Genomic DNA, 72,089 nt, shown 5'->3' on the forward strand with positions numbered 1-72,089 from the left:
AATTAATTATTTATCATACTTGTGAAGGTAAAAATCCATTTGTTTTCTGATGTATGTCTAATTACCAAGACAAAATGACATATAATGTAATAATATATGATTACATAATGATATACACCTTGCTCAACGAGTTACAAGGCGTAAATGAAATTGATGGTATTTTTTTAGTAATAACGTTTCTGTTACCGTTCTTAGAAAATTTATAGAAAAATCATCAAAGGTCTAAATCAAAAACCGCAAATTCTGAGAGTTTATAAAGTGTGTCTAGTTTGTTCATAAATTTTCTCATGATTTTTAGTGATCTCCAACTTGTGTGAAAATATTCATATTCACAGACTGGTCCGGTTTTGTTTCTGAAATGATAGACAGTTTTGTAAAAATCACCATAAATCGTAGAAAAATCATATGGTGATGTGCAAGTAGTCATTTTAAAGGTATGAACCTGAACTATATGCGTCTGAAACAGTTTTGAAAACTAAAATGTTTAAGTTGACTAAAACAGTCCGTGAATGGAGTTAAACGTTTCTGTTGAAGACTGTTAAATGAGTTTAGTTGTGTTTTTGGTGTTTTAACTTGTATTCCCCCCCTTAAAACTTAAGAAAAACATGAAAATATAGGGGTATGAACTCACCTTATGTGTTATTAGAGGATGGATGTTGGAGAAGAGAAGTGTTCAACCCAAGAACACTTAGAAGATGCCTTGACGAATCGAGAACCTAACATGAAGGTGACGATGTTTGTGTAAGATTCTTATGATTTTGAGTAGAAGGATGTGTAATAATCATAAGAAGAATGAATTACACTTACCAAGAGTGGAAGAAAGCTTGATAATCAGCCTTGGAAGTCTTGGAATTGAGAGAGAATGGTGAGAGAATTTGGAGTGTGATCCTTGGAGGAAAATGAGAGAATGAAAGAAGTATGAAGAGAGGGGATGGGTTTTTATACTTAGACAAGGAGTATGGCTGGTCATGTAGTGGGTATGAGTTGGTCATGTAGTGGGTAAGAGCTGGTCATGTAGTAGGAAAGAGTTGGCCATGTAGTGGGTGTGAGTGGTGGCATGTGACATAAAGTAAAGTAAAGTCATCTTTCCACCTCAAGCACCTCCCCCACTAATTATTGGTATGAATGGCCCTAAAAACGTGGGGATTACTGAAATATAGAGTTCTAACTGTAAAAATAAAGTTTTTGGTGAAAATCCCGCGTTAAAATGATGAAAAACGGGCCTAAAACGAAGTCGTAGTCGAAATGCAAATTTCGGGACGAAATGCAAATTTCGGGACGAAATTCCCTCTAACGGGGGGATGATGTGACAACCGTCAAATTTCGGTCAAGTCAAAGTCAAACAAAGTCAACAAGTCAAACCGGTCAACTCCATTAACCCTTGTATGTTAGGGTTTACATTATACAATTCGCTATTTCAACGACAAGGATCGGGGTGTGACATTGTATTTTCAGGAAATCAGTAAAACAGGTAAACCGCAGCTTTTGAGAATGGGACGCTAAGGCGTCAAACAGTTCATTTTGTCATCATAGTGTAAATGATTTTGAAATATGTAAACTCATACTTTGGTATAACTTTTTCATTTATGTTATGATGGTTGTATTTGCTTTGGTCACTATTATACTCGTTGTTATGATACTATACATGAAGTCCGCCACCCCCGGGCGTTTCCGCCATCCTTGGTTTGGGGGTGTGACAGTAACATATGTAGTCGTGGTTTGGAGCGAATCGGATTATGGAGCTTGACGAAGGGAGATAGAAAAGCTTCTATCTTTCTCACTCTCTTTTCACGAACTCCTCTACGGGTGCACACCACCTCAGTAGCTGGAGTGATGTTGGTGGAGGAATATTATGATGATGTTGCATTCCTTTGAAGCGTTAAACATACATGATTGACTAATGGCGGTGATGGTGGACAATGGAAGAAGGGTGGGATTAGAATAGGGCGGGTATGGTGAGATTATTTTTAATTTGATAATAATAATGTAAAAGATTAATATAAATTGTAGTTAAAAAAGATAAAAGATAATAATGAAAGTATAAAAGCCATTTTACATGGACAGGGACAAACCATATAACTTTTTCAAAACCACATGTACCATCTTCACCAAGAAAAAAAAGTTAAAGACTAAAATAATGGTTTTTGTAAACAATATGGACCATTTACATTTATGTAATTTTGGCTTGTAAAAAAAGACATGAACGGATGTGTTGGGCCCTTTTGCTTTAATACAAACAGTGTAGTGTAGTTTGTGTGACCTGTGTAGATTGTTTCTTTCTTCACTTGCACTTTCTTCTCAAGTTTGAACTTTGAAGAGTAAAAAGATTAAAAGATAGTCAAACTTTTTTGCGTGTCTCTTGTCGTAAATAAAAGAAAATAAATTGTAACGAGTTGGAAGGAATTTGGCTTCTAATCTATGCTACTTAGGAAGGATAATGAAGATTTGTGGCTACATGTAGGTGAAATGATGAATCAAAATACATATTTGCAATTGTTTAATATGGTCGATACCACCATATTAATGGTTGGCGACAAGAACAACACCACCAATGGTTTTCTGCTCCTAAATTTGCTCACATGGTCGCATTAATCATATTTCTAGTTGGTTTAAAGTCATATGCTAACTTTATCGATCACTAAAAGATTTATAGCATAGCGGTATCTGAAGTTGATCGAAAGATGTCTCTCAATCAAAGTTGGTGCCTCTCAGTCAAAGGTTAATGTTTAAGTCTTGTTGGAGACAAAATGTATAGATTTAAGAGTAGGATGGTGGATGGATATATAACCGTTTAAAAAAAATGATAATAAACTTTATCGATCAAATCTCTTTCAATTTGATTATATAGTATATTTTCTTAAATTTATTATGTCCTCAATTTGATTCTATATGCCATATGGTGCTTTTAAAACCAAAAACCTAAATTTACCTTCAAATTAGTTTTGATAGATTGCCGGGAAATATCGAATAACCAAAAACACTGAAAAAATAAATAAATAAGATTGTGGTTGAGCCCATGTACCTTTAAGAAGTAGTTTAAATACTAATAATAATAATAATATTAGTATTAAAGTTTATACTTAAAATAATTTTAAAAAAATAATAATAATAACAACTAAGGTACACAAAACAACTACGCATCATTGTCGCGTCAACTATTTGACCTGGTCAGCTAGTTCTTGAATGACCCTAAAAGTTGTTGAATGACCCTAAAAAAGTTCAGCGCCATGAGTAGGATAAATGAACAAATATGTTGTTGATGTATGACCTTAACTCTTTTATAATGTGTTAAATACATAGTACATAAATATTATGTCACTTACCAGCTAGATCTTAAACAAATTAAAGAGTGACAATAGAGTTGCACAAACAAGATCGAAGTTTACAGGATATCCAAACATATATGCGATCAACATTTCTTATAATCAATTATCACTTATCTGAATCGGATATATCTGATCCAACAGATACAAGTCGGATTTCAAAAATCTTAGCAAGATTTTTTTTTTCTCTACAAAAATCTGAAAATTGAATATATCCATTAGAAAAAAAAAACAAGTTTTTTCTTTAAAAAAGATGACAATGTTGTCGTTAAACTAACCCGTTGGACCTTAAAATGACCATTTTGCTCATGGGGCGGAGGGAAAGGCAAAGTAGACAGTTATACAGGGCCAATTTTGTGGGGCCAATATATATATATATATATATATATATATATATATATATATATATATATATATATATATATATATATATATATATATATATATATATATATATAACTGTTCCGCTGAATACTCGTCAGGACACCTTAAAAAAAACTGGAAAAAAAATATCATTCATAAAATCAAGCATTAAAATTGGAAAAAAAAATTGGATCATAAAAACGATTCATGCTTCAATTTTAATGATTAAAAAAAAATTTCCAATTTTTTTTTCTCTCCGATATATTACTATGCCCGATTTTATTATTTGTATTTTTTTCAATTTTTTTAAGGTGTCCTCACGAGTTCTTACCGAAAAAAGAGTCCTCACCCGATCCTATCTCTCTATAGGGTTTGCTTCCGGTGAGGACTCACTTTTCGGTAAGGACTCGTTAAAAAAATCGAAAAAAAATTAAAAAAAAAATACAAATCATAAAATCAAGCATATTACTACATTGGAGAGAAAACAATTGGAAAAAAATTTTCGATCATTAAAACTGAATCATGGATCATAAAAAATGGATCATGGATCATAAAAATGATCAATGCTTCACTTTTAATCATCCAAAAAAAAAATTCCAATATTTTTTTCTCTATGATATAATACTATGCTCGATTTTTTGATTTGCATTTTTTTTCAATTTTTTTAAGGTGTTCTCACCGAAAAAAGAGTCTTCACCCGATCTTATCTCTCTTGATATAGTACTATGCTCGGTTTTATGATTTGTATTTTTTTTCAATTTTTTTAAGGTGTCATCACGAGTCCCCATCCGATCCTCTCTCTCTCTCTCTCTCTCTCTCTCTCTCTCTCTATATATATATATATATATATATATATATATATATATATATATATATATATATATATAGAGCGATAAGGGTCTTTTTTTCTGGTTCGTCGAGATCATTTGAGGATATTTAAATTCTGAGAACTGGCCCTGAATTTTTGCCCCTATAAAATTAGTATGAATAGGTTTTCTTCATTTGGTTTGAACACACCGCAAAAAAAAAAACATTTTTTTTTATTCTAGATGTTTTTTGTGATCTCGACTTCTTTCTTTAATGTTAAAATTGAAAATAACATTCTCATAAATTTTCGTTTTTGCCTCCGTTACCGGTCTTACCTCAAGAAATTATTCAAATGCCGGTGTGGTGGAAATTAAACCAAATTTCTGAAACCTAAGGCTACGTTTAGTCCGTTTTCAATTTTCAAAAAAGTGAAATTAGTTTTCATTTTCAGTTTTAGAAAATGTGTCTAGTTAAAAACTTATTCATTTTTTATTTTCGATTTTAGAAAAATTAAATCGACTAAAAGAAAAAAAGCTTGTAACTAAATGCACCATAACTATTTGGTGTAATTACGATTATTGCATTATGATCGACGAAAACAAAAAAGCCCTAAAGTGGTTAAGCAAGACAGTTTCGATCCAACACATAGTAATATCGAATCAAATGGTGCTTTATTAATTCAGGACAACGATGTCGTATGAAAGAGAAGCGTTTGCAACGTTTTACATCTATGAAACACTTTCATTCGAGCACTTTAACAACCCACCACTTATGGAAATTATCCAAACCAAGCAACAACTGTTTTATAATATGATAAGTTGTACTATTTCAGACGAGATGCAATAAAACTTTGGACTGAAGTAAGAAAGAAATGATTTTAGGATTTGAAAATTATAATTATGCCGCTTATTTGATATGTGAATTTTGGACCTGTCTAACTCCTAACTAAGTAGGACATGTCTATCAGGTGAAATTCAAAATGTTTTATGTTTGAGCGTATTTTACAATATAAATTGTGTTTAAATGCATTTCATGATTTGCTAATGGAAAAAACCAAGCTGTTCCAATCTCCGAAGAAGATTGGGATGTACTCAAAGTTAGAGGATGATTTTTTTTTTTTTTTTTGGTAAATACAATGATTAAGTATATAGGTTTGATTTCACTAAAAAAAAGATAGGAAAAAAAAAGTAGACGTTTATTTGAATAATCTTGGCCCATTATGTTTTTTTTTTCACAAATACGGGAGGAAGTCAAAGGGAAAACGAAAAAAATTAAAATTGCTTTCATTGAGAGTCGAACTCAAGACCTCCCGCTTACTAAACGGGTGCTCTAACCAACTGAGCTATGAAAGCTTTTTGTACAAGAGTTTCGGATATATAAATAGTACTAAATTTCCGTCTTTCCTCCTGGTTGAAAAAAAGACTATTAGGGGGTGTTTGTTTGGGAATAATGGAATGAAATTTGAGGGAAAAGGATTCCAATTCCCTCAAATTCCTGTGTTTGGTTCAGCTTCAAGGGAAGGAAAATGAATGCTAAATGAATTATTTTCCGTTCAAATGAAGGAAAGTCCATTCCTTCACAATCTCAAAGGAATTAATTCCTTCATAACATGGAAAGCACAAGATTACACTTTTGCCCTGGCTAAACATTACAATACATCAGTTAACCTAGTTCGTTCATCCCATTTTCATTGAGCCGACATCCACCATCTTCGCGTCTTCTCCTCATCGTAACAAGGATCGGCCGACGACTTTCATTCCAGGTGATCTCTCCCTCTCTCTCTCCTTCTCTCTCTCTCTCTCTCTCTCTCTCTCTCTCTCTCTCTCTCTCTCTCTCTCTCTCTCTCTCTCTCTCTTCACATTCGAACCAAACAACACCTGTGAAGCATGTCTTGGTCGATTCATGGTTTCAAGCTATTTGATTTCTGAATTCAAGTGAATCATATCGATTAAATTAAAGTTCTTTTTTGAATTTCATGGTCAATTCATGGTCTACAACAACCGTTAGCTAATAGATTTCTTCATATTCTCTCCATCTTTTCTAATTTTTTTATTTTCTAATTTCTCCTTCTTTTCACGATTTCAGAAAAACCGAATGTTCTTTCCCTGCTTGTTTTGATTTCGTTTGTCTGTTATAGAACTGGGAAGCTAATCAGGTTATTTGGTTTATTTTTTTTATGAAGCTGTGTAATTCCTTGTCCAACAACTGTTACTGAACAGAGAAAACATGTATTGGTTTCTTGCTAAATTGATAGAACAGAAAACATGTTGTGGTTTTGTTGTTTTGCTATCAATATATGCCATTTTGTTTTTTTGCTATCAATGGAATGTGTATACTGTTTTTCTGTTTTACAGGAAAATGCCTCGACTTAGTTTAACAACACGCAATCGGCTGCGGATGGTAGAGTTCTTCGTGATGCTCTTCTTAGACCACATGGATTTAAAGTTCCAAGGTCGGGTATGTTCTTTTTTTAACTATACATCTTATTTATAAATTTTTATTAATAAGTTATTAACTACAATTCTTATCTATAGGTTATTATTTGGTTGATGCCGAATACACAAATGGAGAGGGTTTTCTAGCCCCTTATAGAGGACAGAGGTACCACTTAAATGAATGGCGTCATGGATACCAACCAACTACACCAAAGGAATTCTTTAACATGAAACATTCATCGGCAAGAAATGTTATTGAACGATGTTTTGGCCTTTTGAAGGGAAGATGGAAAATATTAAAGGATAATTCATATTATCCAATTGAAACAAAAAATAAAATCATAATGGCATGTTGTCTTCTACATAACTTCATAAGGCAAGAAATGAGAGTAGATCCATTGGACGAGTGTGATCAGGACGAGGGACTTGAAGATCTTGGACATGAAGATGTGGATATTATAAACTCTATCGGGACATCAAATGAATGGACCATATTTAGAGATAACTTAGCCCATAATATGTTTACATCTAGAGGGGCAACCAATTAAAATGATGTATTATTTGCTTATCGTTATGTTGGACAAATTGTTGTATTTCTTGGTTGTTGTATTGGACCATTTGTTATTTTGCTTATCTATTTATAAAAAAAAATGTTGTTTTGCTTATCTATTGTTGTTCGTTATGTTTATAGGTATGACAAGCCAAATTAGAAACTATAGGCCATGGACAAGTAATGAAGAAACGAAGCTAGTTGAGGCGTTGGTGAATATGACAAATGCTGGAGGGTTTAAAGCCGATAATGGTTTCAAATCCGGTTATTTGCAACACCTTGAGCAAGCATTGAAACAATCACTTCCAAACTCAGGTCTTTTAGGTAAGCCACATATTGAATCTAAGATAAAAACCATGAAGAAAGATTGGCAATGTGTCTATGATATGGTAAACGGTTCAAACACAAGCGGTTATGGTTATGACCCCGAAAAGCATTGTGTTACTGCTGAGGATCCGGTCTGGGAGGCGTACCTACAGGTACATTTTAATAATTAAGCGACTACATGGAAATATTTTGCTTTTTGTTTTTTATATGAATTATAATGTTGGTAAATAGGTACATAAAGAAGCGACTAGATGGAAACACAAAACATTTCCTTATTATGAAGATCTTTGCATTGTTTTTGGAAAAGACCGAGCTCAAGGAAATAGAGCTAGAGTTTTCATGGAGATGGAACAAGAGGTGAATTTAGAAGAAGAAACGCAAGATTCAGATGATGATTTTCTAGATTCAGAGGAAGTTAGTCGTACTACAGCCGTGCAACATGATGAAACTTCACTGAGTGTTCGTTCCAAGAAGAGGAAAAATCGAAGCGACGAGGGGTTTAACAAGGCGGTTGGCTTAATTACAGAAAGTCTTAAAGAAATATCAAAGGACTTGAGTGAAGGTATTAAATTTGACATGAAGATTAACGAGTTAAGTGAGAAGATCCCTCCAGCGATTTTAAAGATGAATTCAATAAGTCAACTTGAAAAGTTCAAAGCTTTGACCAAGATAAGAAGTGATCCCATTAATGTTCAAAATTTTTGGGAAATTGAAGAAGGTGATAGAGAAGCTTGGGTAAAATACATTTTGGAAGGGTAGTATTACCAATTGGGATGTACATTGGATGTTGATCGGTATTTTGCATATGAAAGTTTTTGGTGCCTTCGATTTGGATGTAACGAAATAATTTACGTTAACTTTTTTTGGTAACAATATTAGGATATCTAGCGAAGAAGGTGATAGCTTTTAAGTTATGTTTTTTGTGGTAACATTATTGGGATGTGTATTTAAAGAATTTTAAGTTATGAAGTCATTTGCATGATTTTCACATTATATTGACACAAACACTCAATCAATTAAATTAAATTTATTATTTTTATAATTTATGTAATGTATCTTTACATATAAATTAAAAAAGGAAGTAAAATTAAGCAATATAGACAAAAAGGGCAATTCTGTCATTTTACATGGATTCCAATTCCAATTCCTGCGAACCAAACAAAATCTGGAATTAATTCCAATTCCATTTCCTGCCAACCAAACAGGACATGGAATTGGATTCAAATTCCTGACAGATTCTTTTTCCAATTTCAAATGCAATTCCTTCAGCAACATTTTGCGAACCAAACAGGCCCTTATTCTTTTGTTTGGAACATCCATCTATGCAACATGATAACGGATCTTATATAACTCCATTTTTGAGATACAAATACGTTAAGCTTTTTGTCATCAAACTGTGTTGGTTTCAAGGAACAAAATTGTACATATCTTGACAAACTTTTCTAAGGTTATTTCAGATGATGAGCATGTGGACAACATTTATGTTGTAGGTGAAACAAAAATTACAAATTTTTTTCTATTGACAGACTCTTAATATGGACAATACATGTTAAACATAGTACAACTTTGCTATTTATCAATGGACTGTTGCTATTTGAAAGTAGAGCATTGGTATTTGAGTTGACTTGTACCAATTTATTGAATCAGTTGTTAGCTACATAATACTTGATATATATTTTTACACCATAAGAATTTCATTGCACCAAAGAGTCATTGGTCATGGCCATAAAGAGGTGAAGTGTTAATAAAAAAAAATGACCAATATAAAAACAATTTCACAGTCTATAGTACAATTTAGAAATTGTTTTTTTTTTTTTTAATCTTTTTAAGGTTTGCTACTTTGTTTGTCATAGGAGCAATTTAAAAGAAATAAAAAAATAAAATTTCATTGCTACTAAGTTACAAAATTGTTGGTCATTTGTACTACTATAGTTCAAAGCAATTGCCAATTTTTTATAATTATTCATTCGTTTAACTTTTGTCATTTACATTTTCAACTTATAAATAATAACTGGTTCGTTAAGATTGTTGTTTATTCTGATTCACATAGTTCATTCAATCTAAAAAATAACCAATCATTACTCATACAACATTTTCTCCAAACATATAAACCATTACTATAAACTTGTAATAACATCGTCTTCTTTTATATTTGAAGAATAAATCGATACAAAAAAAAAATGAAAATCTAGTAGGTTAATCCCAAAACTTAGGCAAATTACAGTATAAAAATCATCTATACACCCACCCTTCCCCCCGCCCTTGTGAAAAGTACATAGAAGTAGAACATGAACAACACATACCGTCTTTTATGGGAATTCCCAAAAACTACCCTTTCATCTAAGTCTCACATAGTCACATGAGGATGGTTGGGGGAGGGTCATAACAGTAATTCTGTAAGCCAAATACTTGAGAGACATATTATATGAGAATAAAGAATTCAGAAAAGAATCTCTTTAAGGATTAAGAGAACCAACATAACAAAACACATGATCACTAGTACTGTCGCACACATTATCATCCCCCCTCTTTTCTGACTTCTTTCCGCCTACAAATTCATCATCAGAAAGATAAATATATATATATATATATATATATATATATATATATATATATATATATATATATATATAAAAAAAACATGGAATATTAAAAATAAAAGAAAATATAGAACCTTTTGTAGCTGTTTAAGGCCTTCATCCACAGACGCTGCAACATTTTGAATATTGTGGTCTATCCTATCAACAATAGTTCCCTATTTTCACAATATAAAAACAAGTTACATACCACCAAAATCATCAACTATTTAAGCTCCACTTTTTTTACAAAGAATAGGACATGACATAACAAATTGTAGTGTGTTTGGCATGCATGCATTATACTGATGTCAATAGGACAAAATTTACAACTTTTTGTCCTACCCTAGAAAAGGGAGAACAAGATGGGGACAAAGACTCGCTCTTGATCTCTTGTTTTTGCAAAAAAAAAAAAAAAAACGCCCTCCTCATCCTCATCATTTAATGTAGCCTACAAAGCTTGTCTAGTCAAATTCAGTCCTGTGCAATACACGGGACTGGAGTAGGCCAGACTAGACAGGCTTTCTATGGCTATTTTTAATGATGAGGATGAGGAGGGCGTTTTCGTCTTTTTGCAAAGGTGAGAGATCAAGAGTGAGTCATCTTGTTCTACCTTTTTGGGAGTAGGACAAAAAAGTTGTAAATTTTGTCCCCAGTCTAATGCATGACAAACACAGTGTGTCTTGTAGACTATAATGTAAGAAACGGGGGGGCTTAGAGGGCAAATTTGTAAAAAGTATGCTGACCTGGTCGATGACAAGGACAGAAAGATCCTTCATGATTTGAGCAAGCTCGTTTACTGATTCCACAACCTGTTGAATCTCTTTCTCCCTTTCCACTGTGAAAGCCTCACTTTTCTTCAACTTTGCCATTTGATGTTCATTGAAACCCTAAAACACATCATTTTAACCTCTTTAAAATAAATAAGGACAAATTTTGTAAAAAAATAGGACTTAATTGGGAAACCCTCATTTCCCTGACTTTTTTTATTAAGTTGTTGTGTCTGCATTAAGTCAGATGAGGACACCCATGCACATAAAAGAATTGGAATAATAAATTTATAACCATATAAACAGGAAAATACAAGATAAATAAATAGTGAGTAAATAAAAGAAAAAAAAATATGTACCATGTCATCAAACTCATCATCATCATCTCTTCTAGAATGCTTTCCATTTAAATTCATTTCTAGATCAACCCCATCTGGACCCTACAACAACACAAACTAACACCTATCAAGTATCAACAAATAGGTTCTCAAGCATAAAAAAGATAGTGTTACTTTGACCAAATTTACTAAATTATCCATTTTACATGATTACACATTATATACTTTTTCTGACCATTTAAAAAAAAAAAAAAAAACACATGTTTGAGCAAGCTCGGGGACCAAAAATGTAATTTACTCAGTTTTAGTCTCTATAGGCACCAAAATTGCAAAGGGAAACTATTAAAATTACACCTTTTGAACAAACTCCGGGCCAGAATTGTTACAACAATTGAAAATAGGCACTAAAATTCAAAAAGGAAACTATTTGGTACCAAAACTACAATGTTTGAGCAAACTCAGGGACCAAAAATGTAATTTACTCTATCTTTTTTTTTTTTTATGATTATTGTAATACTTTAGTGGCTAAATTGATAAACAATAGCTCAGTGGCTAATTTGATAAAATCGTAAAAGTACGTTGTGTTTTTCTGTACTTTTCCTTGATATCAAAATCAGGTAACCAGAAAAAACGTTTTTTTTTTATCGATCGGAAAAAGTATAAATATAATCAGTATAAAAAACAGTTAATTGGCTGAAAATTAAAGATACAAGCTATTACTGAAAAGTTATAGAGGAGAGCAATAATATAAACCATATGAATTTAATTGGTTGCTTCAAATACTTTTTTTATAAAGTAAAACTAAATTTATATAAATTAAGAGTGTGGAGAGACCTCTTTTTGCTGTTGAAGGCGCTTTAAATAAGTAGATTGCTTTTTCCGGAGTTCCATTGAAAGACTCTGAAGATCAGTTGCAAGAGAACGCTGCCAAAAAAAATTAAAGAAACAAAATCATTAAGATGTAAATGTGTATTTTAGGAAAATAAAGTTTTAATTCATTTAAAATTGTGTGTTCTTTTTAAAAATCATTTGTGTTGTTATAATATTACATTCATAAAAATTGGTTATATTGTAATTTTCATTCCATGGAATGAAAATTAACAAAATGGAAGGAATCACATTCCTTCTAGAATGTTACATTCCATAGTATTTTTTTTTAAAAAAAATTTCAATGGAATCAGCATTCCTTGATTCCATTATGCCAAATGTACAATGGTTTAAATAAATAAGCTCAGGCACATTTCTTCAGAAACAAAAGAATCTATGATGAATATTGAATACACATAACTTGTTTTATATTTTCTTTTTCAAACAAAATCAGTATAAAAAGCTGGATTCTGACACGATTTTTATAATGATTTTTTATTCACATTTAGTGGACAAACAAGTTCAAAAAAAATATTATGTTTGTGAACAAAACTTCAGAGAGAACATTGAAGAAAGAGAGATAATCTGAAGCCATAACTGCAAATAAACACACACAAAAATACTATAGATTTTCGGGCTAAATGCAAGATATCTTAATGTACTTTCATATATTAGTGATTTATAGCATCCTACTTTCATTTCTTTCTACTATATCATTGTACTTTTAATATTTCTTTTCTTATTATTATTATAGCAACAACAATTTCTTTGTATTTGGATGACATTGCTATGAATTGTGATTGGGAAAATTCATTAAAGTACAATTCTGTAATAGAAAGAAATGGAAGTAGAACACTACAATAAAATACAAGACGAATTACAGAAAACTCATTATATTTTGGGCAATTTGTGGTTTAACCACTTATACTTTACTTTTTTGCCAATCAAACCATTAAAGTTTCAATCACTTTTCCAATTTAACCATTTTAACCTGATATTAACATGTCAAAATATTAACTTGCAAAATTACCACTTTCATATAAATGTCTACAACTTTTATTAACTGATTGGAAAAAAAATAAAAATAGAGTATTATTAGTGATTAAACCACGAAACTAGCAAAAATATTATGTTGTTTTTTTCCTTTATAATTTGACCATAAACAAATAAATGAAAGTGCATTCCTATTTCCTACATCTAACCATAAATTTCAAGCAATCACATGACAAATCTAAAGATGAGATTATAATGAATTAATGATACCTGCACATTTTTCCTAATATTTGAATCCTCAGAAGTCCCACCAGCAGATAATCTCTTTAATCTTTTTTCTGACTTTTTTAAAAGATCAGTAATCTCATGTGTAAGAGCCTCAATCTTGTGTTGATCTTCTTTTCCATCACCAAATGAAGGCATCAAAGCCTTAGCATGTGCCTTTGCTAATTCTCCCATTTTAGCCCTTGCTCGTTGCACATTTGCTGTTATTTCATCAGATACATCAACCCAAGCAGGAGGAAGCCCCACAGTTAATGCACCTGCCCTGCAAAATCATACATTTTATATTTTTACTTTTAAAACCACACAACACATATTCATTAACTTCTATATTTTGAAACCCTTCAACAAATTCAAATGTAAAAACTTTAATAACCCTTAAAACACCATGACTCATAGAAGCCTAACTTCTCTTATCCTTGCACTCGGATTATGTTTACATCTAAGGGGTTGTTTCTTTTTGATATATTGGGCATAATGAATTAAGCAATATTTGATATTTGTTTTATTTGGAATTTAGGAGTAAAATGGTCATTTAGTTTCATTCAGACAGTTTACTCAATCTAGAAAAGAACCAGACCTTATGTATATGACACTTTATCTAGATACCCATTCAATCAATTTTCGCATACAGAACTTAATGGGAAAAAAAGAAACAACTCCTGAGAGGGTTTTGCATAACCAAAAATGTTGTTTAATCCATGAAGTTGTCCAAGAAATATTTTCCCTGACTATTAAAGCCTCAAATGCATCTTAGGATTCACACATACTTTCACAGCACTTCCTTAATATCTTGTGAGTAATGACATAAAGATTTTTAACATAGCAGACAAACGGTTACATTCAAGAAAGAAAATTCACATGATTTAGTTATATGTATGACGAAAGAATTTTCTAGATGCTAAAATAAGGAAGCTTAAACTTTCTTCTTCATCCCATGTCGGATCCTGCATCTAAATCTAACTCAGCATGCACAAATCTAAATGGGCATGCAATACAGCATTGATATCTAGAATGATCTCTGTCAGTTGGTGCAAACAGCTTTAATACTCATGGAAACATTAATGCTTTTCTCGAAGAAATCTTCCATTCTTTCAACTTGATTGAAACACTGGTTTTGCTCATTTATACCCGAAAGATGGGTATTTTCTCAGGAGAATTACCAAGGTTATGATATACTAAACCTCCTATCAACCAGATCAGAAGCGTATTTTCAAACACAGCGACCTAGAATTACTACTGTTAAGTAGACAAATTTTTCTGTAGGTAATTATATACAGAAATGCAATGAGATCGTACAGAAGAACCTATTTGATGTTAAAACTTAATGAATCGATCAACAAACAGATAGTTTGAATTTGAAATGGAGTTTCATATTTCATAAATACAGGGAAAAAAAACAGATGAAAGATAGAGGAAACATACGAAGAAGTCCCGGGATCCTCGGTACTAAGAGGGGCATAAGAACTATTTTGTTTAAGCAAACCGGCGTTGGTTAGCTCAATCACCGCACCACCACGGGAGCTAGAAGAAGCTAATGACGACGGAGCCCTAACGCTCTTCAATGCATCTCTATACTTCTTAAACAGAAACGTTCTGTTCCTTGTCGCCATTGAAGAAAAAACTCTCCCAACACAAAATTGAAAAACAATAAGTGGATACCGAATGTATTCAGAAAACCAATACAATTTACAGATCGGAATCTATAACAATCTAAGGCTGAATTATCTTGATTGGAGATCTGGGATGAGCAGTTTGTGAGGATCTCTCTAATCTAATTCAATTGCTATTGTGCAGAGATTGAATCGAAACAATTATCGATAGTTAGCTGATCATTGGAGAAATCTGGAGATCGAGGGGAGTTAATAGTCATGAATTGCTGAAGAAATCGACCCAATTTCCCCTTTGTGATGCTTCTTCTTCTTCTTTTCCCCCTCAATTACTCTCAACCCCCATCGATTATGAGTTAGATGTCAGCTGCAGCCCCTTTTAGTTTTACACCTATAAATATGACTCATAAGTCGAAACTTCATAATGACCACCAAACTTTGCAACAACTTCAAATTGAGCACTAAACAATTCATGTGGCAAGTTGAAATATCACAAAATTCATAAATGCTTGAAATTAAGAGAAGTTTGTGTTAGAAATTGGGGCTAAAAATTGTTTGTATTTACTGAAAGTCGTGATTGCACTACCAAATTAAAGTATTTTGATGATACAATCGAAAGTTCAATTGGATAAAAAATGATTTCGAACAGAGAGAATGGAAGGATGTAATGTTCTTGATGTACTATAATTCTAACCAAAAACAAATTAGTAACCTATATGTCTCAAAAACTACCTAAACGATCACAAGGTAGTTTCCAAACTGTCACAAAACTACTATAAAGTGTCACTAAAACCGGGTTCAAGATTAGGGTAAAAAATCGGGTCAATTTCGACCCCAACCAAGGGCTTTGCCTTTTGGACCCCTCTACCAGGGACGCTATAACACTCGGTTTTGGATTCGCTTCATTATTCGGGGTTGCGGCCCAATCATCAGTTGTCAGGAGGCTTAGGGCATTTGGGAAGAGAGGATGTGGCCCTTTCCGATGTGGGTGTCATGGTTTAAGTGATCCAAATGTTCGATGGTGTCTTTGGAGGCCAAACGTAAATAAGATAGTGCTATGGGCCAAAACATAGTCTTACAATTAATTTCCTGCCGAGGGCTCAATCCCGGTCTTCCATGCAGGTGCCAAAGGCTACATCTTGGTCTTTCATACAGATGCCAGGGGCCACATCCTGGTCTTTCATACAATTGCCAGGGGCCAAATCCTGGTCTTTCATACACATATAAAAAATATAACTAGCATCCTATATCACAAAATAATGGGTCGGCCTTGGTGCCTTCGACCCATTGATACAGTGAGAAAACTCACCTCCAGCTGCTGAATGTCACAGATAAAAGCTCAGACTGCCGATCCGGAAGATCCCCGAGCTAACAACATCAAAATAATTCCAAATAAATAACTGGTCCACAACCCATAGCTGGAATCCTATCCCGATTGTCCAATACTCAGGGTAAAAGTCCATTTTACCCTTTCCTAGCTTGGCCCAAAATCTGAAGCCCAAACCAATAGGCAACAAAAACCCATTATGGCCCAATATCCTAACTGGGCTCAAAACCCATCATGGTCCTAATCCAAAAAGGTCCAATTTCCTAAAAGGCACCAAAAATACCCATCGGTCAACTCTGGTCAAACTTCTGGTCAATGGTCAAAGGTCAAAAGTCAACAGGTCAAGGAAGTCCACACTGACTGAGTACGCCCTGCGTACTCAGTTAGTACGCTCAGCGTACTTCAGATTTTGACCAAATCACGGAGGTTTTGACCAGTATGTGTTGTGTACCAAGAGGTACCCCCCCTCGAGGTCAATCCCTGCTGACATAACGGACTTTGTTAGTATATGTTATATGTTAGGGTTTTAGGGTTTCAGGTACCCACTTGGTTGCAGTGGAAACATAACGGGCTTGCCCCCCGGGGACAATCCCTGCTGACATGATCAACCCTGCCATACTTGTAGCAGCCCATACCCCTAGAATGATGTAACATCCCAAAATCCAAGACCAAAAATTTCATTTTTAATTTAATAATTCATAAAACAGATTATTGAAAACATCATCAAGGTTATCTCATGTTATAAAAACCCATAAGTCATATGTCTCAAAAACATCATCAAGACCAACTTTACAACAGAAGGATCTCAGTGGATTAATTTAACCACTTTATCATTATTTATGCTAAAATATTTATAGCATGTTAACCATTTACTTTGAGCATCTCTCGTTAGTGCAATTAACTTAGCTTATGTCAGTTATGGTACAATACAAGCATGAAAAGCAGAGGATTAGAACAAGGGTACATAACAACTACAGTTATCAAAGGTGCATCTATAAACCCCTTTTGACCACCATTATTTGTTTATCTATTATTCTTCACGTATTGTTAAAAACTAGCAAACTTACTCTTATTGTTTGCCACTTTACCCATGCGCAAATGAACGAGGTACAAGCACAAAAAACATAAGAAATGAAACTCAACCAACTGTCAATTATTGGTCTTGTATCACTAATGCAACAAGACAGTTATGTTTTACGAAGAAGAAGTGCAGAACCCAAGCGTAAGACTAATGATTGTCTTCCACGTTGACAAATCTGACGTGTACTAATTGAAACATCCCAAAAATACAACCGAAAAATTTCGTTTTCAAAACATTGTTAAAAGCATAAACCATCCAAAGTCATAAGTAGAATCATAACACATCAGAGTATCTGTCTCATATCAAATCTCATGTCAAATATCATATCAAAATATCAGAGTAAAACTCCCAGGCTGAAGAAGGTGGTGTGTGCCATGCGATCATCCCGAGCTCTTCCCTTTGCTGCCGGAAGAACCTGAAACCAAAACTGAAACTGTAAGCACGAAGCTTAGTGAGCTCCCCCAAACTTCCACATACCATACAAAGCACATATAACCAATAACATAACTCTGGGACTACTCCCAACTACATCGGGACGAATCCCGACATCGGCTTACCCGGCATCGGACTCCTGTTCGGCATCGGGCTCACCCCGACATCCGACCGCATCAGGCATCGGGCTCACCCCGGCATCGGGCTTGCCCCGGCATCGGGCTTACCGCGGCACATACACAGCATAACATATATCATAAACATATAATCTACATCGGGATTGCCCCGACATCGGACCGAAGCCCAGAACACCTAATCATAACATATAAACTAGCATACATCGGGCTTACCTCGGAACATATAATTCATGGCATAATAATTAACATACATCGGGCTTGCCCCGACATCGGGCTTACCCCGGAACACATAACACATAACACATAAACATGCATGAATTACAAAGACATCAGGCATACATAACTACTTCTCGGGACCGCCTCGGCATCGAACCGAAGTCCGGAACATATATCTGCATCGGGCTAACCCCGGCATCGGGCTCACCCCGGCATGCTCTACTACTTAAACGGGTCGGCATTGTGGTCGTAGACCCGTTCCTACTGGAAGGAAACTCACCTCGTGTGACTGACTGCTGCAACTCTGGGTGGGAAATCTCTATTAGCTGTTCCGGCGACTCTCCGGCTATAAATTTCCATAAGGGTACTTAGTCAAAAACTGATAACTACTCTTAGGGTAAAATGACCATTTTACCCCTGGCTAAAGTCAACATCCTGGTCAACGTCAACACCTAGTTGACCTGACTCGCCGAGTCGGTTCGCCAACTCGTCGAGTCCCTATTCTTTCATCCGTTCCCAACCCTGACTCTACTCGTCGAGTCTAGCAAGTACTCGACGAGTTCCCTTCCAAACATAACATCGGGACAATCTTCATCTGATTCGCCGAGTTCCTCCTGAAATCGTCGAGTTTATCTTCATCATATGATCGAGTCTACTCTGTGACTCGCCGAGTTGTATGAACAACTCGTCGAGTCCATCTTCATAAGTTGGGAGATGACCTTGGACTCGCTGAGTATGTTCCTGCACTCGTCGAGTCCCATGGTTTCCAGATCCATGGCTTTGTCCATTTCATTGAGTCCCTTCCCTGGACTCATCCAAATCCCTTCTGAACTAAAATGGGTTCCTCTGAGTCATAACAGTTTTAGGAACCAACTCACGACTCGCCGAGTCCATGCATGTCCAAGTCTATTAATTCGATTTCTGATGTGCAAAACTCATCCAGAAGGTAGATCTAGGCTCCTAAGATCGGTATAACACGTAAAGCCAGGAACTTTATGTTCATGCATGGGACTTTTATGCTCAAAGGACCAAAAAATGGAGGTTTATTTCATTCTTGGGGTTCTCATGGCCATAAAGATGGCATTTTTATGACATGAGGACCCTCCAAGGTTCCAGATCTGTGTGTAAATCGACTTGGGACGTCCAAGTCCCAAGGATCAAGCTCCTTGGACCCAAAACCTCATAAAAATGACCACAAGGAGATCTAAGAAACTACAAGTCAAGTATGAGGCTTGATTACCAGAAAGTGAAAAGAAGCTGATGTTGTTCTTGGATCTACAATCTTCTCTTGAAGTCCTCTTTCTTCCTCTTCTTCTCACAAGCTTCAAGTACACCAAATAACTCTCAAAATCACAAAGAAAGCTCAAGTTCACTTATGGAGGGTTAGGGTTTCGGGATTACTGCTCTGGAGGTGATGAAGGCTGGACAAGAGGCCTATAATGTTGCTTAAATACGGTGCAAACCCTAAATATTAGGGTTTACCCCAGACTGGCCTAGGGCTACAACTCGTCGAGTAGATTTTATAAAATGACATTTAATGAATTAAATACGTACCAGAAACGGGGCGTTAAAATTCTCCCCCACTTGTATTATACTTCGTCCTCGAAGTCTGCTGCATCTGGAAACAACTCCGGGTAGTGCTCTCGCATCTCCTCCTCGGGCTCCCATGTCCACTCCGAACCCTTGTGGTGCTGCCACTGCACCTTCACTAACTCTACTCTCTTGTTCCTCAGCTCTTTCACCTTGCGATCTAGAATCGCCACTGGTCTCTCGATATAGTTCAGGCTATCGTCAATCTGAATGTCCTCCAGGGGTACTACTGCTGAATCATCCACTAAGCACTTCCGTAACTGAGAAACATGGAACGTGCTGTGGATCTGGCTAAGCTCTGCTGGAAGATCTAATCGATAGGCAACCCGAACCACCCGGGCCAAAACCCTAAACGGACCAATGAACCTGGGGCCCAGCTTGCCCCGCTTCCGAAATCTGATAACACCCTTCCAGGGTGACACCTTCAGGAGGACCATATCGCCCACCTGAAACTCCAAGTCCGAACGCCGCTTGTCGGCGTAACTCTTCTGCTGACTCTGAGCAGTTTGGAGCCTGCTCCGGACTTGCTGAATCCGCTCCGTAGTCTTGAGTACCACCTCTGTACTCCCCATGACTCGCTGACCGACCTCACCCCAGCAGATTGGGGTCCTGCACTTCCTCCCGTAGAGCATATCAAAGGGAGGTCGGTCTATACTGGAGTGATAGCTGTTGTTATACGAAAATTCCGCCAACGGAAGATACGTATCCCAACTGCCACCGAAATCTAGTACACATGCCCGAAGCATGTCCTCGAGAGTCTGAATCTTCCACTCGCTCTGTCCGTCTGTCTGAGGGTGGAAGGCGGTGCTGAAATGGAGACGAGTACCCATCTCGTCGAGAAACCACTTCCAAAACCTGGAAGTAAACCGGACATCTCGGTTTGATACCACCGAGACAGGCACTCCATGACGTGCCACTACCTCTTGCACATAAATCTCAGCCAACTTCTCGGCCGAGATGCTCTCCTGGATCGGTATAGAATGGGCGCTCTTGGTCAACCGATCCACGATGACCCACATCGAATCAACCCCACGTGCAGTCCTGGGAAGCTTAGTAATGAAGTCCATGGTGATATCCTCCCATTTCCACACGGTAATGTCTAGCGGCTGCATCTTGTCGTGGGGCCTCTGGTGTTCTGCCTTGACCTTCCTGCAGGTCAGGCATCTCTCCACATACCAAGCTACGTCCCGCTTCATGCAGGGCCACCAGTAATCGGGTCGAAGATCTCTGTACATCTTCGTCGCCCCTGGATGGATAACCGAGACTTGTGGGCCTCATCCATCAACACCTGTCGTACTCCGCCCCAGTATGGTACCCAGACCCTCCCATGCAGGGTCAATAATCCCCGGCTGTCGTAATCAAACGAAGCTACTCGACCCACTCTTCTTTCGCACTTCTGGCGCTCCTTATTCAGGCCCTCAACCTGCGCCTCCCTAATCTTCTCCAGCAGTGGAGTAATCACTGTCATCCTCAGACAGATATCTCGGATCGGAGCCGCTACCACCTTACGGCTCAGGGCGTCGGCCACTACGTTGGCCTTGCCCGGGTGATAAAGGATCTCACAGTCGTAATCCTTCACCACATCTAACCACCGACGCTGCCTCATGTTCAGATTTGGCTGATCCATGAGGTACCTCAGGCTCTTGTGGTCCGTGTAGATAGTACACCGGACCCCGTAGAGGTAATGTCGCCAAATCTTGAGGGCGAACACTACCGCCCCCAGCTCCAAATCATGCGTTGGGTAGTTAGTCTCGTGAGGCTTCACCTGTCTCGAGGCATAAGCTATCACATGCCCCCGCTGCATCAACACTGCTCCCATACCTGTGATCGAAGCGTCACAGTAGACTACAAAGTCATCTACTCCCTCCGGCAGGGTAAGAATCAGCGCCTCGCACAGTCGCTGCCTGAGCGTCTCGAAGGCTGTCTGCTGCTTAGGACCCCAGCGAAACACCACCGACTTTTTGGTCAGTCAGGTCAACGGAACTGCTATCTTGGAGAAATCCTGGATGAATCTCCTGTAATACCCTGCCAAACCCAGGAAGCTCCGAATCTCGGATGGAGACTTCGGGACTTCCCACTGCATCACAGCCTCTATCTTGGCCGGATCGACTAATATACCCTTCTGGTTGACGAGGTGTCCCAGAAACTGCACCTCGCGCAACCAGAACTCGCACTTGGAGAACTTTGCGAAAAGTCTCTCCCTCCTCAAGGTCTCTAACACCTCTCTCAGGTGCTCCTCATGCTGCTCCTGAGTCTTGGAATAAACTAAGATGTCATCAATGAATACTATCACAGACCGATCCATCATTGGCCTGCACACGCGGTTCATGAGGTACATGAACGCGGCTGGAGCATTGGTGAGCCCAAACGGCATCACCACAAACTCATAATGACCATAGCGGGTCCTAAAAGCGGTCTTCTGCACATCATCATCTCTGACCCGCATCTGGTGATATCCGGACCGTAAATCAATCTTGGAAAACCAAGATGCTCCCTAAAGCTGGTCAAACAAATCATCTATCCTCGGGAGTGGGTAACGGTTCTTCACCGTCACCTTGTTCAGCTCCCGGTAGTCTATGCACATACGGTGCGACCCGTCCTTCTTCCTCACAAACAGGATTGGGGCTCCCCATGGTGAACTGCTCGGCCTAATAAAACCCTTGTCTAGCAGCTCTTGAAGCTGCGTAGACAACTCCTGCATCTCGGGAGGAGCCAACCGATATGGTGCCTTGGCTATCGGAGCCGCACCAGGAACCAGGTCAATCCGAAACTCAACCTGTCTCTCAGGAGGTATCCCGGGCAAATCCTCCGGGAATACATCCGGGTACTCTCGTACCACCGGTACATCATCAACTGTCGCCTTACCCTTATCCCGGGTATCCATAACATAGGCGACGTACCTCGCGCAACCCTGCTGGAAATAGCGCCTCGCTCTCGCTGCTGAACAAAGAATCGGTCCGCGCTGTGGCCTCTCGCCCCGAATCACTAACTCTCCCCCACTAGGAGTGCGAACCCTCACCAACTGTAGCTCACAATCAATCACTTCTCCATTGGAACTCAGCCAATCCATACCCACTATAACCTTGTTCCCTCGCAGGGGAATATGAACCAAATCCACTGAGAACCGCTCATCGAATAACCGCAGTGTACATCCTCTATGAACTCTCGCGACCCTGACGATCCTATAATCTGCTATCTCAACGTCGAGTGGGCAATCCAGCTCCCCCGGAGCTCTGCTAAATCGCTTGTTGAGAGCGAGCGACACAAATGATCGGGTAGCCCCCGAATCAAACAATACCATAGCTGAAATGCCGTTCACTAAGAACGACCCTATACACAAACATATAATCATGAGAAATAAACAAAATCAATTACAGAGATAAGAGGAAAATACATACTCGTTACCACGTTAGGAGCTGCTCGTGCCTCCTTTTCAGTAAGCTGAAAAGCCCTGCTTCGCGCCGTAGGCGCCTCAGCCCGACCCTGACGGCCATCTGTAATCCTCAAGGTGGCAGGAGAAGGTGCTGCCACCTTCCCTGCTGCTGCTGAACTCGGGCACTGGGACCGCTTGTGTCCCCTCTGATTGCACTGAAAGCAAATCAGGTCGGATGCTGGTGTGGTGGTGGTAGTAGCTGTACAATCTCGGCTCATGTGACCCGTTCGGCCGCACTTGTAGCAGCCCGAACTCCCTGCCTTGCACGCCCCCTCGTGCATCCTGCCGCATTTGCCACAATGACCGTGGCTCTGCTGGCTCCGAGATCTGTGATCCGATACCTTGGGCTTCTTGCCCGAACCTCCTGACTGAACTCCCTCTGGCTTCCTCTTCCTCTCCATCTCTAAATCCAACTCTCTCTCTCGAGACCTCGCTATCATATCCTCCAGCGTCTTGCAGCTGGATCGGCTCACAAACTGGCGGATATCACTCCGCAACATCTCATGGTATCGGGCCTTTTTCATTTCCTCGTCCACCACATACTGCGGAACGAGGAGGGCCCTCTCCCTAAACTTGGCGGTAATCTCCGCCACAGTCTCTGTCGTCTGCTGGAGGTCCTGAAACTCCCTAGCAAGCTGCTGCACCTCAATAACAGATGCGAACTCGGCTCTGAACCTGGTCGTGAAATCACTCCAGGTCATAGTATCCAACACAGTGTCATCTCCAATGGCTCTCCCGACCTCCTCCCACCAATCTCGTGCCCTGTCCTTTAGAAGACAGGATGCTAATCTGACCTTGTCCCCCTCGGGACATTTGCTGGTACGGAACGCGTTGGCGACATCTGCCAACCATCTGGTACTCGTAATGGGGTCCCGAGCCCCATGGTAGTCGGGAGCTCCACAAGATCTGAACTCCCTGAAAGTCAATGTGTGCGATCCCATCATGGCTGTTATCTCAGTACGGAACACGCTCAGCTTCTCATCCAGAAGCTCTAAGATACCCTCCTTGACTGATCCAAAAATCACGGGAGTCTGTTCTAGTATGCTGCGTGTGACCTCCGAGGAGATGAACTCCCTGGTCTTCTCATCTAATTGCCGGCTCCAGAGCCTGAGCCCGATCCCTCTCCTGCGCCTGAACTACCATCCGCTGGTCTAGGGCGTAAAACCACCATTCTAAAAACACATCATATCAAACGTCAGAATACTAATATAACTAGAGGGATCAGATACACTACAAGTTGCCTGGTCTTCTCTCAGCCTTCCTTGATTCGAGTACGGATCCTCTGCTTTCAGTAGTACTGTAACATCCCGAAAACATGGCCTGCAAATTTCGTTTAATTTAATAATAAAAACCATAGTCGATAAACATCATATAAAAATCATAAGCAATGTATCTCAAAATAATATAACAACTGTCAAGTATATCAGAGTATAAACATCCCAGGCTGAACAAATGGTGTGTGCACTGCAATCTTCCCGAGCTCCTCTTTTGAAAACTGAGTACCTGAAACCAAAACTGAAAAATGTAAGCACAAAGCTTAGTGAGCTCCCCCAAACTACCACATACCATACAATAACATATAAAGCACATATTGGGCCTTGCCTACTGCATCGGACCAAAGTCCGGAACAGACTTGGGCCTTGCCCACTGCATCGGACCGAATTCCGGAACTAACTAGGGCCTTCCCACTGCATCGGACCGAACTAACTAGGGCCTTGCCCACAGTCTCGGTCGTCTTGTGGAGATCTAACACTGTTGCGCCAACTGCTGCGCCTCAATCGCCTGGGCACACTCTGCCCAAAATCTGGTCTAAAAGTCATCCCATGACATAGCATTAACCGCACTATCACTCAACTCACTACCAACCTCTTCCTATCAATCTCGTGCTCTATCCCTCAGGAGACAGGAAGTAAGTCAGATCTTGTCTCCTTTCGAGACAACGTCTGGTAGGAAAAGTGATGGTGACATCTGTCAACCATCTGCTGCTAACAATAGGGTCCCTAACCCCCATGACAATATGAAGCCTCACAAACTCTGAATTCCCGAAACATCAACGTACGGGTCTCTATCATGACTGCTATCTCAGTGCGGAAAGCACTCGGCCTCTCATCACAAATCTCTATAATTCCCTCCTTGATCACACTGAGGATCACAGGAGTTTGGTCAACGATACTGCGCGAAATTCAAAGATGGAATGAACTCCCTCATCTGATCATCAATATGCCCGGCTCCAGAGTCCGAGCCTGATCCCTCGTCGACACCAGAACTACCATCTGGTCTACCGCGTAGCGTCACTATACTCGGCAACATACCATCACTAACATCACAATACTCATCCAAACTCGAGGGATCTCACACACTACAAGTTCCCTGGGTTCATCTCAGCCTTCCTTGATTCAAGTACGGATCCTCTGCTTTCAGTAGTACGGGCCCATACTACCTTCCACATCTATCCGTACTTTCCTCAAGTACTGCCTCGACTCCACCAAGTCCCTTCTACTACTTCTGCTGATCTCATGCTAATCTCATCCTAGGCTTGCCCTAGGGTAATTAACAACCCACTCTCCGCCATTAGCTGCATAAGAAGTCCCTGCTTTCTTCCCCTAACTAGCTCACGAATATTATTACATATTACTCAGACTAGATAATTCTTCGAATGAGAGATCCTACCCTACAACGGTTGGACTCAAACAAGAGCTGCGAAATAGAGCTAGACCTAACCTTCTGAAATTATTTAGTCCTTGCAATATGTAACTTAACATATTCATTTACTAGTTAGTGAAAGACAACTAGAACTCCTAAAAGCACAAAGCAAGCAGCATTCGGGCGTTGAGTACACATAATCAAGCATATACTACCCTGGTTGTCATACTGACTAATCTATACTAGCATGCAGTTCCCAAAAAGCTGGTACACATATAATAGGCACATAAGGCATCCTTCCTAGATCCTTAGCCCTAAACTAGCATGCAGTTCTCATAAAGCTGATACACATATAATAACATGAACTTGTATGGGTAATTTGGGAGTACTTACTTGAGCTCGGCTGATTGCATGCACCACACCCTTTTCTCTTTTCAAAGTTCCTTTCTTTATACTTTTCTAAAATTGTTTTCTTTTCTCAAAACCCTTTTATAAACATGGGTTTTCTTTTGAAAACTTTATACCACTTCCTTAGTTTAAGTTCAGACACACCCGAAAGTGTGCCCGAATCCCTCAAACCAAGGCTCTGATACCAACTTGTAACATCCCGAAAACATGGTCTGAAAATTTCGTTTAATTTAATAATAAAAACCATAGTCGATAAACATCATATAAAAATCATAAGCAATGTATCTCAAAATAATATAACAACTGTCAAGTATATCAGAGTATAAACATCCCAGGCTGAACAAATGGTGTGTGCACTGCAATCTTCCCGAGCTCCTCTTTTGAAAACTGAGTACCTGAAACCAAAACTGAAAACTGTAAGCACAAAGCTTAGTGAGCTCCCCAAACTACCACATACCATACAATAACATATAAAGCACATATTGGGCCTTGCCCACTGCATCGGACCAAAGTCCGGAACTGACTTGGGCCTTGCCCACTGCATCGGACCTGAAGTCCGGAACTAACTAGGGCCTTGCCCACTGCATCGGACCGAAGTCCGGAACTGACTAGGGCCTTGCCCACTGCATCGGACCGAAGTCCGGAACTGACTGAAAATAGCATAACATAATCATAACATATAACATAAACACATATACTACATACTGCATCGGACCACAGCCCGGACTAACTTGGGCCTTGCCCACTGCATCGGACCGGAGTCTGGAATAACTGAACATATCATATACATAAATTTGTAACATAAACATATAACTACTGCATCGGACCAAAGTCCGGAACAAAAGGCACATAACATAAACATGCATGAATCACAAAGACATCAAGCATACATACTACTTCTTGGGACCACCCCGGAATCGGACCGAAGTCCGGAAACATATAAACTGCATCGGGCTAACCCCGACATCGGACCAAAGTCCAGAACTACTAACATCTAAACGGGCCGGCATTGTGGACGTAGACCCGTTCCTACTGGAAGGAAACTCACCTCACACTGCTGAAGTCCCGCTGAAAAAACCCTAACTGCTGGATGACAGATTCTAGAATCTGTCAACATCAAAATAACACCCAATTAATAATTGGGTTCCATCACATATACTCATAAGTCCATGCTTGGGGTAAAAGACTGCTTTACCCCAATCTTAGCTTTATTCAAGCCCAAGGCCCAATCCAAAGGCCCAAAAGTCTAATAATGGACCAAACTATGGCCCAATTTTCCAAATTAGGCCCAAACATCTACATGGTCTTGCCTTAAGGCCCAATCATTTATTCTTGGTCCAACTCTTAGCATTCTAAGGGCCCAATACCATATAATCATCAAGGCCAAAACTATGGCCTTTCTATGGCCCCATTTTCTAAATTGGGCCCAAACTCTCCTATGGGCCTTACCCTAAAGCCCATTTAATTTTTCTAGTCCATTTGCTTGTTCTTGGATGGCCCAACACAAAGCCCAAGTGAAATTAGGGTTTCACATAAAATGATGATTAGGGTTAAGTGTTTCTCACTTAACCCTTTAAGGACTTAATCCATTAAGTCCATCTCTCTACTAGATAAATCATATGGTGTAGTTGGGCTTGATACACCATCCAATCCCCAAGGCCCAAAGATGGGTCCCAATAAGTCCAAGGCCCAAATGCTTACAATTAGGGTTTTCTAAACCCTAATTAGGGTTTTCACTCAAACATGGCCCAATAGGCCCAAAATTAATCTTTAAGCCCATTAGGGTTTTGGCTAGGTCCATTAGGGTTTTGCTTGTGGGGCACCACCCACTACCACCTCGGGTAGTGGTGGTCAATGGCGGCTCACGGCGGCGGCAACCACCTTACGGTGGTGGTTATCATTATTTTTATTATTAACCAAAGCTAATTACAATTACAATGTTTAATCCAAACATAAACACACACACACTAACACACACACAGCCACACCATGGTGGCTGGCGGCGGTGCTTGGCGGCAGCCACCACCTCACGGTGGTGGCGGTGGCCTTTTCTCAATTTTCCGGCCAACGGAGCTACATACATCACACTAAAACACAACATGTCAACACACACCTAAACACATAGAAGCACACGCACACAGCCACCTTCCACGGTGGCTGGTGGCGACAGGAAGGCGGCAGCGGCTCATCGTCTTCAACAGCCCCCAACAGCGGGAGTGGCGGCTAGGGTTCGCGATCTCGACTGGAGAACGACAACACTGCAACAGCGGGTCGCCCGACCTCTACAACTGAATCACGAAGGAGCAGCAACCATTGTCTTCGTCGGCAGCTAGGCAGTGGCGGCGGCGTCGCGGTGTCTAGAAGGTGGCGTTCGGGGAACCCACGACTGTGAGCAACGAGAAACGAGGGTGGCAGCTCCGTCGTCTACTTCCGGTCTCTCAAACAGATGCGACATCCACACGACGCACACATCGCCGACTGAAGGAATACGGCCGTGGTGGTGGCGCTCCGGTCGCGAGGTGGCAGTTCAATCCGACTCCAATGGTGGCTGTCTTCACGCACGGTGGCTGCGCTTTGGCGGTTCTCATCAGCGACTTTCGACTGCCTTACACTCCTTCTGGTGTCGAAAGAAATGGATATGGTGGTTCCCGGCCTTAATGGCGGTGGTGGAGGAAGTATGGCGGCACCGGCGGGAGTCATAAGGTTGGCGGCTGGAGGATGAAAGGGAGTGGGGTGACATCCGACATCGTAACTTTAGGGTTAGGGTTTGGCACCCGGTGATGTTAGGTTATATACCTGACTCACGAAACTTTGCCCCATAATGACAAGTTAAGCCCCTCCTTTCCCTCATTTCTTTCAAACTAGTCCATATTTTACACTTTTAACCCTGCCTTCAGAAATCTTTACAACCGAATCCAGAACTTACCTTTTAAGCCCTGATCCCATAAATTTCTTTCATAATAGATCCCTAAATTACCAATAAACCCTTAAGCCTTCAAATATCTTCAATTTAAGTCCGTTAATTACCAAACGTACCCTGACATCTGTAATTATGACTTTTAACTCCTCGAAACTAACGCCTCGCTCAATTATTATTCATTTTAGGGCTTCTATACATTTATTTATTTATTTTATAAACGGGGTGTTACAAGTACGGGCCCATACTACCTTCCACATTTATCCGTACTTTCCTCAAGTACTGCCTCGACTCCACCAAGTCCCTTCTACTACTACTGCTGACCTCATGCTGATCTCATCCTAGGCTTGCCCTAGGGTAATCACCAACCCACTCTCGGCCATCAGCTGCATAAGAAGTCCCTGCTTTCTTCCCCTAACTAGCTCGCGAATACTATTACATATTACTCAGACTAGATAATCCTTCAAATGAGAGATCCTACCCTACAACGGTTGGACCCAAACAAGAGCTGCGCAATAGAGCTAGACCTAACCTTCTGAAATTATTTAATCCTTGCAATATGCAACGTAACATATTCGTTTACTAGTTAGTAAAAGATAACTAAGACTCCTAAAAGCACAAAGCAAGCAGCATTCGAGCATCGTGTACACATAATCAAGCATCTACTACTCTGGTTATCATACTTACTAATCTGTACTAGCATGCAGTTCTCATAAAGCTGAACACATATAACCGGCACATAAGGCATCCTTCCTAGATCCTTAGTCCTAATCTAGCATGTTGTTCTAATAAAGATGATAATCATAACATAACATAATCTTGTATGGGTAATTTGGGAGTACTTACTTGAGCTCGGCTGATTGCATGCACCACACCCTTTTCTCTTTTCAAAGTTCTTTTCTATTTTCAAAATCCTTTTTGAAAAAAATGATTTTCTTTTGAAAATTTCTATACCAATTCCTCAGTTTGAGTTCAGACACACTCGAAAGTGTGCCCGAATCCCTCAAACCAAGGCTCTGATACCAACTTGAAACATCCCAAAAATACAACTGAAAAATTTCGTTTTCAAAACATTGTTAAAAGCATAAACCATCCAAAGTCATAAGTAAAATCATAAAACATCAGAGTATCTGTCCCATATAAAATCTCATGTCAAATATCATATCAAAATATCAGAGTAAAACTCCCAGGCTGAAGAAGGTGGTGTGTGCCATGCGATCATCCCGAGCTCTTCCTTTTGCTGCCGGAAGTACCTGAAACCAGAACTGAAACTGTAAGCACGAAGCTTAGTGAGCTCCCCCAAACTACCACATACCATACAAAGCACATATAACCAATAACATAACTTTGGGACTACTCCCAACTGCATCGGGACGAATCCCGGCATCGGCTTACCCGCCATCGGACTCCTGTTCGGCATCGGGCTCACCCCGGTATCAGACCGCATCGGGCATCGGGCTTGCCCCGGCATCGGACTTACCCCGGCACATACACATCATAACATATATCATAAACATATAATCTGCATCGGGATTGCCCCGACATCGGACCGAAGCCCGGAACACCTAATCATAACATATAAACTAGCATACATCGGGCTTACCTCGGAACATATAATTCATGGCATAATAATTAACATACATCGGGCTTGCCCCGACATCGGGCTTACCCCGGAACACATAACACATAACACATAAACATGCATGAATCACAAAGACATCAGGCATACATAACTACTTCTCGGGACCGCCCCGGCATCGAACCGAAGTCCGGAATATATATCTGCATCGGGCTAACCCCGACATGCTCTACTACTTAAACGGGTTGGCATTGTGGTCGTAGACCCGTTCCTACTGGAAGGAAACTCACCTCGTGTGACTGACTGCTGCAACTCTGGGTGGGAAATCTCTATCAGCTGTTCCGACGACTCTCCGGCTATAAATTTCCATAAGGGTACTTAGTCAAAAACTGGTAACTACTCTTAGGGTAAAATGACCATTTTACCCCTGGCTAAAGTCAACATCCTGGTCAACGTCAACACCTAGTTGACCTGACTCGCCGAGTCGGTTCGCCAACTCGTCGAGTCCCTATTCTTTCATCCGTTCCCAACCTCGACTCTACTCGTCGAGTCTAGCAAGTACTCGACGAGTTCCCTTCCAAACATAACATCGGGACAATCTTCATCTGATTCGCCAAGTTCCTCCTGAACTCGTCGAGTTTATCTTCATCATATGATCGAGTCTAGTCTGTGACTCGCCGAGTTGTATGAACAACTCGTCGAGTCCATCTTCATAAGTTGGGAGATGACCTTGGACTCGCTGAGTACGTTCCTGCACTCGTCGAGTCCCATGGTTTCCAGATCCATGGCTTTGTCCATTTCATTGAGTCCCTTCCCTGGACTCATCCAAATCCCTTCTGAACTAAAATGGGTTCCTCCGAGTCATAAGGTAGATCTAGGCTCCTAAGATCGGTATAACACGTAAAGCCAGGAACTTTACGTTCATGCATGAGACTTTTATGCTCAAAGGACCAAAAAATGGAGGTTTATTTCATTCTTGGGGTTCTCATGGCCATAAAGATGGCATTTTTATGCCATGTGGACCCTCCAAGGTTCCAGATCTGTGTGTAAATCGACTTGGGACGTCCAAGTCCCAAGGATCAAGCTCCTTGGACCCAAAACCTCATAAAGATGACCACAAGGAGATCTAAGAAACTACAAGTCAAGTATGAGGCTTGATTACCAGAAAGTGAAAAGAAGCTGATGTTGTTCTTGGATCTACAATCTTCTCTTGAAGTCCTCTTTCTTCCTCTTCTTCTCACAAGCTTCAAATACACCAAATAACTCTCAAAATCACAAAGAAATCTCAAGTTCACTTATAGAGGGTTAGGGTTTCGGGATTACTGCACTGGAGGTGATGGAGGTTGGACAAGAGGCCTATAATGTTGCTTAAATAGGGTGCAAACCCTAAATATTAGGGTTTGCCCCAGACTGACGTACTCGTCGAGTCAAGGCGCGGACTCGCCGAGTAGATCACTTAAAACCCGCGTCCAAACCTGGCATCTACTCGACGAGCTAGGGATACAACTCGTCGAGTAGATCTTATAAAATGACATTTAATGAATTAAATACGTACCAGAAACGCGGCGTTACACTAATCATATCCACCTTCGTATCATGTTGACATCACATGCACAGACTCTAGAATAGTCCTCCCATCCGTTTTACCATATCTTGAAGTTCAAAATCTCAAAAATACAATAAGAACTTCAAATCGAACATCTTTACTTGTGGACAAGAACTTCAAAAATACAACAATGAACTTCAAATCATCAATTACAGTTTTTTGAAACCGTGAAAAGACTTGCATTCAAATCCCTTCTGGTTGTAATTCAAGATTGTAAATACAATAGCTTGAAACATCAAAATAGCAGGGGTTTCAACACATTCACGTGAACAAATCAACCAACAACACAAACGAAATTGTAGAGAGGGAAAATGGGAATATATTCGCATTTTATTTACCAGGCGACAACAGGGGAAGAAACAACGACAACAACAGGGAAGAAGTGTGATACAATCGTAAGAAATATAGAGGCTGCAATCAACGTGATTATGTGATGTACTGGAATTTACAAGTAAGGGCATTATTGTCCATTTAATATCTATTTTCAATCATAATGATTTAAGGTTATAAAAAAAAGAATTATAAATCAATAAAAATAATCAAAAAATAGATTTGGAAAAATCAGATATTTTAAAAGATTAAGAAGGACAAATATGATATTTAGAGTTTAGACCGGGTAAATACGATATTTAAATGTTTAATAAGAACAAATACGAAAATTTTCCATTTTAGAAAGTATTTCAACCTTACACAACTCAAGTTGTCCTGACAACTTGAGTTGTAAGAGGCAGCCTTGAGTTGTTTTAGGCCGCCCAAATTATAATTTTGTTTTTAGATTTTTGTTGAAAGAATTATGGAAAATATTTATGGGTTTTAAATATAAAAAGAATAAAAATAATGAATAAAAACGGACATTTTTTGGTTTCTTTAATGAGAAATCATGCATAATTCACCAATTAAAAACTTTAACTTTTGTTCGTCCAATGATTTGATAAATATGTGGGCCAACCGATCATATATACACGGCCAACTGATGATATATACACGAACATAATTGACTTCAATCTTTACTTCATATACATTGTATCTTATGATAATGATTTCTAATTTTGTCATCTTGATATAGTATATATATGTTTGGTTTTTGATGTAGTACATGATTGCGAGTGAGCAAAATTGTACTTTTATTGCTACAAACTACAAAACATGGGAGTTTATGACTCTTTTGGATCATAAAGTGTGACATCATGCAAACCAATCCCAATTTGAACTTTTCTTTATACTTTCAAAACTTATTTTCATAGTAAGACTACAAAAAAAAAAAAAAAAAAAAAAAAAAAAAAAAAAAAACTGAATTATTTTCAAACGTTAAATAAACAGTAATATTTAGAATATAAAATCGTGAGTTGTCTTAATCAAATATCAGCAAAAGCATTAATACTAAGTCAAATGTCAATACATCAAAAATACTAAAGTTACTAAGGTATATCCAACCGATCAAATAAACATACGTCTCTAACCACAAGTATCTGCACTGTTAGGCAGTATTTCTTTTTGCCTATTGATATTTTCCACGCGAGGCTCTTGAAGTATACTTATATATCCGATTCCAAAATCATAAATCTTGAGCTCCAAGTTTTCACTCTCATATTTCGTTTCATGCTAAGCTTGCATGAAAACATATTTTATATAAACTTGTAACATTTGTTTTTTTATGTGATGAAAATTATGTTTTCGGGATATAAAGGTACCTTAGGAGCTATCCAATTCGCCATGCTTCCTTTGAGAGAAAGCTCTAAAATACACTTGCTTATCTAATAAGATGAAATAGATTAAATATTTGGTAATAATCGCAAAAAATTAAGCACAAATTATATATCATTAAAACACCATCAAGATAAATTATTGATGTCTTTGTGTATGTGGGAATTTAGCATATTATTAGTATATGTAATCTACCATGAACATGAGAGAAACAATTATCAGAAGATTTAGGCACATACCTTTATAGTTAGCTTCATTTTCATCTAGAGTAACATTGTTATCTTCCCAAAAACGATGGCATTCTAGGACGTATGCTCCACTTGTTAACTGAAAACCAGAAAGATCTCCACCAATAATGTGATTCCACGATTTGTAATAACCCAACCAATCTTCCATGATTCCATCATCATACACAAGGCTAATCCCACACTCCTTTATAGTAACAGCAATACCATGCGTGTCCTCTTGTTGGGTAATAGTAACTAGGTCACCATATTCCATCTCGTTCTTCGTAAACATCCAATGGCTTAACCATACTCCTTCAACTATATAAACTGCCCAAGCACAATGAACGTACATCCAAATCTGCTTCTTTGTTATATTACTAACTATGATGTCTGGCAAAAAATTAAAAAGAGCACTTGGAACTGTATACGCGAAACAAAAATTCAAGCCTCGAAGATTGTTAGGAGACCATGGCATGGTAAAAGATATTGATGACCCCTTGCTTCTATAACTAATCCAATTTGGAATCTCTTTCCCGCAATAATAAGTGCTAAATATTCCAAATTCATAAAATATCTGCCAAATGTAGAAGTATAATTTAATTAGTATGATTAGAAAAATGGTAAATATCAACCCACCCTAGGGCCCACATGGGAGGTCAAGTGCAGAACACCATGTCAGGGTTTGAACCCTAGACCTCCTATGTGGAATTCTGCACCTCAACCAGTAGGCTCTCATCGATGACACCAATTAGATACATATACAAATAATACATAGTAACGGATAAGATAAAGAACCTGAACCGGATGTTTTCGTGTTTCGTTTTTAGTCCCAATGTTCACTTCTTGATGTTTGACTAACTCCATATTTTTCCAGCCCAAAGAACATAATACCTCTTCTTCAACATGTGCTAGAGGCTGGATTTTGACCATGCCATCTATTTCAAGAGACAATCGTGGTATATCATATTTTAAAGGTTCTAGCATGAGAGGGGACATTTCTGGATTAAATACCAATTGTTGTAGCGAAGTGCACCCCATTAAGTCCAAATATTTTAGGGTACTTGGAGGATGCTTTATCGTCTTCATCATACCACAATAAGCCAAACCAAGCACCTCCAGCTTACCGAGGCTTTTCACACAATGAGGTAAGGAAACAATTAGATTATCATCTAAATGCAAATTCATCAAATTTGGTAGGCTACTAAAATCCATGGGAAAGGATTCATTAACCAACTTACAGTCTTCAAGCGACAAGGTTACTAATGAAGTGGGTAAAAACTGAAAAATAGATACTGGAATTATGGATGCAATGGAGTTGGCTTGAGGGTTTGTGCTAATGTCATTGGCCTTCATCAATTTGACCGACTTCATATTGTTCATCTCAATTGGAGATTCAAATAGATTTAAACAGCCGTTTAGCGATAATGTTCTAACCTTCTTTAACTTGCCTATGCTTTTTGGAAGCTTGTTAATCTTATTGCAGTAACTTAGATCAATGAGGACAAGTTCTTCACATAGTCCAATTGATTCACAAACCTCAATCAAGCTTTGGCAACTTGAAAGTAACAATCGCTCAAGTGCAGGTAGTTCGAAAAAGCCACTGAGACTAGAAAGTTGAGTACAGAAACTGAGATTAAGAATCTTTAATGATCCAAGCAACCGTTTATATCTTGAGCATGAGTTGTTGTCCGACTGATAATTTAAAGTAGCACAAAAAAGATATCAACAAATTTCCTTTACTCAATGTGGAAGAAGAAAAGGTTGAAGCAGAAGCTATGGATTTCTTACCTTTTGGCTCTTGGAAACTTTTTTTGGGTTGCTATAAGACATATCAAGCGTTTTGAAGTTGCTAAAAGACATGTCAAGAGCAACCAGACTCTGCAGACATAGGTTTGAAGGTATATAGTCTAAAGGGAAGCCATGCATACACAACCATCTTAGGTCTTTTGGAAAATTATTATAGAGCTCATTGAATTGTACATAATTGAGTTGAAGCAACATTAGGTTACCCATCTTACTAAAGGCATCTTTTTTCAATTCGAACGGTCCTTGTAACCCCTCTTTCTCAAGCATTTTCATGTCAAGGACAAGACCTTGAAGATTTTCCTTACCCTAAAAAGAAAGGTAAAATTAGAAAATGGTAGAAGGTTATATATATATATATATATATATATATATATATATATATATATATATATATATAACAATACTAAATGATACAAAAACGAAGGATTATTATGAAGTATATATAGTATGTTACCTTTTCTTGATTCAACACACTTAATGACTCTTCATGACGCCATAGTCGACTCCGTTTCCATGGCTTCGTAGATTCTTGATCAATTATATCTCTCCCAAATTCTTGAAGCAAATTATGCATTCTCAACACGTTGTTTGGTCCGATCCTAAGAAGGCATCCATCAATAAGATTCCCCATCCCAAGTAGTGTGCGAATACCACATGCCTTAAGTATTGTTTCAGTAAACTCTCTATCTTTTCCAATGAAAAAGCAAACAATATGCTTAAACAATTCCTTATCATTTTTGGATAGCAATGAGTCAAAGCTCATTTGCAATATCTTTTTTATACGAGAATCAGTTTCTTTCTTTAGCCCATCTATGTAGTCCTCCCATTCTGCTACATCTCGCTTACGTAGAGACTTTCCCAAAATCTCAAGAGCCAAAGGATGCCCTTCACAATAATGTACAAGCTTTTTCGACACCTCTTCATAACCTTTCATGGGAAAGTTGCACATGAATGCATGAAAACTTAGAAGTTGTAGAGATGCAGTCTTATGTAAGCCTTCAAGTAAGTGTTTTGTATGTTTAGGTTGAGCTATGGAGTGGAAGAGTACATAACCTTGTGCCAAAGAGACGTCTTTGGTTGTTATTATAATTTTGCTTCCCGGATGAAAACCTTTGTTCCCAAGTAAGACATCCAATTGTTCAAGGCTATCAACACCATCAAGAACTAGAAACACCTTTTTACGAAGTAGAACATTCTCAATCTTATGCGTATAAATAGAAACATCCCGAACTTGAACCAAACTTGTTTTTGAAATGTCATCAAATAGTTGTTTCTGTAAATCCAGAAATCCATTAAACTGTTGTGCTTTTCTCCTCCCAATATCTTCAATAAAACTACTTCTGTCGAAAACATGATTGTGTAAGCCATATACATATTTAGCCAAAGATGTTTTCCCAATCCCATCCATACCCGAAATAGTGAGAATGTCAGCAGTATGCAAGGATCCATCTTTCAACCATGAAGTAATGGAATGAATGGAATATTGCATCCCAAAAAGGAGTGGTAATTCAGGCTGAGAGTGTACACCTACTGTAGCTTCAATGTCCGCAACAATTTCTTCAATAAATTCTGTCTCTCGCCTGAAAACTTACTTCATTTAGAACTACAAACACTAATTTGGAAACAAAACAAACCAAATATGAAAGACAACTTTTTAAAACGATGTTATGGTTAAAATTTCAAAGTACTTCATAGTAATTACCGGCCATATGCATCCTTCCCTTTTAGATTGGCAACTTCCATAAGTGCTTTCTTCCATTGCTGAATCTTTTGAACCCATTGACTTTTCCTCTCCACATTTGTCTCAGCCTCCATTCTTTGTTTATGCTTTGCTAATGCACCTCCAAAGCTGCTTTCTTGCTTCCTAACATCTGTGGGGTTAACATGATAGAAAATAGGGATGACAATATGATCAGAGGTCCTACGCCTCTCAAGGATCAATACAAGTTCATCAAGGCACCATGTTGAAGAAGCATAGTTCTTGGACAACACGACAATAGAAGCCCTTGAACCTTTGATTGCTCTATCAAGTTCTGGTTTAAGATCTTCTCCTGTTTGGATATCTTCATCATCCAAGAAGGTGTGAATGTTGGCATCAACCAGTGCCTTGAGTAGGTGGTCTGTGAAACTATGACGGGTGTCTACACCTCTAAAACTTAGGAACACATCATATATGTGATCATGAGCTAGTGAAGAAGATGAAGATCCTTCACAAAGTTCATCCAGAATAGCCATTATGAATACTTAAAAATCTTCAAGAAATTCGAGAGAGGAAAGGGGATGATTGGGACTCATTATCATAACAAGAAAGGCTTTAATTCTATATTAATTATTGTGTCACAATCAACCAATTTCTCAATCTATCTTTATATTCAAATATCTCTTCTATAGACTTCATATATCAGGCCTTATGTAGTATAATTAAATGCAACTTGATTTGGAATAGATCCTTCTGTTTGTCCTCATATAACCTTCCTAGAAACTTACAAAAAGGAAACAACTTATAATCTTCCTACAAACTCATAAACCAAAGCTTTTAAGTTTTAAATGTCACATTTGAACGCCACTGCAATATCCCGCTTCAAACACTTGAAACAGCTCCATGCGCAGATCATTCAGCATTCACTCCACAACCATAACTACTGGGTGTCACTCCTCATCAGCCACTGCACGCGCCTCCGTGCGCCACCTTTCTACACCCGCCTCATTTTCAACTCCACAGACCAACCAAATGTCTACGTGTTCACTAACATGCTCAAGTTCTACTCCCACGTCGGAGCCCATGCTGATGTCATCACCCTCTTTCATAGTTTGCGGATCTCCGGTATCACACCAGACGCATTTGTGTTTCCGATCGTGATTAAATCATTCGGAAAGGACGCGATTGTCTTACATGGTCATGTTTTGAAAACAGGACATCAGTCTGATCGTTACGTACGTAATGCTATCATGGGTATGTATGCGAAATATGGGCCTATTTGTTTTGCACGTAAACTGTTCGATGAAATGTCTGAGAGGATGGCTGCAGATTGGAACTCCATGATTTCTGGGTATTGGAGATGGGGTAAAAGGGTTGAAGCTCATAAACTGTTTACGTTAATGCCTGAGAGAAATGTGATCACATGGACTGCAATGATTACAGGATATTCAAATATTCAAGATTTGGCAACAGCAAGGATGTATTTCGATGAAATGCAAGAGAAAAATGTTGTTTCTTGGAATGCAATGTTATCAGGATACTCCCAAAATGGGTTTGCAGAAGAGGCTATAGAATTGTTCAACAAGATGATTAGTTCCAATGTTCAACCTGATGAAACAACATGGGTTTCTGTCATTTCATCATGTTCAGAACGTGCAGATCCTAAACTTGCAAATTCACTTGTGAAAATGCTCAATGAGAAGAATGTTAGATTGAATAGCTTTGTTCATACTGCATTACTTGACATGTATGCAAAATGTGGGAATCTTGAAGCTGCTAGAAAGATTTTTAACGAGTTGGGTGCTTTCAGAAATGCTGTCACATGGAATGCAATGATTTCTGCATATACACGTGTTGGTGATTTAAATTCTGCAAGACAACTGTTCGATAAAATGCCAGGGAAGAATGTAGTGTCATGGAACTCAATGATTGCTGGCTATGCACAAAATGGTCAATCAACAATGGCAATTGATATCTTCAAGGAAATGATCAAGTGTTCTAAAAACATAAAACCAGATGAAGTTACCATGGTAAGTGTGATATCTGCATGTGGCCATTTAGGAGCATTGGAGTTAGGAAACTGGGCTTTAAAAATCATAAACGAAAACCAAATCAATCTGAGTATTTCGGGTTACAATTCTTTAATCTTTATGTACTCCAAATGTGGAAACATGAAAGAAGCTCAAAGAATCTTTAACAAAATGAAACAACACGATGTTATCTCCTTCAACACTTTGATTACAGGTTTTGCAGCTCATGGTGATGGATTTTCAGCTATCGATTTAATAAAAAAGATGAAAAAAGATGGTTTTCAACCCGATAGAATCACATATATCGGTGTTTTAACAGCTTGTAGTCATTCAGGACTAATAAAAGAAGGTGAAAAACTATTCGAATCCATCACCACCCCAGATGTTGACCACTATGCATGCATGGTTGACTTATTAGGTCGAGTGGGTAAGCTTGATGAAGCCAAAAAGTTAATTGAAAAAATGCCAATGGCACCTCACGCAGGTGTATATGGTTCGCTTCTAAACGCGAGTCGAATTCGAAAACGAATTGATCTCGGAGAGTTTGCAGCAAATGAGCTTTTCAAAATTGAGCCACAAAATTCGGGTAATTATGTTTTGCTTTCAAATATGTACGCTTCAATGGGGAAATGGGGTGATGTTGAGAGGGTAAGAAAGGAAATGAAAGTAATAGGAGTAAAGAAAACAACCGGATGGAGTTTCGTGGAGTATAATGGGAAATTACATAAGTTTATTGTAGGTGATAAGTCACACGAAAGATCGGATGATATATACAAGTTATTAATGGAATTAAGAAAGAAAATGAGGGTGGTTGGGTATAATGTCGATAAGGAGAGTGTGTTGAGAGATGTTGAAGATGAAGAGAAGGAAGAGATGGTTGGGACTCATAGTGAGAAGTTAGCTGTTTGTTTTGCTATTCTTGTGAGTGAAAAAGGAAGTAGTATTAGAATTGTGAAGAATTTAAGGGTTTGTTGGGATTGTCATGAAGCTATGAAGATTTTGTCAAAGTTGGAAGGTAGAGAGATTATTGTAAGGGATAATAATAGGTTTCATTTGTTTCGTGATGGTTTATGCTCTTGCAACGATTATTGGTAGGTTACAAAACTGTGTTTTTGCATGTATTGGACTGAGACCGATGCTAGTAGAACAAAATTGAAATTCTTTATCTAGCTCAAAAGGTGGGACATGGACTCCCACTCGATTATATAAAAGAAAAAGAAAAACAAAATGCCAATAAAATAAAAAACCCTCGAAACAAATTCCGTGATTTAAGTAGATGATTTTCGTCTACAATGTACAACCCTTTAATGTATAGTTTAATCTTTCACCACATTGAGTATCCTCTTGTCGGATGCCTCTCCCGCAACGAATTTCCCGCCATTTTTCTTACTTTTACTATTACTGTTACTGTTACTGCTACTGCTACTGCTACTGCCAGTTGTGCCTTTTTTTGGGACAACACGCTGCAAAATACGAACGGGTATCCCACCCATATCAAAGTCTTCCTTTAAAGATCTTGTTAAGAACCTTAAATCCGTGTCTGAAAGCCGTGTTTTTCCACTAACAAACGCGACAAAAGTCGGTGGTCGGGCTTTCACTTGTGTGAAATACTTCACTTTTGGCTGAGATGCAAGATCTTTCCATGAATGTCGGCTCATCACCTAAAAGAAATAGCATCATACTTTCATTTATTTCCATTATTACTTTTTCTTACAAATTTGCCCTAATAAAAATATACCTTGCATAACCAACGATTAAGGCGAGCAGTTGATAACCTTAAACACCATTTTTTGTATGTTTGAATCACCTCCTCCATCACATCTATTCTTCCTTTTCCCTCTAATGCTGAAACAAATACAACCGGGATCCCTGCCACCTGTCAAATCAAAAATCAAATATTTCAAAATTCAAACCAAAATTTTCTCCATTAAGTCAAAAAGAAACGTAGCTTACTTGGGGTATGATTGTCTGAATCTCTTCAGGAACAGCTTTAACAACCCGATCATATAATTTATCTTTGAGAAGATCCATCTTATTCACAATTATTACCAAACCTCTCCCTTCTTCTATAGATCTTCTTGCTATCACTACTTCATCATGTGTCATGCTTTTCCGAGTTTTTGAAACCTTCACAAAGAGACCAAAATGACCATTTTACCCTTGTGAACATATTTATGCAAGAAAGTGTAGAATTCAATTATTCAACCAAACCTCTTCGCCATCGAGGACCAAAGCAACAACATGAGCCCTCATTAGATTTTTCTTTGACTGGACAACACTCAAGGACCCTGGTCCTTTTTCCGACTTTGTCCTCTGTAACCAACCCGCAGTATCAACCTATACAAGGGTAAAATGGTCATTTACAATGGAACTGAAAACGGAAAAGAGAATTGTAAGGTGTTTTACCATGTATATCGTTCTCCCTTCATACTGAAACTCAACTCTAACTGAATCTCTAGTTAAACCAGCTTCTGGGCCCACAAGAACACGATCTTCCTGCAGAATTGCATTCAACAAGGTTGACTTTCCAACATTAGGTCGTCCTACAAATGCCAGCTGTAATGGTAACTTTGACTCATCCTCTTGCTCACTAGACTCACAATCTTCATTACTTTCATCCACAGATTCTAAGTTGCAATATAAAGATTATAGCCTGTTATAGAAAGAAATGAAAGTAGGATGATATAATGTATGAATAATCTTACCATTGATATTCTTCAGCATATGTTCCTCAAGAAGTGGTCTAAGAACTTCATATAAATCATTCATACCCAAACCGGTTTCAGCTGAGAGAGGAATGGGATCTCCAAATCCCAAGATTTGGGCTTCACCAGAAGCAGCATCAACTGAACCAAATCCATCATCAAGTGATTCGGCTTTATTCATCACCATAATAATCTTGATTCCAGGAGCATGCTTTCTAAGCCACTTTCCAACATCCAAATCCATAGGCTGCAATCCATCTCTAATCAACAACAAATAAAGATATTATTATATCATACACTCAAGATAAACAAAAACTAAAGCTTTTAATCAAAACAGATATCCAAATGAACAGGTTATGAAGCTAACCTTGCATCTATGAGAAATAGTGCAAGATTGGACATCCTCAACACATTTGCTGTCATTTCTGCAGTCCTTTCAAGAACAGAACCAGATGAAGCTTCAGCCTCTAAACCAGCTGAATCCAACACCTTAAATCTTAAATCACCCAATTTTGCAATCCCCTCTCGTATATCTCTAGTCACATGGTCATTAGGAGTGTTGTACACAAGTGCCTCTCTCCTTCTAATCAACCTACAATAGATCCCACACAATGTGTATGTATGTATGTATGTATGTATGTATGTAGATATAAATGTATGTATGTATGTAACTATCCAAGAACAGCTAACCTATTAAACAATGCAGATTTGCCAACATTGGGTCTGCCAATAAGAAGTACAGTTGGAAGCAAGCGGGCATCTACTTTGCTGAATTCAACTGGTTTTCCACTTAACTGGGTCCCACTGGTTTCAACACAAGAGTCTTTGATATCATTGCTTACATCATCATGAGCTCGAATGGTAGAAAACCAATGTCTATTTTCGAAAGTAGAATGATGGAAGTGTGAACCTAGCAATGAAAAACAATCTCAACATCTCAAGATCATGTTTTCCTGTCCTTTTAGGAGATGTACAAATTGTATATGTGTTGTATAAATTCACATGTGCATAATACCTTTATTGAACTGTAAAGGAGGAGAACGTTCATTGTAGATTGAGTGGTGGACTAAGTTTCTTGGTAGAAGAGTTGTGATACGAAAGTGGTAGAAGATCTTCTGACGTGAAAGAGTATGAACACGTGAGAGAGACATGCATTAAGAACTGCTTGTGATGATTAATAAACCTGTATTCTGATTGCAAAATGTAACCTATTTTGCGCCTGAGGACAAATATGAAATAAGAGAAATTAGACATTAGCATTACGTCGAACACCTGGTGTACGTTTAAACTACAATGAACAGAAAACGCATTCGAATGAATAATTAGACCAACTACAGCTCCAGCAATAAAGAAGTTGAACAAAGTGAATTTTGGTGAATTTCCCTTGAGATAAAAACACGAAAAAAGAGTTGGATTGAATCATTACAGAAAGAGTCATAAAAATTAAAAGTTGTTCCTGCAACCATTCTAAAGTCTTTTTCAATGTTTTGCGAAAAGAAACAGACATAGAGGGAGCAGTACCTGATTAGTTACAAAATTTTCTGGGAAAGAAGAAACTGATCGCAAAGCGGTGAAGACTCAGGCCAGCAGTAACTTTTGTGGGGATTGATTGAGATATGACTGTAGCCAGCCAATGCGTAGAAGCGGGTGTCAAAGACCAGCAGCAATCAAACAAGGGATCCTAATGGGGTATTTTGGTATAAAAACTCGAGTATAAAGTGTATGACATTATTTTGGTATAAAAACTCCGGTTTATCCTTTTAGTCACTAAACTTTTTAAGTGAATTGTGTTGCAACCTAGCAATTTAGTCCCCTTGACTTGTTATACCCGGTAACCTTGCCACATCGTCCCAATTTTACACATCATCGATGACATGGTGACATTGAATTTAAGTCTTGGACCCAAACGGCGTCGTTTTGGAATATGAAACGTAAGTCCCAAGTTCACACTGTTCACCCGCCTCCGTATAAATTGTGAAGCTTTTGCCCTAAAATGGCACAATTCATAACCTGGTTCACAGGCGGATCCTATCCCGGGATACCCCTCAAATTTTTTTCGGTAGTGTAATTTTTGTTTACGAATTCTTCAATTTTTTTTCGGTATAATGTATATATATGTATCCCTTCAATTATAAACACAAACAAATAGTAGAGCTGTTGGTTAAGGAGCTGCCTTACTAAAATAAAGATCTCAGGTTTAATTCTTGCTCCTTGCATATTTTTTGTTTATTTTTGCTTTATTTTCCCAGCTATTCTATCCCACATCGCCAAACATATGTAAACTCAACCATTTTTGTCTATTATATAAGCCTGTTATCCTCATACTTCATTTGATATCTACTTTGAATCCCACATCGATTCAAGTATCAAAATATACTTCAACTTCATGTTTATATAACAAGACTTGAGGTTAGCTAAGGATTCGATTAAGATTTGGGTTTAAAACTGAAATTGAACCGGGGAAGCCCAAGTACCCCGAAATTTTTTTTGGGTTACCCTAAAAATAAAATTAGGATACCCCTTTACTTTGTTGTATTTGTGATTGCCAAATTTGAATAATAAAGTTATGACTAAAATACCCCTACTGGGTTTGGTGACATAATACATATTGACTGAAATACCCTTAGTGGGTTTGGTGAAATAATATAAATTGCCACTAATACCCCTGATTGGTTTATTAACATAAAAAATAATGATTGAAATATCTCTAGTTCTTTAACAAATTAAAATGACAAAAATACCCCTAAACTAACATTCACATGCCCTCTTTTACTAATTAAAATGAGACTAATACACCTGGGGGAATTGTATGTAATTTAACTTCTTCGATTAACTAAAATACCCCTACTTTAATAAGTATATGAAATACCATACACTTATTGTTTCAACTGATTGAAATAACTAAAATACCCCTACTATAATAATAACATGAAATAGCATACACCTATTGTATTAACTGATTGAAATGACCAAAATACCCCTATTTTAATTAGGACATGAAATACCATACACTTATTGTTTCAACTGATTGAAATGACTAAAATACCCCTACTATAATAATAACATGAAATAGCATACAACTATTATATTAACTGATTGAAATGACCAAAATACCCCTACTTTAATAAGTACATGAAATACCATGCACTTATTGTTTCAACTTATTGAAATGACCAAAATACCCCTACTTTAATAAAAAAAATGAAATACCATACAAATATTGTACTAACTGATTCAAATGACCAAAATACCCCTACTTTAATAAAAAAACATGAAATACCATACACCTATTGCTTTAACTGATTCAAATGACCAAAATATCCCTACTTTAATAAAAAAACATAAAATAGCATACACCTATTGCTTTAACTTATTCAAATGACCAAAATACCCCTACTTTAATAAAAAAAATGAAATACCATACACCTATTGCTTTAACTGATTCAAATGACCAAAATACCCCTAATTTAATAATAACATGACATACCATACACCTATTGCTTTAACTGATTCAAATGACCAAAATATCCCTAATTTAATAATAACATGACATACCAAACATATTATAAATACAAACACACATCCAAATATCAAATGTTATGATTTGTATAACATACATCAACATAGCAAACATAAATTCCCTTGTTCAATCCACATTACAGACACACAATTACAAGTGTAATTAATCTAACTCCATTGGTGATCCAACACTACTACCTTCACCTTCAACTCTATTTGCAAGCTTTAGTTTAAGAATTCTCTCTGACTTTTTACTTTTGCTTGGTTGACCCGTAGTTTTCACTTGCCTAACAACTTGATTAACCCTTACCTATTCCTCAGCTTCATTAACCCTCACCACTTGCTCAGATTCGTTTACCATCATAACTTCAACAACTTGTGGCTCAACTGTATCACCCATAACAACATCTTCTTCAACACCTTGCATATTCACTGATTCTTGTGTTTGCAAGATTTTTTGTTTCTTTGTGACATTAGTTTGGCCTTGGCACTTGAGTGCAAGTGGTCTTGTTGTGCCCTTTTTTCTTTGCATATGCCACAAGAAACCTTTTTTCCTGCCTTTGAAACAGTGTGTTTTCCAAACATTTCATAAGCATCCCTTATTCTTTTGACTTTTGGCCTGCCTGGCATTATTCTTTTCAAAGGAGGCAATGGAGGTGTAAAGGTTGTTGAAGGCCACATGTTCATCCCATTCATGCCACTAATAGACTTTTTGTAAGTATTATGGAAGAAGGCTGCCAAGTACATAGAGTTTACATATGGCCCATCAGGTGTTATGTTTAAAAAAGCTAATGTAGCTACTGAATGAACACAACCATACCCATTTAGTTGCCATAATCTAAAACTCCATTCCTTTTTTGTAACATCGACAACGTATGACTCATCCATATTCCTTGTTTCAAACTTCATACTCCCACAAGACACAACCTGCCAATGCCTACATAAAGCAATACAAATTTTAGAGTTGACAGAGGTAAGTTATGTATGAAATAAAAGTATGCATACCTTTGCTCATTTTGGAGAATATTCAATCTGATGTTTGGACAAACAGAATAACGGTTCCATCCTTCACCTGTGAGTTTCATAGTGACCATCATTTGCATCACATATATACGAATGTCCTCCAACATACTAATAATAGGATTCTTCCTAGCATCCAAAATGACACTATTAAAGCTCTCTGAAAACCCATTCTCCACATATTCACATGAATTGTGAACTCTAAAAAAAGCTAGATACCAAGTCTTTGGATCTCTATCCATAAGATGCTTAACCGCTTCAGGATTCAAATTTTCAATATCTTTCATGGATGTGTTAAAATGTGCTTCAGTTGTTGCCTTGCTTGCTCTCCAAAACAAATTTTCAAACTTGGCTCCACTAAACCTCTTTCTAAAATTAGCATATATATACCTAGCACACTGCCTATGTTCTGCTGCTGGGAATACTTCTTTGACTGCCTCAACCAAACCTTGCATATGTACCAGTAATAAGTGAAGTTAGAAATGTAAATATTTATTAAATTATATATTATATTATGTTAAATACTTTACAAACATACCTTGTGTTGATTAGTGTCACACCCCCAAACCAAGGATGGCGGAAACGTCCGGGGGTGGAGGACTTCATGTATAGTATCACAACAACGAGTATAATAGTGCTCAAAGTAAATACAACCATCATAAATATAATTGAAAAGGTTACACCATAGTATATGTTTATATGTTTCAAAATCAATTACATTATGATGACAAAATGAACTGTTTAGCGATTTAACGTCCCATCCTCAAAATGTTGTTGGTTTCCTGTTTCACTGATTTCCTGAGAATACAAGTAGTTTTGAAAAGTGTCAACAATTAAGTTGGTGAGTTCATAAGAGTTTTGTTTGAGAAAGAGACCGTTTTCCTTGTAAAAGCGACAAAGTATGTTTCCAGAAAATCCAATATTTTCTTTATTAAGTGTGAAATGAATGCTCCTATGTTATGCGATAATGTACCCTAGAAGGACCCATAGATTCCTTCTATAATTGCCCAGCGTATATAAGTTATATAAAATTTAAGTTAAATAAACCGTTGAATATAATGGGTCTGCCCTAGGTCCACAACCAAACAAGGAACAGGAGATAAGGCGGGCCCACCAATTCTAAGTCGATTGTGACTAGATCCTTATATAACTCTAGCATATACACTTAGCAATTATAGCTGAAGTCTAACAATTCTAGATGAAATGTAGTTTTAATAGAAATATGTTTCCAAAGAAAATCCAATATTTTCCTTATAAAAGTTATGTAGTCCTAAATCACAGGACCGAGAAAATAACAAGTATTTTTCCATACTTAAAGTAATTCATGCAAGTTTAAATCGACATAAAATCGTTTATTTTAGAAGTAAACCCCTTTTCAAAGTAGAATTTTCCATGTAAACTTGAAAGATTGTTAACTACCTATGTGAGTCGCTATAACCATACTATGACGAGAAATAACCTGCACAACGTTTTTCAGACGTTAAGATACTATGACTCTTGTCACCCGCAGACCTGCCGGTCCGGCTGTAGCTAGCAGCGAGGTGTGGGGTGTCAATCCCAATATAGATCTATACACAATTATCACGCTCTCCCTACAAGAGACTCTGGTTATAACTTACAGGAATTGGGATCCCGTACTCGAACGTACGGGGAGAGAATTGCCTCACAACCTAAGTTAACTAGTTTACACATAGTTTGATATTAAACCTCTTCCGTGGAGGAAGTAAAATCACCTTTTATAATAAATTAGTGATATGAAATCTTTAAACTATTACTATTATAGTTTATCATGTAGTATATGAAAAACCTATTTGTTTTGAGAGTAAAACCTTTTTCATGTAGTAAAAATCCATAAACTATGCTTATTGTAGTTTATTATATGTGTTCGAAATGAATGAAGAAACCTTATCATGAATGACTAAATTTCAGTTTATGATGATGAACTAACAAGAAAATACATTCAATATTTAGAACTTATGGTTATACACTTTGCTCAACATATTACAAAGTGTTATGAAAGTTGTAAGCTGTTAACTAGTTTTTAACCTTTCTACACTATTTTAGAAAAATTATACGAAGTCGAAAACTGAATCCGTAAATTCTGAGAGTTCACAAAATGTGTCTAGTTTATTCATAATTTGTATTATGATTTTTAGAAGTCTTTAACTTGTGTTATAATGTTCATATTCACAGACTTGTCCGAATTCGTTTATGAAATGATAGACAGTTTTGTAAAAATCACCATAAATCGTAGAAAAATCGTATGGAGATGTGAAAGTAGTCATTTTAAAGGTATGAAGCTGAACTATTTGCATATTAAACAGTTTTGAAAGATATTAAGTTTAAGATAGTCAAAACAGTCTGTGAATAAGACTCAACTTTTCTGATGAAAGCTGTTGTTTGAGTTTAGTTAAGTTTTTGGTGTTTTAACTTGTATTCCCCCCCTTAAAACTTGAAGAAAACATGAAAATGTAGGGGTATGAACTCACCTTGAGATATTTCAGAAGATGGATGATGAAGAAGAGAAGTGTTCCACTCAAGAACACTTAGAAGATGCTTGATGATTCGAAGATCTAACAACAAATATGACGATATTTGTGTAAGGAACTCATGATTTGAGTAGAAAGGAGTGAAATAATCATATGGAGGATGATAATACTTACCAAAAGTAGCAGAAAAGCTTGGAGAATAGCCTTGAATCTCGAAATTTAGAGAGAGAAAGTGAGAGAGAATGAAGTTTGTTCTTTGGTGGAAAATGAGAGAAATGTGAGGAGAGAGGGGAGTTTCTAGCCTTTGACCAAGAGTGTGGCTGGAAAAATGGTGGGAAAGGACAATGAAATGACCAGGTATGGTGGAAGGACAAGGGATGGTCATTGAGTGGGTATGGGGTGGTTGCTTGTGTCATACACTAAGGCAAGGTCAACACTCCAACAATAATATCCCACCCACTCTTCTTGGATAAGGATTATACCCCAAAAATGTGATTAATTATGAAGTATGGGGTTCTATATGTTAAAATATGATTATTTATGGTTTATTATGTTCAAATACGAGTTTGGGTGAAAATCCCGTGTTAAAATCTCGAAAAACGGGCTCAAAAAGCTAAAAATATTGAAAACCGGGCAAAAACTGCCAATTTCCGAAATTCAGGGCTGAAAGTTCGGTCCTAGCCCTTAGAACCGAAGGTAGAAGAGGAATCGAGAGTAGGGTTCGGTTGCATGGGAACCGAGAAGTCTCGCAGGTGGCTCATCAGAAGGGACCGATGGTCAAGATTTCGGACCGAAGGTGGGAAGGGAAGAGCCGAAAGTCAGGTCTCGGTTCGGATTGTTCAGGGAACCGAAATAGACCGAACCCTCGGTCTATTTCGGATGAGGGGGGTTTCGGTTCTGATGCAAGGTTTCGGTTCAGGAGGTTCGGTTCTCAGGAGGTTCGGTTCCTAAGAAGGTTCAGCTCCTTAAGGCTGTTTTTCGCGTAGACTTCCGTTTTCGAGCTGTTTTCGACTAAATTGAGGGTCGGGATGCCCCGAGTGATCATAAGCAGTTGAGAGAGATTTTGAGAGAGATTTGGGAGAGATTTGACATACTTGGAGAGATTTCTCATACAGAGAGAGATTTGGGAGAGATTTGACATACTTGGAGAGATTTCTCATACAGAGAGAGATTTGGGAGAGATTTCACATACTTGGAGAGATTTCTCATTCAGAGAGAGATTTGGGAGAGATTTCACACACTTGGAGAGATTTCTCATTCAAAGAGAGATTTGGGAGAGATTTCACACACTTGGAGAGATTTCTCATACAAAGAGAGATTTGGGAGAGATTTCACATACTTTGAGAGTTTTCTCATACAGAGAGAGATTTGGGAGATATTTCACATACTTGGAGAGATTTGGGAGAGATTTGAGGTAGAGAGATATAGAATGAAAGAGATTGGGAGAGACTTCTTTTGTGACCTTTTTTTGAGTGTTTGGCTTCGTAACGCAAGGTTTGTAAATCTCGTTAAGTCTCGTTATGATTGTTATATGCCTCCGAGGGTTAAGGAATAATGTTTTATCGAGTAGATTCATCACTTGCCCTAATTAGGGTTTAGAATTTCCGAACACGTGAAAACTCTAAGTGATACTTTGTATTAGGATTGCGAGTTGTACAATAAGAAACGTAATGGAAACCCTAATATACAAGGGTTAGATGAGTTGTCCGGTTTGACTTGCTGACTTTAGTTGACTTTGACTTGGCCAAAAATTGACAGTTGTCACAATTAGAAATTAAGACCATACCACTTCCATCATTCCAACAATCCAAATCTTCTGCAAGATTTTTAATGAACCATTTCCAATTCTCCTTGTTTTCCACACATACAACTGCTCAAGCAATTGGGAATATTCCATTGTTAGCATCCCTACCAACAACACACAGCAACTCACCTTGGCAAAAACTTTTCAAGAAACAACCATCTAAGTTAATGATTCGTCTACACCCTCCACGCCACCCTTGTTTGACTGCATCAAAACATATGTAAATCTTGCTGAATTAATTCTTACCATCAAGCATTGTATCCACAAAAATTTTAACAGTGGATCCTGGATTTGATCTTTTAATCTCCTCACCGTAAGACCATATTCTAGCATAATTTTCTGCCACCGTGCCTTCAACTAGACTCAATGCATACTTCTTGGCTCTCCTACACTGACTCATAGTTACAACAATGCCAAAAGTGGTTTTCACCTCCTCTTTTAGTAATCTCACACTCATCTTCTGATTGTTGAAAAATTGTTGGGTAAAGTGGGTACCCATCCATCTATAAGTTACAATTGATCCGAATTTGAAATTCTTTGAACAATTGTGCTCACTAATAAGAGAATTGATTTGGAAAGACTTATCATCACTCATCCATGAACCCCAAACCCTAAATGTACATTTTCCATCACAACATTTTAGCAACCGTCTACTATCATTTTTCACAAAACATAATTGATAACCATTTGCAACAGCATAGTTACAGAGCATGTGTTTCAATTGTTTAGGACTCTCAAACCTCATACCTAACAAAGGTTCCTGCTCCTTCCAGTGAAGCTTTTCATTGAAAATGTTTGGCAACTGAGGATAAACATCTTCATCCTCATCCATGGCTTCTTCCAAAGGGCCCCCCCCCCCCCAAAGATGCATTGTCACCCATTTCGACATCAGGGCCATTATCCTTTTTGATAAAATGAGGTTTGCTATGGTTATCCTCATCTTCATCAGCATCCACATCCACATCCTCAGCCCCATAGTCATCCTTATCCTCATCCTCATCTTCGTTTCCATTTTCATCCTCATCATCCAAATGGCATGTCTCAATTTCTTTAACTAGTCCTGCACCATCAAGAACTTCTTCCACTATTTTATCCACTACCTATTCTTTGTGTTCTTCCAACCATTCCTGCATATTAGTATTACCAAAATGGTCTACATACATAGGCGGTATAACACCACATTCATACGCTATTGCTATAAAATCGGCATAATCCAACTCATTCGAAATTAAGGTAAGACCTTTGGGAAAATGAATATTTGGTTGGCAGTAATAGAGCTTCACACACTTTTCTCCGGTGAACCTTTCGATAAATTCATAACACCCAATCTTGTCCATGCCTGCAAAATCGATATTCGATAACCTCTAAGTAATCCCCCCGGTGTAGCGTATGGGGTATTTTGCAAAGATTCCTTGGAAATGCACATCGACTTGGATGAATACGGGATCCATGTTTGAGGTTTGAGGAGACAGAACGAAAGTAAGGGTTTATCGTACGAGTTGGAAGTGGTGAACGGTGAACAGTAGACGGGAAAAGATCTCATTTAAGTTAAACTATTAGTAAATGACATGGCATACACAGTCAGCAAGGCAGGGGATTAACTAACACATGTGGCAGGAATATGACCGGCTGACCCCTTCACAATTGACATAATGACTTAATTGACCCGATAAAATAAAGTTTGTTCCCTTATAAAGCCACTTAAAAAGTTTAGTGACTAAAAGGGTAAACCCTAGAAAGTTCATAGGTCATGTGTGTCATTTTCCGTATAACATTTTTCACAAAAACCATTAGGATTAGGAATCGTTAATCATCAACAATAAAATGCGCAAAAATCCCAAAAAATTAACTCGGTCTAACATGATTAGAGTCATCAACTAACCCACACACAAAATATAAAGAGATTTTATTATACTTGTAGTAAATACAATGTCATACACACTTTCTTCTTAGGATTATAAATGTTCATGAAGATCTATTTTATGATTACAATAAAAAACTACTTGTGGGTCAAACCCAAAAAATGTCATCAACTAAACTTACCCATAAGTCCGAACATCGCATATTTGCTCATCGAGCACATCTGACGTTGGTTTGAGCACTACAGACCTTGTGTCAAGCATCGTAAACCTTCTGCTCGAGCACCGAGCACATCAGACTAAACCATAATTGCCACCACATATCTTGAGGTCTAGATTCCGGTGGTTTCTTCACTGACAATGAGATCAAATGAAAGATCATGTTACATAATTCAAAAAAAAAACTATTTTTTATACTTAAAATGAATATATTGGCTACGTTGTATCTTATTAACCTCTCACACAATAAAAAAAATACAATTATAAAACATCTTTTCCGGTTCAAATATAGCATTAAAATCACATTTATCATACATTAGGTTTTGATTAAACTCACACTTTGTCATATAATCTATAAAAAGGCAAAATCCACAAAATAAATAAATAAATAAATAAAATAAAAAAATACAATATACTCTATTCATTTAATTCTTATTATTTTTTAAAAAATTAACTAAATATTTTGAGGTAGCATATCTTTATGAAACCATTTTTTCCAGACTTAAATAAATTGATCATACGTTCCGCGCTGAAAGTTGTTTGTGAATTAGCGAGGATCCATGAAATGACATAAAAACAAAGCGACGATCTTTAGCGATATTATATAAACTAGATGGGAATTAGATGCGCCAAATTGGCGCTGTTTTCCTTTTTTTTCCTAATTTCAACTTGTAGCAAACGATAAGGAAAAATATCATGAGTTTGCGCACTTGATCTGCTGCCGCTGCGATTGCTGAGTATTCCAATATAGGGACATAATCTTGCCACGATGAAACCGCCCTGGAATTGAGCTGCCTTGCTGAGCCAGTCTTGTTATTAAAAAGGGTAAATTGCAAGAAATAACCACTTTACACTTTTTACCTGTATACATACATGTTTATTTTTTACATATGCTCATCCAAGTTCCTGCACAATACAAACTGATCAGGCATTCCATTTACTATATTTTTTTTTTATCAAGAATAAAAACCAATCAACCTATCTTTTGGATCTATCAAGTCATGGCATGTTGAAACAGTAGTATGTGTGTGTGTGAGAGAGTGACCTCAATTTGTGTGTGTTTGTCTACATGTTAGACACATTGCCATTTCTAATTTGAATTCCATGTAATTTATACCAACAAAAAAAATTCACCATGTCCATTGTTAAATCAAAACAACCTAGCCTCATAAGCCTGCAATAAGAATTATAGTTCAATCAAGATAATGAACCACTTTTTAAAATCAGGTGAAAGATTTCAATAACATGAAGAACATGAAAACCTCATCTGGTGTTGTTGTAGAATATGACAGCATGCAATTACATGACCATGGAAAAGAAAAATAAATAAATATCAACATGTAGTAAGTTTAATTATATAATAATGTAACATCAGAAACATGTAAAAGTTATTCTGCAAATAGATGAATTATATGTTCAATTAAAACAACCTAGCCTCATTAGTAACATCAGAAACATGTAAAAGTTAGTCTGCAAATAGATGAATAATAAAAATCAGGTGAAAGATTTCAATAAGAGGAAGGGAATAGATGAACTTACATTATCGTTATGTTCAACTTTCTTTCCTTGCACCGCGTATACAAAACTCTGCGAAATGGTTAAATTTTTATGAATAAAAGATTGCTGTTAAAAGCTGAAAAAAAAATTAGCCACTTATATGAAATGTGCCAATCAGTTGAAGACTCTCATTAGAATGTGAACAATAAATTATAGTGAATTAGCCTAAATAATTGGGAGAATATGATAACATATACATTAACACAATACATTCTATAGTATTTTTTAAGCTAAATGATACAGACGCCTATGTCGTTGTAATTGGATATATAATAATTTATTGTATCTTTCATGTACTGTTTTATAAAAAATGAGTACATATAAAAGTTAACTTTTAACATAAACATAAAGGCTCTAAAGTGACATATTAATTACTAAGTTTTGTTAGGTCACTTCTAAAATTGAAAATTAATCCAAAAATCATACATAACTTTATAAAGAAATAATAATAATAATAAATTGAGATGTTCAACTATGGTTTATTTACTTGATACCTAGTTGAAGATTAGGTGTCAAAGAGCAACTGTTATGACCTTCAAAAATACCCACACATGATTTCTGTTTCCCTTCGTTTGTGATACGTTTGGTTCGTTGCTTGCTTTTGGTCTTTTGGACGATAATGCCCCTTGGATGATTCTTAACGCCTTCTTTAACTACTCAAAAGACTTGGAAAAGTAAATACTCCTGTAAAACTAAACTTTTAACATAAGCGACATAAATTTAACCGTTACAAAAAACTAGATGAGTGTTTTTTCCTTTCATACCCTCTAATCGAACTTTATAGCCAACCTGTGAAAAAGACAAAAATTATTGCTTATAAAGCCTTTCTTTAAGCAATAAAAACTAAGTGAAGAGTAAAGATTAAATAAAAGCCTTACTGATTCACCAAGAGGCTCTCTCCTTTCAGAAGAAACTCTTTCTGCAACAGCCATGGCAGAGATTCTCCGTGGTTGTGTACACAATATGTTACAGAATGCCCCACGACCAGATTCTATCTCAGATTCCAATATGTATTGTGGAAGTTGAGTGGTTATCCCACATCCAGTCTCTCCAAATATGATAATAACTTGATTATGTGCAATTGCTTGAAGGAGTCTTTCTTTCTCTTTAAATGCAGGAAGAGACATACGTGCTTGTAGCATTTTCTTGCCTTCTGGTGATTCCTGAAGATACAAATAACAATTCAAAATTCAAATTTTGTTCAATAACTTCAAAGTGTACAGTTAATTCAAGAGCTGTTAAGAAGTTATGAAGTTATATTCAATATATACCTCCCAAGATCTTTGCATACTTCTCATATGTATACTAATGACTATGGATTACCATTACTACCCTTGTTCGCCAGCTCAGCATGATGACAAGATTCACTCGCGACATCTCCAGAAATCAATTACATTCGGTCAAGATGTTCTTGGAGTAAACCTTTTACTCTTCTTTGCAAGCTTAATGGGATAACTACCTACATTCAGTGGACCGTAAACACTAATATACCCATCACCAGTTTCATGTAAGAGAATTTCCTGAAAGAAACCGGAAGAAGTCTTACCTCTCTTTGGGGGCGTTTATCATCAACGTCTGGGCGATAGTTGGGAAGAGGGACCTTGCTTCCAACCATTACTTTTCCATATATTTTACTGAACATGTGATGATTAGTGTGGGAGAGGGCAAAACAAAATATATGTGCATAATCAAGAGTCGTGAATATGATTTGAATGGGAAAGAGATAAAAGGATGTAGATATGAAGTCATGAAAAATCTTGATGTCTTCTTGTTTTGAAACCCCATTTGATTCATTGTTTTCTAAATAAAGTGCTTCACGAATTCGATAATAACATGGATCTTTTAAAGCCATGCTAAAATCTTCATCACCTTTGCACACAGAAGCAACTTCCTGTTGTTGAAAATACAATTAGCATGAATTTGATCTCATCTTTTGTGTCAAATTTGTTTTGTTTATTTGTTGTAAAGTTTCTTGAAACTACACCTTTTTATAGAGCTTGAATCCGCTACCTATAAGTTGTCTTGAAACAAAGTTGATAATTGTTGGACGAACAAAATCAAGTTTTATATCGATGTTTGCAATCGTCCTACAAAAATCAAAACTTTATAAACATTTTTCTTAATCGAATTAACAATTTAAAGAAAAAAAAACAAATCTTTACCGAAAATAGCTTCTGTTTGTGCTCACTTTTTGTATAGCAACACCTCCTACAATATCTATCCTAGTAACATTTTCAACATCCGGTATACCATCTTTAGTAAACCCATGAGTGTCTATATCAATGATCTTTGTCTCAGAAATCTGAAGGGTATTTTAGTCATTTTGCAAATTGAGTAAAAAAATTTACATATGTAAAAGCAATTACCGTGTTCAAGAGCACTATAATGAGGCCATCTTGGAAGTAATCACTTGTAACATAATGAACTAAAGCCTCTCTTGTTGATAATAGCCATGAAAGCTTCATCCTTTCTTCCACATATGTATAAATTTAAATATCATAATCCATGAATAAAGATCTTATACAAAGTTCAAAAAATTAAAACTTTATGTAATTTAACAAACCTCACTAAAGATATTTGTTCACCCAATCTAATCTTCTTCACAATTTCTGAAGATGTAACCTTAAAAGTTGGAATACTAAATTGAGGCCACCTGAAAAAAAAATATTTAAATTCTTGAAAAGTTTTCGAAATATAATTGAAAAAAAACAACAACAATCATTTTAGTCACATTTTGTCTCAACTCATTCAACCTGTCCGTTGGCGTTGCGATTGCGCGAGAGATTCCACTAGATTTCCGACGAGAATCCGCTGGAGCAATAGTACTTGCTACTAAGGGAGTCGGTGAGGACGGCGATGGCGACGGTGACGGCAGTGGTGTACGACGCCGTCGTGCTTCACTAAGAATGGTGGACAGGCAGCTAGCCAAGGGCACTTCAAATTGGCCCTTTCTTTAGTAAAACAGTTGCAGCGACTACCTCCTAATACTGGTCTCCGAGGCTTTGCAACCATATGGTGAACAAACCGATTTCTAGGGTTCAGATCGAGTGCTACATGTTTCTTGAAACCAAATAATTAAAAGCCGAGATAAAACGAAATTGGAAGAAACAGAAATACTGAGAAGGAGTAGTAGAAGTCGAGGTCATCGCTCGATTGGAATGCAACAATGGGAATAGAGCGGAGGAGTTATCAAGCGAAGAAATCTTATAAGCATGAGAAATATATTCAGAGACGCAGTCAATGGCGGTGGAGAGTCCTATTGGAGGAGAAGGGCGGCACAATCAAAACAGGTAAGAAGAAAAGATAAGAATCGAAAATATCGTGGTTTAGAATGAGAGGCGGCAACCGACTGTGAGGAAGAGAAGATAAGCATTAGCCAAAGCACAAGTTACAGGGGCAAAATAAGAAAAGAGAGGAAAAATTATGGCACAAATGCAAATGGTCAAAGTTTCCTGTTCACCAAGTTTTTAACAATTAACAGTATATATAATCTCTGCATATACAAATTAAGAGAGTTTATCCGATCCTCGCCTAATCGGTCTTGATAACCATTCACAAATTTTCTTTTTTCATTTGAACAAATTATAAATGTAATAAATAAATGCGTCTTAATGTTAAAAGACTGTTTTATACCGAGGTGGAAGGAAAACAAACAACATATCGTCCCGCTAAACTACTAACCCTTTCTGAATGCTCTAGTAATACTAATAGAGAAAATGACAAAATTTAACCTAATTTTTTAATTCTTTCTAATAAATAACCAAAAAATGACCTAAATAGCCAATGAAATCGTGGATGGGTGTTCACGAGCTATGATTTCGTCATTTGGGTTGTGATTTCGTATATATATATATATATATATATATATATATATATATATACATATATATATATATATATATATATATATATATATATATATATATATATAAAGTGATAAATATGGAAGAAAACGTAAGGATAGACAATGTACTTAACCGTACCATAACCTATCAAATAAAATCTATAAAATATAATTATTATATATAGGATTAAGGATATATATGAATAATTATGATATCAAAGAAAGATTAAGTAAGAAAAAGATAAAACAATAATCATACTTAAGATTAGGCAAACTTGTGTTAGTGAACTGTTATTATTCATCCTATAGCCTGATTAAATTCGGCTACCTCCCGAATCTATAATCGTTAATCCTGCGAGAGCCAGAAAGATATGTATAGATATATATAGGGCTGACACCCCTACCTGCGATTGCTAGCTACAATCCTGACAACATAACTTTCTTAAGTATAAAAATAATATTTTTCGACGTCCACTGAAGCGTCGTGTTGGGGATATTTATCGGTCCACATCTTCGATTATAAGGGCTCATGGTAACGCTGTTTGGGAAATCTTAACCTAACTATCTAAAAGGACGCCTTTAGTAGTTGTATGATCCGATTTAAAAAGGATTTCAATAAAAAATTTAAAAGTTTAGGATATGTATTATGTCCTAAAAAGAAAGATTTTTAAATACAAATGAAATCCAAATTTAACAAAAAGGATAAAGCATAAAACTATAAAAACCCATGAACTCACCAACATTATGTTGAGGTTTTCAAAATACACGGAGATGAGTGCGGAGGATAGTCGTGGAAAAGAGGAAATAGTCATTGAAGCTTGCTGGAAGTCACTTCTGTTTGTTTTATTTCTAGTTATGTTTAGGATGCGTGTTTGATCTATCAAACAATGTAACCCTACAATAATTTATAATAAGTAAATGTAATGTTTGTGTTATACTTTTGTGTATTGTTCAATATACCTGCTACCGTGATCCAACATCCCTACGTTGCACAGCCCGGTGTTTCCGCCGTTGGCCGGGGTGTGCCATAACATTATTCAAGAAACGGGTTATTATCTGAACAAACATAACAATCTTCTTCTTCACAATGTCAAACACCATCGTTAGATGAACTCATTCCAAATTTTTTTCAACGTTGAGGATGCATGCTAGGTGCATTTTAAGGTCCAAAAGCAATGTCCAGAACAAGTGTCCGAAATAGCCATTCCGGAAAGTGGCTCAGGAACGGGGTTTCAGAATAAGGGTCTGAAATACTGTCAGGAATCTATGACATTTACTGTTCGGAATGACTACACATACTATCAAGAATCTATGACTTTTACTGGGGGGAAATGACTACACATATGTCAGGAATCTATGACAATTACGTACAAAAGCAATGTCCGAAACAAGGGTCTGAAATAGCTGGTCCGAAACGTGGCTCTGGAATGAGGGTCTGAAATACTATCAAGAATCTATGACATTTATTGTTCGGAACGATTACACATATGTCAAAAATCTATGACTTTTACTGTTCGGAATGACTACACATATGTCAGAAATCTATGACAATTATTGTTCCGAATTTAGGGTCCAAAATAACAATTCCGGAATGTGGCTCCGGAATGGTGTCAAGAATCATGACCGTAGTAAATGCCACTATATAAAGGAATTCAAGCTTCCAAACTCTTTACCTTGTTAAATTTACTACTAAAAATTCTCATAATCCAAATAAATGGCATACTATGAGTGTGGCTCTCAAGGTATTATAAGGACATCAACGACTAGAAATAACATTGGACGACTTTTTTACGCTTGTCCTAAAGAGGTATGTGAGTTATCATTTTTATTATTTTTCTTTGAATTAATATTAATTTATACAATATATGTCATGTGTTTGATCTTAAATTTTCAGCGACCACAGTCTGAGTTTATCTGTTGGGTTGACAAAAAAAAGACAATAATTCGTTGATAATCAGTAACTTATTTCGATCAAAGAAGAAACTTGAAACCCAAAATATGCACTTGAAGATGGCGTTAATTTGTAGTTGGATTTTCTTTTTTGGAATTGTTGTGTACAAATTGTAAGCTTTATGTTCATCAACTAAGTTTCTGTGATGCTTATTAATCTTTTTAATATGTAATGTTTACTTGTTTGTTAGTACTACTATGATACTTGTAAATTATGTTTTTTCTATCTTTGTAATATATAACAAATATTAGGGCAATAATAATATTTTTCATTACACATTGCAAATTAATCAATTACAAACATAATTAATTGTAATTACATTGACAATAAAACTACAATCAAAGGGTCTGGTATTTCCCATTCTGATAGAGGGGGAAGAGGGTGCACAATTTGTGTCTGGTAGGCAGTCTGAAACACATCAGTCCGGTAATATATCTGAACGATATTCATGGATGTTCGAATGACGTGATGCCGCAATAGCATGACCTCACGTTATACCCAGACTGTGCCATTTCCCAGATGAACATGTATGATGGTTTAGATCAACACACAAGTTTTTTTATAATAAAAAACTCGATAAATGTCGGACGGGAGCAGAGATGGGATCTCTGGCGGGATCTTTGTTGCTTGCCACCGAACAGACTTTTGCATACTTTTATGAAGCACTATTTCATCATACGGGTTGAGTACGGTAGTCAAACTATCTGAAAAGTAAATATGATCAAATAAGGTTATTGTAAGATTAATTAAATAAATTTAATATTTCACCCGATATTTTACCTGCCATTAAACTGCGTTCAACGAAAGTCCGTTGAATTTAGTCACAAATTGCCTTGGTAAACATTATTATCGGTACATTGCGTTGATTTACCGATAACAAATTTTTTTATAAGGAACATCAATGTTGACTACATTCCAACGGATGTTAGGGAAATAGACTCCTACACATTTTGCATGACCAATGTTGGCAAACATTTCACGAGCATCAGAGGTCAGCCGACGAAAGTTTTCTTCAAAACCAGACACAATATATGAGTTGGATGTCATCTAGAACAAAGGTTTTAATGTTCTACCAGAGATGCCTCTTGTGCGCATATACTTGAACACACTTTTAGAAGTATACCTATGATAAGAATCATGGAATACATGCTCTATGCAAAAACTAACGATGTTGTCCATATTTGTTATGAATGATAATTCCCTACCCTGTCTCAGAGCTTCTCTTAACCTCATAAGGAGCCAGGTACAACAATAGAAATTATTTTCCATGGCAAGACCAAATGCTATAGGGAGGGTCTGGTTGTTCCCGTCGATAGCAACCACTACAAACATTATTTTTAGGTAGTCCCCTCTAAGAGGGACACTACATATAAAGATGACAGGCAAGAAGCAGCCTATGAATGCATGAACCTGTATTTTTTTGGGAACAAAAACGAATTAATTTAGATGTAGCAACATTATCAATTTTAAAGAAACAATACACAAACACACACACACACACACACATATATATATATATATATATATATATATATATATATGAAACGAAAAAAACCCGAGGTTATAATTCGGAATAGGGACTCCGGAACGAAGACCACAAATCCGAAATGCTATGTTCCGGAGCATGTGGTCATTTTACCAAAAAAAATGTTCGTTATTTTTGTTAAAATGATCGTTTATAAGACTACCCCCATCGGTGCAAATTGACGAGCGGATCAGTACTTTTTAATTAAAAAAAAATTAAATGTATATCTTCGGCCTAGGCCACATGGACGACCCAAATTCACCAAAGTTCACCAAACTATTGTTGCCACGTGCTTAACAATGAAAGGTTTATTGTATATTTATATTAAGAATTATTATCCTTAAAAATCCAACATTATCTTAGTAAAAAAGTTAAAAAAATATTAAAATTTATGATTTTTTTTCTCTATAAATAGAGTATAATATTGATATAGTTCATATCCCATCTCAACTCTTCATTTCTAAACCTTTTTTTTATTTCTTTGATACCATGGATACAAATTTCGTTTTAGATCTTGACGATTCTCAAGATTATCAAAACTTTCAAGGTTATGAAACTTCTCAATTTTTCTCAAATCCAAATGAATTCCCTATCATTGAATATATTCAGACCTCACAAAATACTGGAAAAACCCAAGAGGCGATAAATAGGATGCTGACAAAGATATCACTTTAATGTCAGCATATTACATCATTAGTGAAGATGAGCGTCGTGGAAAAAACCAAAAGAAAACATCAATATGGGCACGAGTGAAGGAGATATGTGATGCAAATCAAGCAGAAAACCCAGGAAAGCTTGGTAACAAAAACATAGCTCAAATGAAAGGTCGTTATAAACGACTTAATGAAAGTGCTGGAAAATGGGTTGGTGTTTACCGAGAAACATATAGAAAAAGAAGAAGTGGGATGAATATGAAAGATGTTGAGAATGAAGCTCATATGTTATATGAGACAAGTGGAAGCAAGTTCAATGACACAATTGTTTTTAGTGAGGTTATGTGTAGACATCGAAAATGAGATTTACAGCTAGATCATGATGCAACACGATCACGTCCTGAATATGAAGTGGGTGATGAAGAAAGTGGTGGTAGCACAAAAAGATCAAGGTCTACTGAAGAAGGAGACTATTGTGTCCAATCCAACACAGAAGGGATTTACAGCAAATGCACATGATGAATATTTAAGAATGAGTGAGACTGTAGCAAGGGATGCTCTTGTAAAGTTTGTGGAAGATGTTATTTCATGCTTTTGTGAAGAGTACCTTAGAAGTCCTAATTAAAATGATTTGGCACGACTGCTCCATGTTGGAGAAGAACGTGGATTTCCAGGTATGGTAGACAATATTGACTCCATGCACTGGGAATGGAAAAATTGTCCCACCGCTTGGGCTGGACAATATGCAGGTAGAAGTGGTAAGACAACAATAATTTTGGAAGTTGTTGCATCTTATAAGTTATGGATATGACATGCATTCTTCGGAATATCGGGTTCGTGCAATGACATTAACGTCCTCCAAAGATCTCCTCTTTTTTATGATGCCTTGGCAGGTTGAGCACCAAATGTGAGTTACATTGTGAATAATCCACAAAATAATGTCTTATTATCTCATTGATGGCATATATCCTTCATGGGTTGCCTTTGTCAAGTCAATAAGTTCTCCACAACTTCGAAAACACAAGTTGTTCGCTGAATCAAGAGGCTGCTAGAAAAGATGTTGAACGAGCATTTGGAGTTTTACAAGCTCGTTTTTCATTTCTTCATCTCCCTTGTCTTGTGTGGGACAAAGATATGATAGGTAAAATTATGATTACGTGTATCATCATTCATAATATGATATGATCCATCCAAATTTATAACTACAGAAGACGAACAATCATTTGAATACTCTACTCAACGAATTGCAGATGTATCCAGTTATATGACCAACATGACACAAGTTCGCAATGGAGAAACTCATAAAGCTCTAAAAGACGATTTGATTGAGCATATATGGAAAAAAATTAGCACTGAAGAATAATTAAGTAGTTTGCATCTTCCGCATTTGTAACTTATTTTATCTATTTTATTAAGTATGTTTCATGAATATAAAATAAATTTTTATCATTATTTTTTTATTTTTTTGTTTGTAATTTCATGCCTAAAATAAATAATTTATTTGTTTCAAAATAAAATATTTAATTTTAATATTTCTAGTAGTTTTTAGTAAAATAAAATAAAAAATAAATTATATTTTTTTAAGGAAAAATGAGTTTGATTGGGTTACTAATGGATGTAAAAAATTAGATTGGATTGAGTTATATAGAAGAAAGAGAAAGAAATTCATTGAAAAGTTGGATTGATAAGGAAGATAATCTAATTAGATTACTCTATTTGTCCTTGTATAAAGTTGCTTTTAAGGTTTAAGTTTTAACCCTAGTTTATACAACCCTTTTATCTTACTTTTAGTTTTTTGAATGGGAGAGGGTATAATTACTCTTTTGCCCCTTCAGGTTCGAACCTTGGTTCCATTATTCTTCATTCCTTTGGGTTCTCAAACTTCTTCACAACACCTTGTTGCCTTCAAAGTTCACACAGCTGCGTGGTGCCGAGTGCCGACTTATTATTGGAACCTCCAAGCCTGGCTTCAATGGCGTGCTTAGTCTCCTTGTTCTCCTTCACGCCTTTAACTTCGCACAAAACCCTAATCAAGGTAACTCACACTGTGGCCATCCCCTTATGTCGTATGTAGATTACGGAAGAAGGAATTCATTTCTCTAAGTCGGGACTCTTCACATGCTTTAATATGTTCTTCTATTTCCATTTTCAGTTACTTTTCTTCAGCAATTTAGTTGAAATATTTTCGTACTCTCTCCCTTCTTTGACGTCTGTCGTCAAATAGGCTATTTTCATGACTTCAATTCGATGTGATGTGTAATTGTGTATAGATATACATGAAACGGGTCAGTAGTATACTAAATTAACTGTATAACAGACACGGCAGATTGATTTAGGTCAGGAAAGCAGGTTTAAAAGTAACAAGAAAAAAAGCAAAGTGGAAATTTTGTTCAAGTACAAACTGTTTATTGTTTCTTTGTTTACCTTTTCTCTAGACTTATCACTTATGATATGAGTTTAATGCGATGGATTTTTGAGGTGAAGGTTCCTTCAATTATGAAAATGTGATTAAAATATATATCAAAATGTTAGTAAAAAGTTGGATTAAAGCTTGTTTTAAAACAAATTATGCATCCATGCTTCTCATTCTAGGGTCAAAATATGCAACATTGTAACTGAAACTGGTTACCTGATAATGTGTCAAAATATGCAACATTGGGAAAATGGTTCAAACATTGTTGAGAGATGTTCTTATTCTTGTAACGTGTAAGCCTACACCAGTAATTCATTTAAATACTTTTAATAAGTGTTCCACTTAAGTCATTTAGTTAGAAACAATTTGATTTTCTTGAGTATATTTCATCAAATTTTTGTTAGAATCTAACAATATTACAAATACTAAATCAATATATAAATATTATGTATCATATGTGCAGGGATGATTCTTGTATTTTGTTGATTTTTAACCAGTATACTTTGCAAATGGTTTAGTATTTTTGTTTTAAACAAAGCTATTGATGAGTTGACTCAAGAACGTCAAACTATTTTTTTTAGCAAATGAACCAAATAAGACACTCTTTGAAAGTACAATGACTATCTGTGTATGAAAAAAAAAAAATCACCTAAATGAGACAAATCAAAAGTATGTTATTATTTTATAAAGAAATGTAGTTAATTGGTGAGTCAACAAAGCTTATGTTCTTGCCTTATTTTTATTTAAAGGACCTACAGCTACAAGCATGGAAAACAGCTAATTGCAGGATGCTTTTACATTCATCAAATTCCATAACAGGTATGTGTTTCAAGCTTTTTTATCCTTCAGAATTTATTTTTTTACATAATTAGAAAAGCTTATATCTGTTATCTAGTAATTTCATTTTTTTTCCTGATATTGTACTTTGACAAATCTTAACCAGTTAAAAGCATTGTACTTTGACTTTTTTTTTTTTATTATTTTATTATTTTTTTAATAGCAATGAAAATATTTTTCTATTTGGATGAGATTGCTATAATTGGCTAGGTTTCTCACAATGAAAGTAGGATGCTATAATAAACAGATATATAAAAGTATGTTACTATTTCTTTCATGCTTACAATTGAAATTTGATTTTAAGGAATCAATTTTGTGGCACCCAAATCATCCGGGAAAAACAAAAACCTAGTTTCTATGACGTGGCATCATAACCCTAATCAGACACATTTAAGAGTTTGTTGTGGAGATGTTTTTGTTGATGATGATAAATTAGTTTGTAGTCCCAATGTGATATTTGGATTTTGGGTGGGCCCAGATATTGATGATGGATGGGGTTTCGTTGAAGCTATTGTAATTTGTAAATCAAATATTTGATATTTGATAAATATTGATTTTTTTTTGGGTATTTGTTTTTAATGTTCAAATCTAGATAATATTTATAAGTAAGAAAAAAAAAGTATATTTTTTGTTGATCTAGGTATGTGCTTTACATTCAAAATGTTCTTTGAAGCTTTTGTAAACATTTGATTTTATTTATTTATTTATTTTTTCAAGTTGCAACTTTGTATGCAACATGTCAAACATAACTTGGTCAAAACAAAAAAATTGGTTCAAATGGAAACAAAAATTGAGTCTCAAAGAAATATATTATGAATTAAATCATTTCTAATATTGAAGGTTAAAATTAGATATCAAAACAAGTTGTGAAGTTGTCACATGGGATTTTTTTGGGAAGAAAAGTAGAGAGTTTTTCCGAGCCGATTACCGGTAAATTTGTTAAAAAGGCTAAATCGAAAAAACTGAAAAAAATACAAGGTCATTTTGGAAAAAAATAAAATAAAATAAGTTAGTTTAATCCGAAAAAGAACCAATAAAATCTGATATTCACCTTTTATAAAACTCCGTAGCAAAACCATATAATATATATTCAATTAATACATTAAGCTTAACAAGCTGTTGAGACTTTATCACATATGATAACTAAGTCACCAAATGACTATTGAATATACACATGTTATCCTAATTCATTGCTAAATCTATAAGATTCCAAATTTTCCACATATGAGTCATAACTTAATCAAGTATAGTATACAAATATAAACAAATATGTATACACATATTCTACAGATACACACCAAACACATGTCTTTATAACATAAGAAGTATGCATTTGTTTCCATTACTTCCAACATATATCCAAATACATTAATAGTTGTCAAATACCCAAGTACGTAATCAAATGATCAATTTTCATACGAAGACATGTTAGATTATCAAACATCTCAATTTTTGATCTAACATCCGTTTGGTTATTGTTACTAATGTTTGGCAAATTTCTAATTTATAATTTCATTCCAATTTCCATGCCATCATTTTAGGATGATTTAATAGTGATCCTCACATACTAAAACCACAAAATTATCATTTTAATTCTCAATATCCAAAAATATACCCATAATAACAACATACTCTTTGAGTTACTTCATTTCCATACGAGCTTTATCTATAGAAACACGAACACTTTATTACACGAATTATCTAGAATTTCCACATTTCCTTCCAACTCAAGAAATCCATAAGTTATCAAAGATTCACATCTTATAGATTGATAATTACCTTCAATGGAAACGTTTTCTATTCGTTAGGAGCAAAAAGGAAGCTTAGATTCAATGTCTTATATGAATAATGAAACAAGCAGGAGATTACCATTTTTCTCTTAATTCATCATCTTCTTCTTGATTGAAAGAGGATATATACTGATTCTGTTTGATGGAGCATGATATTGAACTCATGTACGACCTTGTGTGCCTACCTCATACCAAACTAAAAACAAGCCACATGATGTCAATCACGACATGCATGTCACATGATACATCATATTATTCAACATTGGTACCCAATCCATTTCCAACTTACACATCAACCATATTTTGTTCAAGAAGTATCCAAGTCCAATTCCTATAAAGTTTGACATTTATAAGAAAAATGGGAAACAGCCTACTACGTACTTCTATGCTGATACAGTAAGCATTGCCTGTTTTACCCAAAATCGAAACATAATTCATAAGAAACATGGGAAGAATCTAGGAATGTTTTCATGGTAGGTTACTGAATAAACTATTTGTACCTATTTTTTGTGTTGTTTATCCTCAATACAAAAGATGACTTGGAGAAGTTTCTGCAGAATTTAGCAATGGGGTCTCTGTGGTATGTTCTTTAGTATCAAAGGTTTTTAATGTGTATAACAGGAGGACAAGTCTTATAGATAAAACTTATAATTGTATCTCCATTTTTAGTGATACTTAGTGAGACAAAACTCTCTCTCGTTTTCTTGATAAATATTAGTAAAACTTATGACAGCTGCCAAACTTCTTAACAAAAATACATGTGATGGGAATGAAAATTATGAAGGGAAACCAATTGTGGAGAAAATGGTAGTTTGATGTCTCAAGAAATAATTCAAATACAATACAAGGATGAGAATAAATATGACCGTTTTCTCTTGTTTAGGGCCATTAAAAGGCCTATAATGATATCACAATGAAACTTGATTTTGACAAACATGAAATGAGTAAAAGCCAAGTAAACGGAAAAAGAAATGAAGTTTGAATATGAACTTAAACAAATGTTTAACAGGTCTAGTTGATGACTTAATTTAAAATAATCAAGAGAATTGATTTTGTTTTTTGATTTTATATGACAAAAGGGCTGTTAGCCTGTTCATTAATATTATACCTTGTTGCAAAACCTACAGAGATCCTTAATATCGATTACCATTTAGCTTCATGTCACCAAATATGGGCACATAAAACGCCGTGGAGCCACAGCTTGTCGTACGTTCGTATATTATTATTATTATTATATAGAAAATAGAAAATACGGATACACTGTTGCCAATGCATAACTATCCTTAAATTCATGATGAAAGACGAGGATCAATAGACCGATCAGTGGTGCACGCTTTCTATCCCCATCCCTTGTATTCATAAACAATTATCCCCTTCAGATCAAGTAGTATATATATATATATATATTCAGCTTTAGTTTGTCCTTCTTCCTGTCACATGCGTTTGAATCATGAATTTTCTTGCAATGTCCCATACTCCCATTCCTCATATTGGTTGCTCATATATATATGTATGTACGAAGTTATGGGGGTGAGAGTACAAAAAACCAAGTGAAAAAATTAACTTTCGGTGTACTACAATATTATGTCATTATACAAATAGAAACACCATTCATGGATGATAATGGACAAGTGGTCCCGAAAGAGAGCTCAGTTATGAAGCAAGCCATAGGTTGTATGCTTAAACCCTGAACTCTGACAGAAAACAAGTGTATGATACAGTCAAGCTTTTAACCATCGTTTCTTTATGTATGGGATGAATGATTATTCAAATATCTTTGGTGCTTATAGGAAAGACAAATTATGTTCTGTAAAGTCACCAACTAGCTAAATGGTCCTGCTTCTTGGGCTAAGATAACAAAAACCCTAGTTACAATCCTTTTTAATTTGTTAAATATAATTTAACGGGAAACAAACTCCAAGTTTGACTCTGTGATGGACCACATTTGAACTCATTGAAAGCATATATCACATAATATTGCTTCTTTATGTCGGATGTACATAAGTGGAAACATAGATGATTATTTCACAGATGTATATGAATCTAATATTCAGAGAACGTGCATTGATTGGTTATAAAGGGAAATATAGGTTTACACTTTACAGTATAAATCAAAAAGCATCATCCTCGTGTCATTTATTTCCTCCCAAAAAAAGTAAGCTTTCCTATCTCAAAAAAATAAAAAATAAAAATAAAAAAATTGCAAATAATTTTTGTTAATTGTCCCAAAGAAAATATAATGCTTTAATTTTTGGTAAGTTTAGATCTACCGCTTAATATCATTGTAGCACAACCAACTATTAAGTTCTATTTTAATTCGTCATTCATGCTATTTTTTGGTAGTTTAGAGGCATAAAATACATCTTTACCTCCTTAAAAAGGACCTTTACTTGTAACTGCCGGTTTCTTTGATAACGTAGCTTTTTTCAATAAAAGAATTTAAACTAAATTCCACCTCAAGAGTCCACGTCAAGGTATCACCACTGATACTCTCCCGCTTATCTCCTCTGTATGCCCACCTCAAAAAGCAAGACAATCCTTCCTCTCACTCACATTTATAGAGAATACCTTTGCATATATACACCATCATCTTTTCAAAAATCTGCCTACGATCGAACAACGGAGCTCAAAGCTTTCGACCAAACAAAAACCGATGTGAAGGGCCTCGTTGATGCCAGAATCCAGATAATCCCACCCATCTTCTTCCGTCCCAGGGAAATCTCTAACAAAACCTCCATCACTGATGTAGAGATTCCAGTCATACAAATTCAATCGACCCATAGAGTATCAATGGTGGAGATGTTCCATACTTTACCGATTATTCTCAGATGCCTTTGTGTTGAATGCAAATCACCTTAGAGATCTAAATTGTGGAAAAAGGCTTTTATTCTCCAACTATTATTGCCTTGCTTGTCTACAAATCTAACCAGGAACACAAACAACCATACAAATGACAGATCCTTAATTGTGCTTCTACAAGATCAAATTGGAGGCCTTCAAACTTGTCATCAAAATCACTGTCATCAAAATCAGTGGAAGAGTATATAATACTATATGTAAAAGAATAATAATTCGTCAGTCGAATCAAAATTAGGTCTGTGATGACCAAGAGGATTCCGTCACTGACCACCGCTTGAAAAGAGTAGGAAAAAATAGATGTAATAGCTTAATATTGTAATATTTGATTTATGAGATAATAAGAATCAAATGTGTCGTTACATTTATTGTTAAATCGACTGTTAGGCTCGAAAAATAAGCGTCCAAAAAGTTGTATGTCTTCAAAGCTGGTTAACGTATTTGGAAAGTACTCGTTAACGTGATCCCAATGATATAAGATTCGTAAAAATCTGACTATGAATGAGAGAGTTATAGATTTTATGAAAATAAAAATAAACCACGTAAGTAAAGTTAATTACGTCAAAAGGGTTCTTAGAGATTGGTTGAGTTTTGACTAAAAGTGCAAAAAAGAGATTTGTAGTGTTCCTTGAGATATAAACTTTAGGGCAAAGAATGACGAAAACGGGATCCGTATGAGAGAGATGGTTTTTGTAAAATCATTTATTTTTACCCCGTTAGGCACAAAAATGAAAGTCAAAACGAGCTAAAACAACAAAAAAGAGAGTTGTAGTACTCCTTGAGATCATTACATAAATATAAAGAGGGCTTAGACCAGAACTCGCACGAAAGAGTTATGATTTTTAAAAAATCATTTCGTACGCTATGCCCGTCGCGTAGTTGACACCATATTCGATTAGATTGCGAGTGATGTAGCCAATTGGGGAAGTGACAAATGGCCGTCTCCGGATGGAGCTACGACGATCACACGCG

At 36.6% G+C, this 72,089-nt stretch overlaps 6 protein-coding genes and 1 non-coding gene across 9 annotated transcripts; 2 read left to right on the forward strand and 5 right to left on the reverse strand.

Annotated features, from left to right (window-relative positions):
• Window positions 1-5,771: 5,771 nt before the first annotated feature.
• On the reverse strand, window positions 5,772-5,845 carry TRNAT-AGU (transfer RNA threonine (anticodon AGU)). Its single transcript has one exon. It is a non-coding gene; the product is annotated as a tRNA-Thr (tRNA).
• A 4,052-nt stretch (window positions 5,846-9,897) lies between these two features.
• Window positions 9,898-15,597, reverse strand: LOC145138837 (syntaxin-43-like). Its single transcript, XM_079072854.1, has 7 exons — window positions 15,057-15,597; window positions 13,620-13,896; window positions 12,324-12,413; window positions 11,511-11,591; window positions 11,128-11,271; window positions 10,480-10,560; window positions 9,898-10,353 (listed from the first exon to the last, which is right to left on the reverse strand). Exons 1-7 carry the CDS (start codon window positions 15,242-15,244, stop codon window positions 10,246-10,248), a joined length of 969 nt encoding a protein of 322 aa, XP_078928980.1. The 5' UTR covers window positions 15,245-15,597; the 3' UTR covers window positions 9,898-10,245.
• Window positions 15,598-34,007: 18,410 nt separating this feature from the next.
• LOC145140044 (disease resistance protein RPP2B-like) lies at window positions 34,008-38,099 on the reverse strand. Of its 3 annotated transcripts, none has more exons than XM_079073663.1 (7): window positions 38,050-38,099; window positions 36,802-37,927; window positions 36,330-36,653; window positions 35,337-36,233; window positions 34,554-35,115; window positions 34,302-34,364; window positions 34,008-34,212 (listed from the first exon to the last, which is right to left on the reverse strand). In XM_079073663.1, exons 1-6 carry the CDS (start codon window positions 38,088-38,090, stop codon window positions 34,303-34,305), a joined length of 3,012 nt encoding a protein of 1,003 aa, XP_078929789.1. In that variant the 5' UTR covers window positions 38,091-38,099; the 3' UTR covers window positions 34,008-34,212; window position 34,302. The 3 variants fall into 3 exon arrangements, with proteins under 3 accessions (XP_078929789.1, XP_078929788.1, XP_078929787.1); XM_079073662.1 differs by having other exon boundaries at window positions 34,008-34,217; XM_079073661.1 differs by having other exon boundaries at window positions 34,008-34,364.
• A 703-nt stretch (window positions 38,100-38,802) lies between these two features.
• LOC145137515 (Pentatricopeptide repeat (PPR) superfamily protein) lies at window positions 38,803-41,322 on the forward strand. Its single transcript, XM_079071640.1, has one exon. It carries the CDS (start codon window positions 38,895-38,897, stop codon window positions 41,169-41,171), a length of 2,277 nt encoding a protein of 758 aa, XP_078927766.1. The 5' UTR covers window positions 38,803-38,894; the 3' UTR covers window positions 41,172-41,322.
• LOC145137517 (GTP-binding protein) lies at window positions 41,298-44,475 on the reverse strand. Its single transcript, XM_079071641.1, has 10 exons — window positions 44,303-44,475; window positions 43,797-44,000; window positions 43,472-43,691; window positions 43,149-43,373; window positions 42,782-43,041; window positions 42,483-42,703; window positions 42,288-42,413; window positions 42,030-42,203; window positions 41,815-41,952; window positions 41,298-41,737 (listed from the first exon to the last, which is right to left on the reverse strand). Exons 2-10 carry the CDS (start codon window positions 43,930-43,932, stop codon window positions 41,393-41,395), a joined length of 1,845 nt encoding a protein of 614 aa, XP_078927767.1. The 5' UTR covers window positions 43,933-44,000; window positions 44,303-44,475; the 3' UTR covers window positions 41,298-41,392.
• A 2,254-nt stretch (window positions 44,476-46,729) lies between these two features.
• Window positions 46,730-52,358, reverse strand: LOC145140660 (uncharacterized). The gene is made up of 4 exons (XM_079074075.1): window positions 51,860-52,358; window positions 51,743-51,817; window positions 47,306-47,768; window positions 46,730-47,237 (listed from the first exon to the last, which is right to left on the reverse strand). The coding sequence occupies exons 1-4, from the start codon at window positions 52,356-52,358 to the stop codon at window positions 46,730-46,732; spliced, it is 1,545 nt and encodes a 514-aa protein (XP_078930201.1).
• A 12,688-nt stretch (window positions 52,359-65,046) lies between these two features.
• LOC145138728 (uncharacterized) lies at window positions 65,047-67,039 on the forward strand. Its single transcript, XM_079072762.1, has 3 exons — window positions 65,047-65,256; window positions 66,384-66,453; window positions 66,776-67,039. The coding sequence occupies exons 1-3, from the start codon at window positions 65,194-65,196 to the stop codon at window positions 67,006-67,008; spliced, it is 366 nt and encodes a 121-aa protein (XP_078928888.1). The 5' UTR covers window positions 65,047-65,193; the 3' UTR covers window positions 67,009-67,039.
• The last annotated feature ends 5,050 nt before the right edge of the window (window positions 67,040-72,089 follow it).

This window comes from Lactuca virosa, chromosome 9 (assembly GCF_052849685.1).
Source record: "Lactuca virosa cultivar CGN04683 chromosome 9, Lactuca_virosa_CGN04683_v6, whole genome shotgun sequence".
In the NCBI taxonomy this organism is placed as follows: Eukaryota; Viridiplantae; Streptophyta; class Magnoliopsida; order Asterales; family Asteraceae; genus Lactuca; species Lactuca virosa.

Coding starts and splice junctions, on each gene's coding strand:
- LOC145138837 (XM_079072854.1), bottom strand. CDS start 15,244: ATGGCGACAAGGAACAGAACGTTTCTGTTTAAGAAGTATAGAGATGCA. Junction 11,272..11,510: donor ATGATGAGTTTGATGACATG/GTACATATTTTT, acceptor GATGTGTTTTAG/GGTTTCAATGAACATCAAAT. Junction 10,561..11,127: donor CTGTCCTTGTCATCGACCAG/GTCAGCATACTT, acceptor TTGTGAAAATAG/GGAACTATTGTTGATAGGAT.
- LOC145140044 (XM_079073663.1), bottom strand. CDS start 38,090: ATGGAAGTTGCCAATCTAAAAGGGAAGGATGCATATGGCCG. Junction 37,928..38,049: donor GGGAAGGATGCATATGGCCG/GTAATTACTATG, acceptor GTAAGTTTTCAG/GCGAGAGACAGAATTTATTG. Junction 36,654..36,801: donor GTGTGTTGAATCAAGAAAAG/GTAACATACTAT, acceptor CTTTCTTTTTAG/GGTAAGGAAAATCTTCAAGG.
- LOC145137515 (XM_079071640.1), top strand. CDS start 38,895: ATGTCACATTTGAACGCCACTGCAATATCCCGCTTCAAACACTTGAAA.
- LOC145137517 (XM_079071641.1), bottom strand. CDS start 43,932: ATGTCTCTCTCACGTGTTCATACTCTTTCACGTCAGAAGATCTTCTAC. Junction 43,374..43,471: donor AAATCTGCATTGTTTAATAG/GTTAGCTGTTCT, acceptor GATCTATTGTAG/GTTGATTAGAAGGAGAGAGG. Junction 43,042..43,148: donor CTATTTCTCATAGATGCAAG/GTTAGCTTCATA, acceptor GTTGTTGATTAG/AGATGGATTGCAGCCTATGG.
- LOC145140660 (XM_079074075.1), bottom strand. CDS start 52,358: ATGAGGTTTGAGAGTCCTAAACAATTGAAACACATGCTCTGTAACTAT. Junction 51,818..51,859: donor TGTGGATACAATGCTTGATG/GTAAGAATTAAT, acceptor GTTTTGATGCAG/TCAAACAAGGGTGGCGTGGA. Junction 47,769..51,742: donor CTTGAAAAGTTTTTGCCAAG/GTGAGTTGCTGT, acceptor TACATATGCAAG/GTTTGGTTGAGGCAGTCAAA.
- LOC145138728 (XM_079072762.1), top strand. CDS start 65,194: ATGGCGTGCTTAGTCTCCTTGTTCTCCTTCACGCCTTTAACTTCGCAC. Junction 65,257..66,383: donor CGCACAAAACCCTAATCAAG/GTAACTCACACT, acceptor TTTTATTTAAAG/GACCTACAGCTACAAGCATG. Junction 66,454..66,775: donor TTCATCAAATTCCATAACAG/GTATGTGTTTCA, acceptor TTTGATTTTAAG/GAATCAATTTTGTGGCACCC.